Genomic DNA, 51993 nt, shown 5'->3' with positions numbered 1-51993 from the left:
AAGTGACCTGGATTATCTGCATAAATCATAAATTTTATTTATTTTATTTTATAAATTAAGTTTTTGCTAAAATGGAGACTAGCCCATTATAAGACAGTAATGCCAGTGTTTTATTTATCTACCAAAAAATACATAAAATTGAACAGCCTCCTGATATACAACAACATAACATGCATAAGGCATAAAAAGAAAAGAAATGTAAAGGTTGTGTTATGAGGACTTTACCTTCTAATCTCTGTATGAAACTGAAGCCAGCTTTTAAGGCTTCCCAGGACTCGCAGATATCATGTGAGCAGGATTATAATCAACAACAACATCAAAAACAAATACAACAACAACAACAACCCAGTGATCTTGGATATAATCTAAAGACTTGACTTGTGCTGGAGGGAGGTTACTCCCAAAATCCTAAAGGACTCTTCTAAACATCTGGATGAAAAATATTTTTGTCTGCCACAAAATCAAAGATTTCATTAATTAAAAAGAAAAAAAGCTTTTCAACCAACATCTTGAATTTCACTTCCATTTCGAGAAGACAGCAACCACAGCCTGAAATAACACTTGTCCTTATTCAACAAAAACAAAATAACGTTTACATTTGTCTCCACTCTCCAGTAATGGCATATTGGCCCAGAATGTCATTTCATATAATTTTTTGGTTTTTTTTTTGTGCCATCCAAAACAAGAACGTTTATGTATGTGTTGATATCCCTTCACCTTTTTTTTTATAAAAATGAAAAAAGCATTTCCTCCAATCTACACTCAATACTCATAACGACAAAGGTTCATGTGAGGGTGAATTCAAAACACTGGGATACAAGAAGCTGTAAAGCTGTGGCGCAGAGGGGAACTGCAGTCAGTCATACAAGTAGTAACAAGGGAAAAGAATGGTTGGACACACGCTGATCACCTTTTCTTTTTCATTAATTTATTGTATTTGCCCGAGACAACTTATTAATTAGTTGAGACTATACACCAGTAATTTCCCCATCTTGAGGCCTGAGTATTTGACAAACGCCCACCATACAAATATTGTCAAGACATTTTTTTTTCCATGTGATCAATCTCTGTTAAACACATAAAAGACATCTATGCTCTTAAATAAAATAAGGAAAATATTATCCCATGATGGAGAAAAAAAGCCTAACATGCCCACAGAAATTAACAAAAATGTGAAGAAAAAAAAAAACAGTGACAAAGGGGAAAGACAAGGTGATAGTCTTGGAAGTAAAATGTGGTACAAAACAAATAAAATTTAAAAACGTTGCACCTTGCACATGTATGAAGTCTACTTCGTGATATAAGATGGCTTTTCAAATGTTGGAAAGCAACCAGGTCTCCTCTGTATTTCCCTACAGACGTGCATTCATCATCTCAACTCACTCATTCAAATCATCTTTACATTTTCTCCGCTCATCTCGTAACTTAAGCTTTCAATTGAAATAGACCGAACCACTTGTTAGCGGCTGGGCTACATGCGTCAGCTAAATGTGAGAACATTAATATTCAATAGAAAAATATATTGCACTACCTCTTCCCTCAACTGAAATGCCGGGGTAAATGATTTCAGATGCATTAGGTTTGATTATCATTCTAAAGCAAACCATTTCAAGGACCAAGGATGGAATTCTTGCACGACATGGACAACTTGAGCATCAACAATTTGATGTTATAAAACAGAAAAAAAAGCTGATCAATAACCAGTGATAGTACGATGAGGCACAAACAATAAGTGGTATTCGTTATCCATGAATAATCCATGCAGCCAATAGGGTTTGATACATACACGACTAATGTAATGGGACCCATTCCAAATGACTAAAAAAACTAATGCTACGAACGTCGGGCAGACATTTACAGGGTAAAGTCTGTGTGTACACGTCATTCATTTGGTTTGTTATGCACTGGGCTGAGTAAACCATTGTGTATTTAGGGACAATTAACTCAAAAAAGGAAACGCAAACAGAAAACTAACAGTCAGGTTGAAAAGTAAACTAAGAAAAGAGCATTAGAAAGACTTTCGAAGGCTGCATTTTACTGCAGTCAGCCAGCCAATCTCTCACGGTACTTTCACTGCATCAGCAACACATTATCTGAACGGCCAGTTTCAGGCATAAAAAATATTTTCTTACATGAAGAATACAAGATATCACACGGTAAAACTGTCAGCCTGGAAAGCAACCAACCTCATCACAGCCAGCGTGTGGGACAGAATTTCACGGAAGCTGCATTTTTAAGTGAAACAAAAATAAAACGATGATTTTTACATAAAAGATTTTTCATTCATACTTTTCATCCCAATCTTAAAACTTTTTTTCCAACTGTCACAACTGAACGAGATAATCCCCAGAACCCTGCAAAGTGAGTTTTCCGACGTGTTATTCGTATTTACATACACAGAGAGACACAGTTTCTCTGAACAGGGAGCCTGCTGGGGTGGAGGGCTGATGGAGGCACGGTGCCGTGTCTCTGTGTGATTATCATTGGCTGTGAAGGGGAAGAAGTATCTTAGTCTGGGGTGAGAAGGGAGGGCACTCCCCTCCCTCCAAACACTTTGCACCAGTCCGGCCTCAAAATTCCTTTCAAGTTCATACTGGCTACCTGCGTCAGCACATCATCTTGAAGTTGCCTGTGACTGCGTCGCCATGACGACCCCTCCCGGCTGGCCCGATCCCATGCCAGCCAAGACCGACATAGCCACCGCCTCTGCAGCCCGGACGCTCAGCCCGTTAATGGTGGCCCCTGGGCTGGAGGCTGAGGCGGACGGCGACAGCCTATGTTGGATAACTGTTGCCGGGGAGCCGATGGGTTCAGCAGAAGTATCCCTGGAGGTTTCCTCTCCTCCTGCAGCTAGAGACAGAGAAAGAAACATTCACCCTTAAGAGAGGTGAGCGAGTAAAAAAGAACACATTAGATGGATGAGATGATAAATGGTGCCTGACAAAAGAAGGGACATGGTGCTGGAAGCTTGTTGTCATATATATATATATATATATATATATATATAAATAAGAAAACTTGAATTAAGAAAATAAACAATCTATTTTATGTAAAATCTAAACATAAATGCTATTCTTTTTCTGCATTGTGTATAAAATAATAATCCTTTATTTGTACCCACAATGGGGGAATTTGGGACAAAATTCTGGACAATAAAATATTTCATATCCGTAAACATAAGCGCTGGAACCGAAATGTCTGTGAAAGGTTCATATCGCCCGATATCATCGGCCAACCGATATATCGGTCGGGCTCTACTAAACGGTTACCTAAGAAAGCTGCCTTCTTCTGCATAACAGTGACAGGGCAGTCTTTGTGGGCCAGGAGGAGCTGCTTCAGCTGTGCCACCTCGTTCCTCAGTAGGGTTACTTCACCCTGATTGCAACACAAAAACATACAGCACACATATCAGTCCCAACATGCCCCTTCTTGTCCCATTATCAACAAAACTAATCTGTAAGCATGTTTAAATATTTGGTACACACCCAGGAGAGGTGAAGACTTACCGACAGGGAGACATTCATATTGGCAAGATCGTCCGCCTTCTTCTCCAAAGAGTTCACCCACACCTTTCGTTTCTGCCTGCAGCGGGAAGCAGCCGCCCGGTTTCTCTCCAGAAAACGCTGCCTTCTCTCATCAGGATCCATCTCTGAAGCTCGCCGCCGCCGACCCCCTGTTGGCTGAGCAGGGGATACCTGGGGAATGAGGAGGGGGGCGAAAGTGATCACATCTAGTTCACGTGGCATATACAGAGTTTGAAGAATGGAGCATGTTGATATACACAAAGATGTTATCACAAGGAGAAAGACTTTTCTCAAAAGGCACCTACATGCTGTAACTTGACAATTTCAAAAAGGTAAGCCTGCCAGTCAGTGAGTCACAAAGTGTGGCACAGGGTACTTAAGAATAAGTGCATTAGTGCCAATAGCAGACCCCAAAGATGTTATTTTGAACAGGTATCGTCTAAAAGCTTTCCTGTAAGTAGTGTGCAATTAAGGACCCGGTCATACGTACGATTTGTATGATTTGTAAGCTTATATGGCACATGTAGTACCTGTGGTTGAGCAGGGGATGGTGCATCAGAGTTTTGGGTGGGCTGCTGGCTCTGTTCCTGCCGCTGTGGGACTGCAGGGATGGATCCTGCGCCCTCACCGGCCCCATCTTGTGCTCCCGGGCCCTGATGAGTTAGAGCTGCCTTCAGTCGCTACAAAAACACACAGGCAACACACCATGTAGCTTTATTTATGTTAGGCTCCAAAGAAAAGGCCTGACCGCGACAATGTCATGTCATTTTGATCATATTAAATACAACTACTAAAACGTAGAAGCAATTTTGTAAAACAATGTGTATCACACATTGTTTTACAGAGCCTGCAGCCCACAAAATGATGACAATATGACTGATCATATCTCACCATCTTGGCTTCAGAGTGCAGACTGTACCCAGACGGGGAGGATGAAGCACTGCTTGCTCCAACAACTGGAGGTCCTGGGATCCCAGGGATGTTAGGCACCGCGGCCACTGGCCTCGCAAGCTTCATATTTCAACGAAAAAGTCATGCAGAGGAACAAAGGAGATATGGTAAGTATTTAAGAAAAACTTCAAAATATAGCTTGATATATATTGGAAAGTTTTGAAAATGACTTACAGATATAACTGAGGTCATCTGCACAGGACTGGGCAGGAGAGGAACAGTCTGACCATTAGGGAGGTGCCTCACCAGTGGATAAGAACTTGTTGGGGAGCTGTTGACAAAAACACATTGTAAAATGTTGCCCGTCCATTTTGTGCCCATTGACAAAATCCAGACTGACGCCAGGTAGATAGATATTTTCTGGTTAACATAAGAGGCTCTCCCAAAGTGCTACATGTACCTAGTCCAATTGAAACGGTAGTTGGAATATTCTCAGCTTCTGTAATGTGAAAAATATCTGAGTGAAATGTAATATGTCAGAAAATACATTCAAGAGGGTTTCGATTTTGATCACATTTTTGTGACTTGAAGAAAACAAAACTGTTTGAAGTTGCCCTTTTGTACTTCAGTTTTTAACTTGTTTTGCAAATACCACAAATGAACATACAGTATATATATATATAACATCAAATAACAACAGTAGCACACTGCAGTTTACCCCAGCTGTCTGTTGGAGGGTGGAGCTTGCGTGATGACAGATGTTGGAGATGGCAGAGTTGGGTGGAGTGGGTCATTACTCAGGTGAAGCGGAAGAGAACCTGGACGCACAATGGTTGGAGTGGGGGTCGAACTGGGCTTTGAGGGAATCTCCTGTTGACACATAAAGCAATAACATTTATTTATATGGACAATTAAATGGCACTTTACTTTGTCTTCAGGAACAGAGATATAATCATCAGTGTTCCAGAGCTACTTGTTTCTTGTGATATAAATTAGCTCCTTAAAACCAACATGATAGCCACATAAAATTAGTCTGTGGCGATGCATTGTACCTTTCCTCTCACCCTTGAGTCGCCGCTGATGTCCGACATGCTGGAGGAGGAATCTGGACTTTCGGGAGGGGAAGAATCTACTTCTAAAGGACCCTCATCCTCATCTTTTGCTCCAGATGGTGTTTGTAAGGGTGGAGCCTTAGAGGCAGGAAGCAAGCAAAAGAAAATTAGTGTAGACTTTCCGATCAATCTAAAAATAATAAAACTCTTGAAATGTATATTACAACTTGAGGAAACCAACAGTGCGCCTCTCATTCAACCTGCCCATTCATTCTTAACCTCACCAGGTGCTTTGTCCTCTGTTCATCATCCTGTGCTTTGGAAAACTCCTGTTCAAAGGAAGTGGCCAGTTCATTGAATAGTCCAACCTCCTCACAGTTCTTCAGGAAACGTGTGGGTGTGGGGGTCTGGTCTGCAAAAAAAAAGGGGAAAAAAAGCCGCACACATTATGTTAGTGGACAGAGTGTTATATCAATAGAGGTCTTCATTTAACAAACAATTATACAAAAATGGTAATGTCATTACCTGCAATGATAACAGAGTCTGTTCTGGCAGGACCAAATTTTAATGTCATTTCATGCTTGTGTTTGTGGACTGAGAGATGGTCTTCATTTGTGAATCTCTGCAAACAGTAAGACAGCAGATGAGAAAAATATGGTAGAGTGGTACTGACACCAAAGACATGAAGTGTATCACTGAGCTGCTGACAAATCGGATCTGAGATGAACAAAAGCACCTGTTTCTGTGCAGAAGGTCCACAGTGAGCTCAGGTACAGTAACTTATGTTCGACCATTATTATCCACAACTTAACCATCTGTGCACTTCACCGTAGTTATTTTTGAGTTAAATTGCAGAGAACCCACGTAATAAGAAATACGCAATATTTTGTTTTAGATTTCAGGGTACTATAAGTGGGAAAACAATGTGAGTGGAGACATGCATATGAATTGATATGTTGAGAAATCTGACCTGCCCACATCCGGGGGCAGAGCATACAAAAGGTCTGTCATCCCCCATCTCAGACAAATGTTCTGCAAAAGAGAGAGGGGAAAAAAAGACAGAGCAGATTGTGAACCGTCTCATCCATTAACGCATGGAGGCTATGAAACAGCTGATCACAAAATTACAAGGACTCAACATACCATGTCAGTAATGATTAGATGCTACTGAATGTTGCTACAGTGCAACTACTTCATTGATCTATACTGTCTTTATATCCCTGACAGCGTTTATCAATATGCAAGAGAAGATACTATCATGTCACTGTTTGTTGTTTATTATTTAGGTTACACTGCATCGTCGACCTGCCTGGCGTGTATGACATGCACCTGTTGACAACTACATGAGCGGACACCCCAAAAAAATATGAACACAAATACCGTGCTGCCAATTCGTCAGGGGGGTAAACAGGGCCGACAGTCTTCGGCCTGTGGGGAGCATTTGCTTTGGTGTCGGTCGAGGATAATCGGGGACGAGCGCTCGGCGGTGAGGCAGTAGAGCCGGAGAAGGCCACCACACAACCTGCCCTACAGTGTCATCGAGCCCGCGGCGTTAGCTGCAGATCACGGCCCGGGTCGCGAGGCTCTGTAGCTAGCTACGTGGGCTGGGTTACGGACAAAAGGATGGGTTAACTTGGAGTCAAGTATATGTGGCTAACATCTGACTCTGTGAGAAACGGGCCTCGAGCTAGCACAACCTTGTTGCTAGCGTCGCCACGGCATTTTGTTTTCCAAAACCTTGGCAGCCGTGTCACTGTCAAGAACGTGGAGGCTCACGGCGGGCGCCTGAATTACAGTTAGCGGGACGTCGAATACGCGCCGCAAAAATATTGCTTTAAAGTCGCAGCTAGGCTAGTGCTAACTGCTACTTGAAGCTACGTTAGCCTAGCTTCGGAGTTCACACTAACAGGTCCGTCAAGTTAGCGGCTAAACGTTAGCATGCTAATGCTAAATAAAGCTATGCCCATGAACTGGTCGCGTGGAAAACGTCAAATGCTTCTCGGACACCGACTTTATATGTTCCTCAAAATATAAAATTTGACATTAGATTGTCCGAGCGGTGCCTCGACTCACCCACCGTGAAAAGAGCCTCTTCACTCCCTCCTCCCTGCTCCGGACAGCGCCGCTGTGCTGCTACTGCCGCTGCCCGTTGTTGACACTCTGACACTTCCATTAGCCAAAAACCGCGAGAACTGCAACTTAGCAGAGTGTTACGCAAGGTGGGGTCTTGAAAAGATGCCAAATCATTTCATGTGTCCTCCCACTTTTATCACTGTTATCTAGTTTCTACACAGATGCTGTTCAGTTGTATCCGTTTCCAGGTCATGGCAGGACACCTGTCACAGGTGCACATACACCTGACACACATACACCTGACACACATACACCTGTCACATACACCTGTCACACATACACCTGTCACATACTCCTGACACACATACACCTGTCACACATACACCTGTCACACACACCTGACACACATACACCTGTCACATACACCTGACACACATACACCTGTCACAGGTGCACATACACCTGACACACATACACCTGACACAGGTGCACATACACCTGACAAAAGTAAACATACACCTGACACAGGTGCACATACACCTGTCACAGGTAAACATACACCTGACAATGTCCTGCCAGTGATGCCAAGGAGCACAAATGGCACCAAATGGAAAGAAAATGAACTGATCCCACATCTGAACATTTTCTATGAACATCCACTGAGTGCAAAAGTACACACAAACAGAAGACAGGACTGTTTAAAAATAAATCTTTATTTTCATACATCAGGCTCAGTAATAAAATATTCACTTGATAGACCAGTGTGTACTTGACTTACTAAATTTGCAATTCCATGTTTGCCTGTAACAGTTAGAAGCAGGATATTAGACTGATATTGCGTTGACAAGCTAACAAAATTAACTGTATCATACACAGCTAACGATGGACAACAAGCATGCACATAGACATTAAGCTCCACTCCAATCAGCTGCAGCTACAATAAACTGAGATTTATATTGGATCGGATCTGGTGTCTCCAAGTGCCGTGAACTGACCATGTTGGATTTGGACAGCCTCAATCAGTGTAAGTGACGTGCCCAAAAATCTCGCACTTTTTTGGTTGGAATCAAACACTGTTAAGGCACTGGAGGTTTGGTTTGAGATAACAGTTCGATGTAGTCTGAAGCAGAAACAATCGGTCTCTCACCAACACCCAACTTTACACATTGTCAGATACAGACGGACATACTATAGACTGTACACAGGAGACCACTTAACTACTTATTACAATAAACAAAATACTGTATACTACAGCAAATTCCCTACAAATGAAGGACTAAAACGCATATCTAAGGCAATTTGTAATTCCCCTAAACCTTAAATGTGTTATTCTTTACCTTCACTCAACTTTTGTTCATTTCTATTTGCAGCAGCACAGGCTCTTCAGATTAAATGAAAAACACATTGAAGCACAAGTTCAGCATTTCAACACATTTCCATTTCTTCTGTTATGATTAAAAACCTTGAGATCACAGGATAGTGCATTTGAGTTCACACCACTACAGGAACAGGTTTGCTCTGCTCATTGTTAAGCCGTGAGCCCTGACTGAACGGATCAGTATTCAACTCAGTTGTCAATGACAAAGTAATATTTTCTCAGATCAGTCTACACAACATTTAACACTTTTTACAGGAACGCTGAAAACCATGGAAAGAAAAACATTCAAATTGGATTAGAAAATGAAATTTAAAGACGGAAAACGAGCACAGAAATAACGCAGATCAAATCTAAACCTGTATGAACACACATTTAAGGAAGCTAATACATACAAGACATTTACTAAATCAAGCTCAGACATGGTTTTTGCATGAGCAAACTACATTCAGCTGAAGTGATGAGAAGGCAGTGTCATCTAATCAAGAGGACACTGGCCACAGCATGATCCATCACACAGCTACTTTAATCAAGGCATGACACATTTCTACTGAAAGAAAAACAACTTGTGAACCATCTGTGTTTTAACAGGTCACATGCAGATCTTAGTTACCAATGATTCTTGAACATCCATTATCCTGTTCAAAAAATACAGAACTTCGTAACAGTAATCAGTGGGAGATCTGGAATTTTAACTAGTCCAAGTTTCAAGGTTTTGAGCAAAGTAAGGCTGAAACCAAAGTTGTCAGGCTAACCTGTTAATTTTGATTTATGAGACACCATTAGATAAAACACAGACAGCCTTTCTGGTCCTGCTTACATCTAATAAAGTTAAGCAAGTGATATTAGAAGACATACTGAATCGTGAAAACGATTTAAATCATGACTCACTCATGCAAAGATAACATAAGAAAATCTACTTCTTATACTACATTTGTTACTTTAAATGTTAGCAGTAGTGCTTTAATATCTGCATCACCACTGCCCAAACATTCAAAATGTTTATAATCATTATATGACACAATGTTTTGACTCCATATAACTGAGTCTTACTTGTAGAGAATAAATTCCAAAATCCTTTTCATTTATTCAATTAGAGCTACTCCTCAGAGTTCACACCTTCGGTGGTTAATCAAACAGACCACCGTTTTCTATTATTTTGCAGAGGATTCATCTTCCATTCCATAAATAACCATAAATCCTTGATACGAGTTGTTTTTTTTTTTTTTTTTTTAAATTGGATGAAGCTGAAGATGAATCACATGCGAACATTAACCACCCATATAGAAATCAGATGTGCCTTACTGTGTTTTTGGATTTTGACAAAGCTTAATGTCAGAACACCATATCATTAAAAAGATCCAAGATCCCTCCTTCTACCTCGCACTCTCTCAAACGTGTGCCCACACACACATACGGTGATACTACTTTAAGCAAAGTATGTTTCATCACCCCATCTACAATTCCATAAGGCGGCAATTTGCATTTTCCAAAATGGAAAATCTATTTTGAGTCTTCAAATAATTTCAGGTCTGCAACAATGTTATGAGATTCTTGGACAAAGTCTTTCAAATGAAATATATTCATCTGTCTATTTACATATATTATATATTTACATATATTTGTTTGTATTTCTGTTTCAGTTCATGTTTTAAAAGGTTCCTTTTCCTTCAGTTATTTTGGTGACCTTGGGGGAATGTTCTGTTCCTTGCCACTGCGTCTGGCGCCCCGCTGTGGAGTAAACGGTTTGCCAGTATTCAGGCCTATCTGATGCTCACGGAGTTTCAGCCCTGCACCTCCCGCTCTGGCTTGGCCATTCACCCCCCTGAAGGAGCGTAACGGTTGACGAGGCGGCCGACTCTCTCCATTTTTCTCTGGTTTGTCTGTAGTGCGCCTATTGTTGGGGCAAGGTTCTTCACCTCTGTTGACCTTGAGCTCCTGCAGGGGTTGGCCAGCTGAAGATGCAGGAGGTGAGGGAGAGGGCATCTGTGCTGGTGGCTTGTCCTGGGCCAGTCTCTGGCACACCTCTGCATAACTGAGCTTCCTTAGCCCCTGGTTAGAGAATATAAGAAGAAGAAAAATTACCAAACCATGAAATAAAAATTCAAAAAGGATAATGAAAAACACCATGTGGCCACTTGAACACCATGTGATCCAAAATATATTCAAATACCCTGTAACAAATAATCCATAATTAACACACAAATCAATGGCATTTTTTATACATAAATATATATACATAAATATAATTGTTCTATATTATGTTTATAACTGTACATAGTAACTAAAGCTCTGTCATTCTTGTTTTGTTTGTGTTAGTCCACTGTGAGAGCACAGGAAACCGGAGAAAAAAAACCTTGTATATCTACCCATACTTGGCCAATAAAGCTGATTCTAAAGTGGATTCAGTTGTAGTGGTAGTTAAGTAGCAGGTAAGTTTCTAAAGGAATGTTGGACCTGTTTTGTGCCTCTTAGACATAACAGGAATCCATTTAAACTGAAGACAACTGTTATTATCTATTATCCACATAGGCGCAAGCTACAAACAATTTGTATCAATATTTCTGTGGCTCTATGTGATTAGTGACCACACACTTAGCACAGTCTAAGGTCTTACGACGACTGAATCAGCAGGGAGCTGTTGCAGTATTGCACAGGAGGACTGCAGAACTTACCAGCTCAGATGTAGGAGTTGAGGGAGATGGAGAAGGGGTTTCTGTCGGAACAGTGGGGCTGCAGGTGGAGGGGACAGGTTCTGGTTCTGCAGGAGTAACAGCCTGCACAGGCGAAGAGATAGTTTCTTCTGGAGGGGGATGTTCAGCTTCATCCTCTTCTTTTACTGAAGAAGAATCACTGAAATGACAAAAAAGTAAAAAGTGTGTCAGTTTTCGTGTATGCATCCTTCACAGATATTTTATCAGTTATTGGTTAACTGTACCATGAGGTGGGTGCTGCCTCGGTTTGCAGAGCCACAGGAGCAGGTTCAGCAGCTGGAGCCACAGGATCTGGTGTGTTCACAGGCTCTTCCGATGCGGGTGTGTTTCGGGTTTCATTAACTTCTTGGCTCACAGACTAAAATCAAATAAAAAGTAACTTTAATGCTGCTTCCAGAAGTACCTAACGTAGAACATATCACAGAGGGAAGATTTACCTTGTTGGTCACCTTTAGGCCACGTACAACATCAGAGAGGCGCATCTCTGGTGCTGCTTCTCCACGCATACTGACCACAGATCCCGGTAAAGGAGGAAAATTTGAAGCTGCCAGGTCAAACTTTGGTGGAGGTGATACCTTGGCCTCCATCAAAGGGACAGGACGCTGCAAATTTGTATTTCAATACAAGTCAAAGTTTAGATGAGAAAAGATCCTGCACACTACATGAAGCTTGCAACAAAATATTAAATGGACAACTTTTTGATAAGGAGATACTCTCAGGACTCTTTGATTGACAAAAAAGAAAAAGAAAAAATTGGAAATACGCTCACCATGGTGAGTTCATCTTCTCTTTTCCTCCTCATGCCTCGGTGGCTTCCTCTCCTAAAAAGAAATCAGATCATTTATGAAAAGATTGTTTTACCATAAGTTACATGTACATGCAGAAAAAATTGCCACAACAACGCAATGTCTTGCAATTATACTGATCTGACTGTGAAAGGCAAAAACATTTGTTTGATTCCTTTGCCATTTCCACTTACAGTGGACAGCATAACTTTGAAAAGGGATCTGGTTCATGTCAGGACATTATCAACTGACCTTCCCCGTCCACCCCCGTTCAGATCTCCAGTGGCAGGTAGATAATTGTCTCTAAAGCTGAAAGAGGGCAGAGAGACTGGCTCTGAAGTGGTGCCACTCTGTGTCCCTGGTGTCTGGAGGGGCTGTGGACTCGTGGGACCAGGCAGGCCATCCATCAGGGCCCCCAGAGCCAGAGAAGAAGAAGGAGAAGTCGAGTGTCCGTCAGCAGGCCTGTGGTGACCCTTCACATGGTTTCTGGACATACACAAAGGACATAAACTTTCTTTTACAACTTCATGAAAAAAGTACATTTTGATATTTTAGTGATGTGAAAGCATAATCAATACCTCAAACAACAAGAGAGCGCGAACTCATGATGGTGGTTGTTAAAGCATGTTAAGGCAAAACGTTTGTAAGTAATGGAGGTCTACACTGTTCAATCAAAAAGAGAATAGTTTCATTTATGTCATAGTTATGACAGTATTATACTTGCTATTATTAACTGAGCATAAAGAAAATGGAAACATCAGGGGTCAAACATTGATGTTAACTTGATACTTTGGCAGAGAAGCTCAACTTACGCTATAATCATAGTTAAAAGGGTAATGTGAGAAACATTAAACGAGTATTACCACAAACATAACGGCAGTTCCATTTTACAAGTTGAACTACTTCTAAGTGTTTGTTGCTGTGTCATCACGGTCCATTAGCTTCAAGTGTGATGAAAAATTAATGAAAGAATAAGTGAGAGTAAAAATAACTGCACAGAATGACTGTGAATGAGAGGGTTATGTCATCATGACTTGCACTTACCGGTTCCTGCTCATGGGTCGATGGGTGTTGATGGAGTTTGCTTTGTAGTTCCCGGGACTGTTGTAACCATTCATGAATCCACCATTAGGGAAGGGTGCCTTGATGTAACAATGGCAGTAGGAAACACAATCACATAATGTTCTCCCCCAAAAATAATTTTGATAAACATTACATCTTAAAATTGACAGAAGAGAGACTTTAACATAAGGCACTTTTATGATGACCATTTTAAATTTCTTCTTTGGTCAATAAATCTTATCTTGTACGCCACATTGTGATTGAGACTCTTACCAGTGGTGTTTCAAAGTAAGGCACGACTGAGGGGTTCCACGAGGGTGACACCACAGGATAAACAGGGTACTGCTGCTGGGGGCTGTACACCTGCTGCATGTAGACAGGGGAGCCATACTGGGCCTGTGGTTGGGCTGGCTGACTGTACACACTCGAGTCGACGCTGCGGAAGCCATTCTTACCAAAGAATGTGTTAATGGCCTTAATGCGGGCCTGTGGGGAAAGAAAGGGAAGGACAGGAGGGAGTTAGGGTGTTTCTTATGGTTAAAGAAGTGCAGTCTGCACTGCAACTGTGATGAGGTAAATTGTAGCTCTGTATATTGTCCTTTAGTCCCCTCAGATCTCATAATCTCACGGTCATGAGGTCATACAACACTGCTCTGACTAGGAAAAGAAGGGGAGGGAGGGAGGGAGAGTGAGTGGGGGGAGGTCAAGCGAGGGTAGAGTTAAGAGTAGAAGCAGCAGTAGTTGTAGTAGTTATAGAGAACAACAGATGAAAAGTTCCTCCCAGCCAGTCGCAGTGCATATGGCTCCTTCCAAGCGCGATACTGATCATCACCGGGGCTTTAGGCAGCACAATTACTGTCACAGCCTAATATGTTTTATCAGGGGAAAAAAAATTAGGGCACACAAGGTCATGTCAAAGTCCTGCTGATACCTGAAATGCAAAGGTAAATGTCTGATTGTGATAAGAAGAGCAATCAAACTGTCTGGAGATACGCAACAGTTCTGACAAACAAAGGAGCAGAGATCATTGGATTCCCTCCTCCCTTATCAAGTCCCTGTACACACAAAACCCAAGGTCACTCTTGAGGCCACAGCTTACCAAACAGCCCAGCCTAGAGAGTTGTGACATGACAACTGACAACACAACTAGTCTAACTAATTGTGTAACAAGGCTCCATGCTAGTGTCTAAATTAGAAACCAATAATAAGCAGTGATCCAGTCTGAGCCCAAAACTTAGTATACTGAAGTCAACAACAGAACTCACCATGATTGGTTTTCCCTGGAACATTTTCACTTCCTCTCTTAGGTATCTGAAAGCCTGGGAAGGACAAAAGAAGAAGAACCAAACATTTACAATACTGTAAAATCTTTTTAAAAACTCCCCTCACTCCCAGAGCACTCAAGTAGTTTTCAGTGCTTTTATAACTTTGGACATAACAAACAAACAACATTACAAAATTAAGCTTCTACAACAAAACAAACTATTTCTTATGGTAACTATGATATAAAACACTAAAGTCATGGAAGTCACCTTTGGTTTAAAAAATGGAACCAGTGCAAATGATTAATTATTAACTATGTTGTACATTTGTATGTAAATAAAACATTATTACATGTGTCATACTAATATACAAGGATTCAGCAAACTTGTAAGGCAAGTTGGTGAAATATAAGTCATGGAGTTATTGATGAGACATACCTGTAGTGCATCCATATCTGACTGAAATGTTATGTACCAATTGCTGTTATGTGCAAACTCAGCACATAACACTTTTGGACAGTTTTCACTCTTAAAAAGAGCCTCCACCTCCTGCAAAAGAAAGACACAAAGCACAAGTTATGCTGTTCTGCCTCCAACACTGAGCTCATACAGCATCTCCCCTCAGGCCATCCTGCACACTCTGTGATAAGCCGACAATAAGCGGGTACTGTGAGTCACTGTACATCTTTCCACTTTTCAGCAGCTATGCCTGATAACAGTGTAAGCATGCATATGGCAGCAGCTCGTTTGTAGGATGTACTGTACAGTGAGTAGGAGTTGTCTTTACCTCAACTGGTGTACTTTCTGGCACCTCTCTCAGAATAATGATACAGCGACTGTGGTTCGGCCGAACCTTCTCTCCACTTTCGTCAACTTGCACCATGGGAGAGGCTGTAACAAATACACAACCGAAACATTAGTGTTTTCACAAACTGGACATGAGAGCCCCTCATCCAGCTACAGTGGTGGCAAAAAATCTTGTTTTGTTTATATCTAAAGTTTATTAATTAACCCTAGGTGTGCGTGGGAATCCTACAAATTATCGGTCGTGGTTAGTTTACTCAGAGAACAATCGAAACAACAACATCACATATTACATTATGGCCTTTTTGCGACGATTTCATTTCATATAGTGTAAGTGAAGGTCGTCACATTTTCAGCTGGGACAGCTTCACAACTCCATGATTAAAAAGTACGAGACTGCATTCACTTAAGATACGCATTTTTCACATTACATGTTATGAAAAGTATTCAAACTGTTTTAAAATTTAATATGGATTCTGTCTGAAACCCTCAAGAGTCTGTGAATCTACGGGCAATTCTAAAATAATACCAGGAGAACAGCAGAAATAGTACCTCGCAGTACATCCACAATGAGGTCCATGTCAGTGGTGAGGGCTTTGATGTCCTCCATGCAAGCGATGGTCCAGATGGGAACAAACTGATCACTGTCCATCTGGGATATTAGGTAAAGGTCCTTAGAGAGGTTCTCCCTGAAAACACCAGAAACAAAAACATTGTTTTTTTTTTACAATTTATTGTATATAAAAAAGGATTTGGTAGATCACAACTCTACTACAACTAAACTGCTCACCTAGAAAAGCAGAACTCAAGCTGTTTCTTCAAAGAGTCTCTTAGGTTCTCCTCAGACATGGGTTGTTCCTTAGAAACATCACAATCTACGGCTGAGTCACTTTGTGGGTCAAAGACGAGAAAACCCATGTCAGGCTGGTTGAGGCCATTCTCATTATCCTCTGTAGCTACTGCTGCAAAGTCAGCAGCACCGTCGGGAAATTCATTGTCCAATCCTTGAGCCCCTGAAGAAGGAACGTCTGGGTAACCTAAGGTGGAGAAGGCAGACAGTAACAAAATGGTTGTGAAATAACTGTCATTTTTAACAAATTGGCAAACACACAATACTCAAAAACAACCTTTACCATGCTTTGTAATTCTGTATAACCCTGAGGACAGACTTTAAAGGATTTCCTCACGTCAATCTGTAAAATCTTGGAAATGTTTAAGGAAAACGTTTGACTTCTCCATGTGTCAAACATGGTCTATCCCCAAATACCATCGCTATACCAGGAGGAACAGGGACCTTGATTTATCTTAATGATGAATTATTGTAAAGAGAAGCTGGAGAAAAGAAAACGGAATATGCTCATACTGTTGGTCATCTCAGCAGGAGGAGGGTAGGTCTGCAGCCAAGGAGAATCCTCCATCCCTTCTGGGATTTGATTCTGGTGGGCAGGCACCTCCTGCCACACTTTAGCATTGGGATTCAGACCTGCTCCCTTTGTGGTAACCTGTATGATTATAAGAATATACTGCAAGTTATACAAAATTGTTTGGGCTTCACCCCTTACACTCAATAAACAAAATACATGTTATATTTAAAGCAGTAAAGCAATCTTTTGAACAGCATCTTAATCATTATAAAACTCATAAATGGCATTCCATTTGTTTTTGATTTGTAAAAGTGGAGCCAGGATAATAGACTGTTGGGGGCAGAAAATATATGTTACACATGGTATTCCATATTTTAAGGTATGGATAATCATGTGCTCAGAGTTGAGTATGTGACATTGCCTAGTGGTGAAGTGTATAAACTACTATTAAACACTCGGAGTATCTTAACAAAAGCATTTCTATAACCTATAACACATAATCACAGGCAAGTCTAGACGCGCAGAGATCCAGCCTTCAAACGAGAAAACACGATTACAATCAATCAGCAAACACAAACTCTGTTACAATTAAATACCAGTTTAACCTTATGTTTTAACACTTCACAGATAACAAACAATTGTTTGCTGCGTTAAACTAAGAAGGAACGCGGGAACAGATCAGCATGTAGTTGAGTGATTTATGCATGATATTGAAGCGGTATCAAGAAATGCTAAAATACTACTACTACTACTCTGTAAAATAACAGCATTAAACTACCACAACCCTGACAACTGACTTCCTTACTCGGATATACCATAGCCAATCAAATGAATGGAGCGTCTATCCAACGACCGACCAACACACACACACACACACACACACACGGGGTTGTTTCATTGGCTTCCTCATCAGCCATACCCCGCCTCACTAACGTGCACATGTAACCACTCATGGCGCTGGTCCGCCTGTGAGCGTGACTTGAACAATACATTATAACCTGTCATCCGCGGCCACATCTCCGTAAATCCACGTCGGTCGTCGGTGCTAAACGAACACACGTACTATAACAAGCCTTGTGCCCGTTCCGTCCGGCCCGTGTGCCTCGCTGCCGCGGGTAGTTACGTGAAGCACAACAGCGCAACTTCGAGAATCAGGAAGAAAGAGCACATGGCGCAGACGTGCCCGGGCAACTTGCGACGACGTTGAAAAACGCAATCGCTCCTCTTTTAATCGGAATAACTGGAATTGATTCTAGATAGAGAAACGGGGCGTGTGTGGTTTAATCGACTACAAAATGATCGCGGATTAATCTCCTTCCAAAAGTTATCTCCTCCGCGGCGCAATGACACGACCTTTCCCACGGAACCCGTCGGTAGCTGTTGAGCACAAATCACGCGCAGTGGCTTACGACACATGCGACGTAAGAACATTGCGATGCGTGCGGGTGGAGTTGTGACGGAATATGTCGCACAATGTCCCCGGTACAGCGCGTTCCCACACCCGTGTGTCGGCAGGACGCATCGGCCCCGTCCGGTGGTTGCGGGCTCGTGCGCCATATGGTGACTAGCGACAACAAACGCACTCGCGTTGAGCTAAGTGGCTAAAGTTAACTAGCAAGACTGGTCGGAACCGGCCTCACTTTGTACCGCAGCCCTCGGCGGACATGTTGACACCGTTCGCCGTCGAAGCATGTGACTAAAAGTCGTTGTTTGAAACACAACCACATGTAGGGTTAGTAAGAGCAGTTGAAATGTGACGCCGCCGAAGCGGTTTGGTCGCGCTGCGGGCAGCACGAGTCGCCCGGGCGGAAGGACGCAAACAGGTTGTCGCGTGTTAGCTAGCGCGCCAGCGTCCAGGCCCCAGGCTCACCATGCTGCTCCGAGCCTCGCCTTCTTCCGACGTCCTCTCCGGCTCCGAGGGGTTCAGTCGCCCGGTGGGGTGGATTTCCCGGCGAGGGTTTACAGGTGGCTGTCCGCACTTCTTGAAGAGCGGCCCGTCGTTGCTTTTTTTTTTTTTCCTCCGCTTAACTATCGTCTCCCCGGCAACTGGTAACGATACCCACAGCGAGCGAGCGAGCGAGCGTGCTCCAGTCCGGGCGGCGCGTCCTCGCGGACCCCAACTTCGAGAGCGTCTAACTTATATCACGACTGGGTGGTTTTGTCTGGTATCGAAAAGCATTTCCGGGGTTTAACGAAATAAGTCCCTCTGCTCAATCGTTCACCCCACGGGATCGCTCGGAGTTACCGCACATCCAGCATGTGACAGCTGCGTCCTCTGTCTGCCACAGTCCGTCCCCGCAGGCTGCAGCCGGCTGCACTCCGCCCCCCTCCCCCTCCCCCTCCCCCTCCTCCTCCTCCGCCCCCCGTCGACAGCAACGCTCGCAGCGCAGCCTAGCAACTGCTGACGCTGACCTCTGGGCGGCCGGAGCAGCGCGTGAACACTGCGCTATTACTTTTTATTTTATGATTGGATTATCATTTTATTTCTAGATTCCTCAGATTTTCATTATTTGAACTATGGATATATTGGCTTCTTTTATTTCATAAAAATAAAAATAACAGCCAATTTTTCCTTCTGAAATGTAGTATAAAGTAACAAAAATAAAATAGGTAGAAAAACCTCAAAATTGTCCTTAAATTGTACAGTACTTGAGTAATTAACCTAGTTACATTCCATTCTGATAAATCTCCTCATCTGAGTGGAGACGACAAAGCCACATGCAAAATGTGAAAAGGATATGGCAAAATTCTCCATTAAGTTTAACTTTGTATTCACTTGCGTTTTTAAGAAGCGAAAAGGGAGATTTTCTCTCTTATAAATTGACATCTGATTCTATTTCTATATGTCAACACAATGGTCCTGAATATGATTGGCTTCATCAATCATACTTATATTATTAGTGTATGGAAAAAGTTTTTTTACATTGTCAAAAGAGCTTAAGGAGTTGTTCAGGGCTGGTAATGTACAAACTTTTGAACTATTGATACACTGAATGTATGGTGGTGTAATTATGAATATTTCTTGTTTTCCTTAATAGAGATATCAATGTCTTGTCTAAATGATAAAGGATTATTTTATTTTATCCATATAACACTAATTTTGAAATGATCGAGTGTACAAAAATTAACTGTTAAAAGATGGTATTAGGTCTTGCCTGTAGAGATTAGTGATTATTTGGTTTCAATTATGGAACCTAAACATGGAAACTGCTGAATGACTAGTAGGTGTTAAACAGAATGAATGAACCCTTGATACAAACATTGCGATGTGGGATTATGACTTGAAATTTGAGCTGATTAAAAAAACAGTGGATATCCCTGATGAAACAGCAGAGACCTTTAACCTTGAATGCACACTGAACTTTTTAATCAAGCAAACCCAATCAAATTGAAATGGACATGTACAAGATGCTTTACCATGACAACAAACCTACTTATACTTTACTGGTGAGTCTGTTTGTGCACTTCAGATAGAAACAAAAACATTCAATATTTCATTGTTTTGTATTTAATGCAACTTCATTAGACGGATGAAGGGCATTTCATTGATACACAACGGTTGTTGCAAGTTTTGCACATGAACTCAAATATCCCCAACAATTATGAAGAACGGGTCATTAAGCCTTGGTGGGTCCAACCATCTGTGATGACTGCTGGCTCTGTTGTAGTTGCTGGATCTTCACGTTCATCACCTCGATCACAGCTGCAAGACAAAGCACAATGTATGATGTAAATAAGTGTGTCATCTTTGTCCCAAACTACAGGATGTTGTGGTTGACGTCATGATTAATTAAATTACAATATAACACACTCAGCTCGAATTTTTGATCGATAGTCGCATTAATGTCTCATAGCAGCCATCGCTAAGGACACTGTCAGAGGTAAACAAATGAAGACGTACAAAAATGCAATAATACAAAATACACAGTTGAACACAAAACACAGGTAACAGCCCTGGAGCAGTTAAAAGAGGTGCATGTGCATGAAAATTTACTTGGACCAACCTTGTTTCATTGCGTGCTTTTCCTGAAGGGCAGGCTGAATTTTCTCTATCTGCTTTGTGAGGAACTCTATTTTGCGCTTGAAGAATCCCTTTGAATCTTCCACCTTCTACAGAGACAGACAATTACAGGAATACAAATAAAATTCACATTACAATTGTCTGTTCTACATTATGTGAATAAATGGAAATAAACGCATCCATTGCAGGGCTTTTCAAATTGCAAATCGTGTTTTACCTTTTCAACATAATATCCTGTCCCCACATCCACTAAGACATTCTCCACGTCATTTAATGTTCCGGGTACATACATCTGAGAAGAAACCATGTCAAGGACAAGCATGCACTGTAGATCTCAAAACACTTCACTTTAGCATCAGCAACTTCTAAAAGCAAAATATTAACTGCTAGCTGCTCCACTGTGATGAAGGATACAGAACTGGTGAGAGGCACCAGCAATTCTTTTCCTGCACGAGAAAGGAGAGAGAATGACAAGAAATAATCAAAAATTAGTTTCAGCTAAAGATTCAAGGCTGCAGATAAGCACAATATTTACATCTATGACTAAATTGTACCACTTGTAACCTGATATAATTATAATGTGGAGGCATAACTTGATAAAGTTCACCATTCTGACGTGTAGAAACAACATGTGCTTTACTCACCTTTATTGTTTTTGTTCAGCACATTCAAACTATCTTTTGCCTCAACATACTTGGTCTGGACAACCTTGAGCTGACCTATTGAAGACGTCAAGAACTCAATCTCCTGCAAAACATTGACATTTACAAAATCAGGTCAATAGACCCAGTGACTATATAAGTCCAAACAAAACCTGTCGGAAGAATTCAACAAGCAGGGTTGGATTACCAAGTGGACAAAGCAGGCAATTCAGCCCCCGGATCATTTGATTTGATTCATTGCAAATTTGTCAGACATATGCACCACTGAAACACCATATAGCGAAAAGCAGCATATCAACATATTCAAATGACTTGTTGAGTTCACAACCACAGAGAACAGGCAACGATTCGCTGGTACCCGAGGCTGTGAATCTTTTCGGCCTTTTTGCTCAAATAAATTGTTGCCGGATCAATCAACGACATCATTCATAAACTAGAGGACATAATGAGTCCCACTGGTTTGTGCCCCAGAAGTCGGCCCTTCTTATGCCAACGAGAGTATCGCTGTTAAGGTAAAGGCGTCGACTGATCGTGAGACTACCCGCCGGGGGGACACATATTAATGTTGCACACCACCAACCGTTAGCTGGTGGACATGCTAGGTCGCCTCCCCGCCGACCCGTCTTCATCCACAATATCGCCCCCGTCAAGTTAATATCCGGGAACAACTCTCGGAAGTAAAATGTACAGAACATGTGGTTGTTACCTGGTCTAGTTGGGTCTTTAGTCCCTCCAACTGGGGCAGGGAGAGGTCTGCGAGGTTCACCGCCATGTTGGGAGAGAGATGCAGGACGAGCCTTTTTGTGACTGTTTCCGGGTGAAGGGCCGTCGTCAGTAGGAAACGTCGCCCCCTTGCGACGATTCCACTGTTCTACACAACACATGTCTGATCTTTTTAAATGAATGTCAGTCATGTACATTTGAAATACAGCACAGTGCAAAAACGCTTAGGTCACTTAAAGTTGCAGGCAGGATCTTCTGAATAGTTTTTTTGTAATCATCCTTTGCCGTTCAAACAGCACTAATTTTAGACTAGTTCTTCTGTGGATTGATGCTCTCTCGGTTTCTGCCACCTCTTCATGCGATCCCAAACCGACACCACGATGTTAAGATCAGAGCTCTGGGGGGTCCGATCAGCTGCTGCATGACTATTTGTAGTCCTTGTATCTGGAGATAGTTTGACTCTGGTTGCATGTTTGAGCTTGTTGTCATGATGCAGAATGAAGGTGAAACCGATCAAAGGCCCCACTGAAGGTATTGGGTGATGATAAGAATCTAAACAACTGAAGTGCCAAAACCTTTTGCACAGCACTGACATGGGAGTCCAGGGTTCATAATACGCAGTTATTTTTAAGTTAATTTCATTTGTGTATGCATGCTGCAGAGTTGTTTATGTAAATGCATCGTTACCACCAACAGCAAAACTTAAAAGAAAACTTTGCTTGTGAAACATTTGCAGCATAGGCTACTCCTAAATATGTAACTCCATGTTCAATTTTGTATTTGCTTCTTCATCTCATACCCCTTTACTATCCATTTGGCACGGTACAAAAGCAGAGAAAATCCTATAATTTTTCAAATTACAACCTGGAAGTGAGTCATCGGGATACAATTCAAAACGTTAGCAGACATTTACAAGTTTTAGCAACTCATTCTCTCTGACCTGCTCATCTAACTTGCATCCTTTAATCATAGACTTTTTAATCTTATATTTAATCTCCCTTATTTTTCAAGTTTCAAAACAGTACAAAGCCACAAACAGAATCCACTCCACATCAAGTGCTTCCAGAGTTGGTGTTAAAATCAATCAAGAATTATTATTATTTTCCCCTTAACCCTAGATAATAATACAGTAAATAGCCTTGTTGAGACTTTCCCCATCTCTTTGCATAAATGTGAATAATTACAGACACTGACTGTATGTAAGAACACATTTATTAAAAAATTAAATCAACACATTAAAATTACATTCAAACACGTCATAAAAATTAGCAAGCAATTCACATCACTGTTAGATTGCTTTAAAAATGGAAGCATTGTTTAAATTAGAAAAATGCATCTAACTAAAACTGAAAAATTCAAGGTGAAATTCAAGTTAAAGTTGTGTTCTCCAGCTTGCGTGCTGAAACCTAAATGTTTAAATACTGCACAGACTGTTTGCAATACTGCTTTGAGAAGACGTTTCGCTTGGCAGCCCACCTACTGCAGGTGGACAGGTAAGCCATAGACCACAGGTGCAGCTCCGATGAGGTGTTTCAGGTGTGTGGCCTGACGCGATGGGCCCATATGATCCAAGAGCGGAGCTCCAGACCCGTCAGATAACCAGGACTCCAACAAGGCTTTAGTGAAACGATCAATATCCCGATCCGTCACGTCCCACAAGTTTCCCAAAACAAAGGGGCTAAAGACAGAAAATAGTAAATAGTCAGAGTCAATACTCACACTATGATGTTCAATTAAATTCTGTGTTCCACATAATATACCATTAATATTTCCTGTACAGTTATGGTTTCCATTGCAATAAAGATCAGTCACAATTGGGTAAGAATATGGATCTGTATGGTATTTAACAAATCTGATCATCATTAGATGCGACTCTGTTCTGAGCACTTGATACATGTTGAGCAATGTTGGCTCTAAGTTGATAATTAGTGCGTAAATGTGATTCATCAAAGTCAGTTAAGATACAGATATAAATTAAAAACACAAACAGAAAGAGAGAAACATGGACAGTTTTAACTAATCCTTATTCAACTGCACGTTAAGACATATCTCACCAGCCTGCGATGAGGTAGCTGAGGATGATGCCTTGTCCCTCCTGGTCCCCACGCACTGCCAGAGCAGCACTACTGCAGCCAAAGAGCAGAGAGGCTGCTCTCATCTGCCGCTTCAGGACCCCCTGGCTGTCGAGGAACCGGGCGCCTGCACCGTGACCCACGTAACTAAAAGACCCCACGGAAAGTCACACAGACAAACATGTTATCAAGTCCATTCACCTCAGACTAAACAAATCTTTTCAGAAGAAAACCTGAATTGAATTTTAAAAAACTATTTTATAAAACGTTCTCTGTGGTTTTCCTTTAATCTCCATCAATATGTGAACACTGTGGTTGTCTCTCTTCAGATAACTATTCCACAATGACTTTCTTTGATGTACAACATATTTTGGGTGTGTGTTTTACCAAAAATGAAAAACATTCACTCGGTCAGTTCACACCATTCACATGATTTATTCCATAGTACTCAATTTTCTACGCAAGTTCTAAATTAACTTTTTTCAACTTAAGCATTTTGTGGACTGTAGCCATTAAGGGAGAGGAAATTCAGATCAACACAAACTCACATGTAAAGATCCTTGTCTGCCACAGCTTCTTCCAGCTGACCCGAGTCAGGAGCAACACCACACACACCTTCCCAATCCAGTTTACTGTAAGGAGAATAGCGATGTAGTGAGTGAGAGATAAACAGAGCAGTGACAAAGACAAATCTGATCTTCTTGTTTAACTGAGCATTGGTCTTACCTGCTAAACCATTCCTTGAATCGGTCCTGGGAGTTTCCTAAATTAGCATCAGGGTCCAGCACATAATACACCTTCCTTGTGTCCACACCTTTCCTCAGGATGGAGTGAGAGTCATTCTGAAAGGGAACAAATTTAAGTAGGAGACATACGTCCACCACTAAGCACAGAACGTAAATTACATCTGTTACATTTGATATTACATTTATGGGGTTTAATCATACCTCTTTCTGAATGCTCAGTCCAATCAGTGAGTGTAGAGAAGGCATCCGACTGACAGAGAGAGACTTTAAGGCGGAGATGCTCTCCCATGGCAACTTCTGAAGGTACTGCAAAGGAAACAGGACAGATGGTGATACTTCTACACTTCATCATTATTCCACCCCACAAGGGACATATTGTAACAGTGCATTTCAGGTCTTTTGACTGTCAAACTGCCTTTCTATGTACAAGTCAGACGACAGGAGAGTTCAGTATTTGATAGAGGATGATACAACGAACCTTGTCCAGGATGAGAACCACATGACCTCGGGGCTCGTCTCTCTCTGAAAGCTGGGAAAGAGCTTCATGGAGAAGCTGGTCACACTCCGTGTCCCACTGTGGAGAAACTCCAAGAGAAAATCTGTGCAAGTCGTCTTGGGAGAGCACAGGAAACGCAGACAGCACGGCCTGAAACAAAAGTCAGAAGTTCAATGGTTGTTGTTTTGCTGTTCCTGCTCCAGCTGATTTTGAGATCAAGACAGAATGGAAGGCCAGATGCTGATGCTCCAGTATCCATCAAGTGAAAAGAGAGAGAGAGAAAAAAAAACTAAACTAAAAAACAAGAAAAACACACCCTCACCTTCAACATCTCCTCACTCCCCGTCACTCCTCTGGCAGACAAGGTCTTGCAAAGGTGTTGGGCCTGATTGGAGAGTTCTGGATCCGAAGAAAGTGGTCGAAGGAAGCTCTTCCAGCATCCAAGCAATCCCTCCATCTCTTTCAATAGTTGCTGGAAAAAATATGTGTGAAGGAATAAGTAAACACTGTCAACTTCTAAGTGTCATTTCTTATTAAAAACATAACCAAATTAAAAAACAATACTTCAGGTTGCCTGCCAATGGTAGATTTGTAACTCTGTCCTCTGGTTTTATTGCTCTACATGACTGAGTGTGCAACCGCGTAAGCACGTTACTTGGTGAAAGTAACTGAAGAGTACAAGAGCCGCATCTGAAACTTTCACTTCACTTCACAAACGGAGCTGTTGCCTGTGAGAAGCGTTATCTCTTATTACATGGTAAATCCACCATTATAGTACCAATCCCACCCAGCTTATAAAGAGAATGACAAGACGGTCCGATTGGTTTATTAAGTTATGTCCACATTACACCCATGTTTAATTAGAAGCACAGCCCTTTTGATTCATCAAACATTTTTCTGCTGCCATTAAACTAGTTAACTTGTATTCACCAAATGCACTTGACCTAATCAATTTACACCGAGCAATTTTGATCATTGAACCAGAGCCGCGAGTTTCCCCAGCAGTGTCCTTCTCATCACTTACCTCAACTCGGGAGTCGAGCGCCCTGCGGCCTTCCCACCACTTGACTTTCTCACACACACTGCTCACAACCTTCTGTTCCACCTGGATACTGTCCATCTCCTGCACAAGCCAACTAATGGGGCGCTGCACAACACAAATAAAGTTCATGTCATTTTCTGGGATGGTGAAGATAAAACTTTTAACGCAATTAAAATGACAAGAGTCAAACTAAAACTTGGCTTAAATTCCTTACACACAATGTACGACAGAACTGGTTGGTGCTGCTGAATCCCATAGATTTATTTCACATAAATTCTACACAAGCTGCAACAGACATTCTTTATTACCTAGGCTACTTAATATTGCTGTTTAGTGATTGGAAAACTGTCAGCATGGCAAGATTTTCAATTCACTATTGTCCCCTTAACGCATAAGTTATAACTGCTTACACTGTAATAATCTTTTTTTTTTAGATTTTGAGCTGTGTTTGCTTAGATAATACTCATTTGGAAGAGAGAGAAAACAAAACCACCCATCTTAAAATTATATAAATTATCATAATCACCTGCTGCTTAGCTGTGGGGATGTGAACGGTGACAGGGTCAGATCCTTTCTCGAGTCGTGAAAGTATGATGCTGTCGCCCATTTCCCCAGGTTTCACTCCCAGCACAGACATCATACACACAGTGACCCCTATACAACAGAGATGGAAAGATATGATGCAAGTCACATTGTGACTGTGCTGAGCTTATAAAGTATGAAAGCAACAAGGAATCTGAGGTCCCAGGTTATGGACAAGACAAAATAAAGAATTAAATTAGCCCCTCTACAAAGTGTTTATCAGTTTTGATCAAAAGTGATGGAATCATGACCCGAGTGGAGACCATTTCTCCTCTTTTCTGGTGCGATGCTATGACTTGCGTCAATACTCTTTGTACCGCTTACTTGCGTTTGCGGCGTTGAACGTTACTCATCAGAAACATAAAACAAGGCAGACAGGAAAACTCATCTACTGGAAATGTGAGAGGACTTAATCGCCCACCAAAGTTGGTTTAGCCTCATAATAAAAAATACAATATATGCACTAATTTTGGTGTACAAATGTCTAACTTTTGTACAAATGTCAAACGACTATTGTGCAAACCATGTTTCGACAATCCGACAGGAAAATATACCCACTTTGCTACCGACATCAAAACTGTATTTACTACATTACCTTGGGGAAGGTGTTGAAGTTGTTGGATAAACTCTTGGCAGTGGTTCTTGGGGAAAGATGAGGAGTCAGCAGTTGGGAAGGAAAAGATGTTCTCCAACTGAGCCAACCTCTGTTCAGTAGAAGTCTTGGACTCAGTCGAGCTGAGCTCATTTAGACTCAGAGCATCCATCTTGTCTGCCAATTCACTGGAGGACTTTCTCAGCTTTCTATTAGAATGATACAGTAACATAAGTGTTCAGTAACATTTACACACATTTTGTGATCATGTACAGTAACAAAAGTTACCAGGTGATGACAAAAATGTCAAAGCCTGGGTAAGTGCAAAATCATAAATTGGCAATGAAGATATCACAGAAGTGCTCACTTGAGACAACTGGCAAAATGCCTGATTGCGCGATGACGGCTTGTGACGCCCAAGGACTGGGCGTGTAGCATCGCTGTAGTTACAGGATCCTTTTGTCCCAATGATAATGCCAGAAGAGCACAGAGGGTCGGGTAGATAGTGGGAGAGGGGAAGTGCTGAAGGGCCAGCCAGGCTGAGCGGAGCAACGTCTGAACATCCTCCAGTGAGAGATTCTCTAGGGAAAAAACAAACAAAAAGACAACAATTAAGGAAACTGGATAAGGAGCTGGTGATTAACTGAACTTGTCTTGATAATGAAATCACATATTTGATTATAAAAAGATACGGTGTCCTTGCAGAGAAACTCACCTGGCCTGATGTCTGAGTGACAGAGTTGGGTTTGTGGCCCTTCTGCCAGATGACCTCGGCTCCTCAGCTCAGAAAAATCTCTCTCCAAGTTGCAACATATATCCCTCCGTAAGATTTCTAAATCTGTCGACAGAGAGGTGAGGTCAGAGATAGGATTAGAGCTCTTAGATTCATCCAGATTTTGTTGGACACTGATTATTATTGCCATTATTTGCCTTGCCATTTACTGTAATCCTTCACATTTTACATACATTTTCTAATTTAGTTTGTTATATTGACCAAAAGCTTCCTGAAATCCACAAATTTCCGCTCAAGGTATTGTTGATATTCTATAACAGTTCTGAGTTTCATTTGAGAAATTTTGTGTCATGGCTTGATCATTATTGAAAATGTTATTTTAAGCCAATGCAATGTTATCAAGATAATTATTATTATTATATATATATTTTTTTTTTACAAAAACACAATGGTATCTTTACTTGAAGCAGGATTGTCTTCAGCCTCTGTGTCTGATGTCCTGAGCTGCTCGATGCTTATGTCCAGAACTTCGTTAGATTCCTCCTCAATGGTCCTCATCTTGTCCGGCTCCTCCACCGCTTCTGCCTCTGACCTGGAGAGTTCCCTTCTGGTTCTTCCTCTTCTTGTTGAGGGAGGCTGACAGACCAATCCTTCGTCATCCTCAGAAGACGGAGCCCCCTGCACAGTAGTGCTTTTTTTACTCTTAGTCTGCCTCTTGGGTCGTGTGTTCTCTGCAGGTAGAGCGGGGACTGTTTTGGCATTTTGAGCAGCTCTTCTCGTAGCTGTTCGCTTTTTAGGGGCATCTGCTTTTTCTTTGGGCTCCATTTGGGTATTAGCCTCTGAGTCACTCTCGTCACTAAAGTCCACCTGTATTAAAATATCCCCACAATTTTTTTTATTAAAACGCCAAAAGCAGTATATATTTGTAACAACAAACATCCACTCTGATTCAATCCCTACCTTGAAACGGGATTTCCTTGTGCATCTTGGGGCGGCGGGCACTGGTCGGGTTTTCTCTTGAATCGGAGAAGTATCTTCGAACACATGAAACTGTTGCTTAGGCACAGTTCTTGGTGCTTTTCGCACTGAAGCAGGATCTTTCACTTTTTGAACAGGAGTACAAGCCAACGTAGGCACCACTGTGTTGAAGTCATAAGAGCCAAGCTCTTTAACAGAGTGCTTTGTCTTTACCATTACTGGCGTCATGGGAACCAGTCCCTTTCCTCTGGCTGAGGAGCTTGTCGCTGGAATCTTGGGCTTGACAACCTTGACCTTTTTTGCCTCCTTTGCTTTGTCAGGAATATTAAGCTTTTTAGCAGGGTCTTTAGACTTTTTAAGCAGGGATGAGGCAGGAACGTTTTTCTGTTCTGATTTCAGCTCTTTTGGTGCATTCCAAGACCATGCATTTGAGAAAAGCTCCTCTGGGTTGCACTGCTTTTTGGAAGCCAAGGTAAACAATGTTACTATGGCTTTAGTTGCCATTAGGCCTGCTCTCACTGGTCTCAGCACAGGAGAGGGCATGGAATCAACAAATGCTAAGCCAGCTTCCAGTACTTTCCATATACCACAGATGTTGTTAAGTCTTGGTTCCAGCCCAGACAGGGCCATATGAAGGTACACACGGCCCACCACGTCTTGCATCAGGGAGGGTTTAGAGGAGTCTTTTGTGGGACCACAAGGAGGAAAGAGTTGAGCCAATTTAGCCCCAAGTTTGGCAGTGACACTCTTGCAGCGGGATAATGTTGCCCATTGAAGTTTCACACTGACTTTGGCATCATTTGGATCCAGCTTAAGAACCAGATCAGCCTGTGTAGCAGCCCAGCGAGCAGTGGCACGGCCCAGGCAGGGCTCAGAGCAGCAGGGGCACTGGCAGTCAGATTCATGCGCCAGAGAGGAGAGCCACCGGCACGGCTGTGCTTTGAGAGGTGGGGAGCTGGCCGGATCCCTGACTACAGGTTCTTTAGGAAACCACCTAGTGCTCAGGAGGCCTTTAAAATCATCCTCCAAAGTAGGTAGGGGAGACTGCGATTTCTGCACTGGGCGACCTTTCCTTGGTTTGATTTTCAACTCTGCCTTCTGCACCTGATCAGAAAAATCTGAGGAAAAGAAAAAACATCCAGGAAAAGTAAATTATGCAGCTCAAGACAATAATTATAAAAAATTGAATATATCAAAATGTAGCTAAGCAATATGAATGACGTCTGACGCAATAGTAAGGCAAGAAACTTGGAATTGAGAAACAATAAATATCACAATACAATGTCAATGAAAATCCCTGAAAAATAAATTTCCCACGCCCTGTTTTAACTGGTGGCTGTGTATTTAACCGACCTGTGCAGAGCTCCAGAAGGTTTCTGACTTTATCCAAATCAAAACCACTTTCTTCTCTCTCCCCCTGCATAAGCTCCAACTCTGCTTTCATCACCAGCAGCTCAGCACATCTAAAATAACGACAAAAAACAGTTAATGAAAGAGTGAATTCCATCATAAAGCTTTCTAATACTCTAAATATTGTGCTGCATAGCCACAAGTATTACAAGAACAAAATTTTCCATCGTACCAGTTTTTAAAAGGTTAACCTGTACAATCTAATAATAATGCAAAATATCTTTATTATCTTTAAATATATAGCAGTCTAGCAATATCACCAACAGTCTGAACTGTAACTCAGCATGTAACCATTTGAAGCAATAAGTGCATGTTGTATACATAATAATAATAAATTTCATTTACACGCACGCACACGCACAATTTATGTATATTGTGTGTTTACTAACACGTCCAATAAATAGCTTGAATACTGTATTAATTTCAACAGTGCACAAAGCAAAAGGCGAACATACTGGCTGAGTGCTTGCAGCTTGATGGCCAGTTTAAGGGCTTCTAGGCATTGGAGCCTGGCGTCGTTGATGGCCCCACAGCTGCTCCTCACAGCCACCATCTTCATCGAGGAGTTTAACAGCTCTGAGAGCAGCTGCCACTTCAGCATCAGGTTATCTCCTATTGTGAACCCAGGTATGGACAGAGTGAGGGAAGCAGGACTTGAAAAAACCAACAGGATTTTTTTTTTTTTAAACCCGCAGAAGTGAAGTATTATCAGCTTTTTCATGACAAGTCATGTCCATGTGTGGGACAAATGTACCTTGGTCGATAAAGCGCACATCTGAGGTGCTGCTATTAGTCCCATACAGGCCTTTCCCCACCAACGTGACCAGCAGGCTACAGAGAAGCTTCAGACTTTCATACAGGGCAGTGTCCGGGCTATTTATACCTGAGACACAAACGCAGGTCCACACTGGATTATAGCTGCCAAACTCAACAGCATAATTTCACATTGCTAAACAAAAATACAAGAAAGTTGGTTAAATAAAGTGGAGAAAAGTATTCTGCTAACCATTCTCTGTGATAAGTTTGCGCTCAGCTTGTGGCAGTGATGCTGTGTCCAAACTCAGGTAGGAGCTGCAGGTCTGCAGGGCCCGAGCACGAAGCAGGTACCAACTTTTTGACTGTCTCTGCTCATTCACTTCTTTAAGCACCTCACACAGATAAGGCACCCCACGACCCACCTGAAATATGACCAGAGAGGAGAAATTGATTGGAGAAAAACAAAAGCAGTGGCTAAGCAGGAATATTAAATATAATGTTAGAAGACTTTTTACCTACCTGTCCTGTGCTGTAGTAGTACTGAGCTTTCAACAGCAGGACCATCATTGAAAGGGAAGAGGGTCCTTCACTGGTGGTATTTGAGAGAAGATTTTTTTCTGCTTGCTCTAACTGGGCCTAAAACAATAAGTTAAAATAGTGAATTATTTCTAAAATAATTGAAAAAAAAAAAGAAAGGCAAAATGAACTTCTATCAGTCCCGTTATTATTATCAGGAATAATCTGTACAAAACTGCATTACCAAAGCCAGTTCAGGGGCACCCATATCCAGAAGAACGCTGGCTGACTGACAGAGGGAGCTGGCACAGGCATGCGTTTCAGACAGGTGACGTGAAAGTCCGATTGTGAGTTGATAAGCTTCCAAAGCCTTTAGAGGCTACATAAGAGAATATGGAAATTTGATTAACACACAGATACTACAAATACCAACAATGTGAACAACAATCTGACACCAGGATACATCATGAAAAAAGTATTTCTACAATACAACTACATATTGAAGTATTTGCTTTTCTTTAACCAATTTTATATGATTCATAATTGATGTGTCTGTGTTATGTTGTGCCATCATCTGGGGTAAAAAGAAAGGATGACAGATGACTTGTCAATCCATTCAAATTTTCTTCGTAACCTGAGAGAAACCTAAAATGAATTTTATTTATTTTGTCCACATCTTGTACTATTACCTTTCCCATAAGTCTGAAGAGAGCTGCAGTCAGAGCAAGGGAGCTACAGGTCTGTTTAGGGTTCCTGACAGAGGGCAGAACTCCACTCTGCAGAAGAGCAGACCACTCATCCAGTGCTCTTTCCAGAGGTTTGCACAATTCTTAAAAAGGGAAAAAACAATGCGTATTAATTGTAAACACAGACAGCAAGTGATACATAATCATCATGTTTAGATTATTCTATATTATGGGGCAAAGTGTTCCTACTGTTCTCTGCAGCCAGGTTGAAATGGAGGCCTTCATAGAGCAGAATGCTGTCCTGTGTTTTCTGCTCGTCTTCATAGTCAAAATCATTGGTTCCTACAGGATTGGTCACATGTTCACGCAGCTCTCGCAGTTTTCTCTCCTTCTCAATGGCCTGGGAAAAAAAAACAACCCACAACATTGTTCATTAAATCACAGCATGCTTCATCAGTCCATCTTAAATTTGAACACCAGTTATACAGTACAAATCAAGTTAACATAATTAAATCCTAATTCAGACATCAATTCTAATCATTAAGTCACTTAAAAAAAATTAGAGAAAATGCTACTGTTCACATACTTGCTGGAAAAAACACAAGCAAGACAGAAATCCTAAACACAGACAATTTAACAATCTATTATCAAAAAAGGGATTCCTGAATATATGTGCATGATATCCTGACAGATTTAACAGTGCTAACCTCATGAAGATTCTTCTCAAGAGTGCAGACATAGAGCCAAAGGAAAGCATGGGCCTTGTCATCCTTCAGTCTATCAGCATTCTCTGTGGTCTCTGGTTCTTCTTCTAGTAGCCGCAAAGCTTCATGGGTAAAATCAACTGCCGAGCTGTGTAGTTGAAGAGAAACAGAATAAACACAGATTAGTTGGTAGACAGCTAACCATCGTATCGGCCCAGCAGGGCTCCAGACTAACTTTCTCACTTGTTTCCCCCATGGTAAGACAATTTATCCCAGTACAAAACAATGTTGTACCCAAAACATCACTAAGTTGCCAGGTGTGACTCATTTCCCTGGCCATCCGTTTACCATGTACAACCCGTTCACACATGAGACTTATGTAGTGTGCCTATTACAAAATTAGACTGTTGTTGCACGTTCTTTCAAAACTTAAGAGTCAAGTCTGCAGCTTAAGTCCCATATATATCGTGACTAAACCAGCGTACCAGAAGACACACTTTTGTAAATGGCACAAATATTCACCGACACCAATCTGCAGGTAACAAGTTTTATCCTGATGATGAACCTGGAAAACCAAATGTATTTGTCTCCATCAAGACCCACAATTCATTGTTAATGTGGATGTAAATGAAAGCTCCTACCAGTCAGTCTGTTCACTGAAATCCTGGAAACAAACAACTTGGGCCATTTCACAGAGGTAGACAGCACGTAGGTGGGTGTGGCAGCTCTCCTCATGGCAGATGTCCAACAGATCGCAGAGTGTGTTGTAACGCTCCTGCCCAGTGTCCCCTGTCACCTCCTTATAGGCCTGCAGCTCTTCTTTCAAAAGGCAGAGCATCACGTCCTCATCAGGGAGGTCAGGACCAAAACCATCACGTAATGTCCTGTTTCAGGATGGGCAAACAGTAAGTTTCTTTTCCATGCAATAATAAAACATTTCAAAAACCTCAGTCATACACACTACAGATCTGGGCAGGAATTCTAGTTTACCACTATAAGTCACTACTTGTCTATACCTAAGTCGGATGTCCTCCTCAGAGTTACGTGCTGCATCCATCTTTGTTTTCACCCACAGAGAGACTGGTTCAGCCATATGAGTAGGAATTTTGTCGCCCAGAGCTTTCAGCCACAGAATCACCCAGTCCAGCGCTCGCTCCAGTTGTCCAGCCCGTCGGGAAGTCTGCACAGCCAGCATGAAAGGCCGGCTCAACTAAGTGATGATAATAAACGTTGTTTTTGAATTAAAAGTGGTGATGGTCATGGTAATAGTACAGATGACTACAAATATATATATGTAAAATGTGATGCATAATAAAACAAACTGATGAAATGATTAAAAAGAGTTTACCCTGTCAAGGGAGAGTGAGACGGGGCAATTCTTGCACAGATCTCTGCAGAGGATCTCAACAAGCGTGAAGGCCTGGTCATATAGACGCCGGTTGTACAATCCACAAACTAAGTTGCTTACAGCAATCACTACAAGACAATGATGACAACATGAAAAAAAAAATCATTATAATACAGTAGCAAATGAAGTACACACACGTACACACACGTACACACACACACACACACACACACACACACACACACACACACACACACACACACACACACACACACACACACACACACACACACACACACACACACACACACACACACACACACACACACACACACACACACACACACACACACACACACACACAATTTTCAACAGTTTAATGTGACCTGACAAGATTAATAGAGTAAGGTTTAATCACCTGCTTTGATAAGAAGGCTATCACTAGACAACTTGCGCAGCTCAACCATCATCTGTCCAGCTGTGGCTTGGCAGTACAGCAGCACTCTGTCAAGTATGTCACTGTTCTCCAGCTAAAAATGAAAAAAAATCACAATCAGAACCAAAGTCTTTATCCAAGTAGATTTAAAACAGTTGAAATATGTTGTACTGCAAGTGTGCACTCATCTTGATTTTGAGGTTTAGCATAATCGTTATTATCATAAAATTGGATGTTACAGATGTGATCCTCACCTGTGATGCGAGCATGCTCTCATAAGCAAATACAAAGCCTTGGTAAATACTGAAACACAGGGCCTGTTGCAGTCTGCTGCCCTCAGCCTGGCATGTCAGATTCTGTGAAAACAGGCCACAGATTACCAATCTTCACAAGTTTGCAAAAAATAAATTCTCATCCTCATACCTTTTTGAGGGCCTTTAAGAAAAAACAGACTCTATGATTATCCTACACACGCATTTGACCTTGGCCCAGAACCACACTCACCTTTTTTAAAATTTTTAATATCCGCTCTTGGTGCTCCTCGAGGAATGAAAACCAGGCCAGCAGCACGGGACCACTTAATCCTTTGTTGTGGCCATTCTCGACAGCCCACACCACGAGCGCGCACCCTTCCAGAACTGCATGAGCTTCTTGTTCTCCCAAGTCTGCTGAGAGTGACCTCAAAGCCCTGGCACAGTTTGTCAAAGCCTGGCCACTCTCCTCGCCGGCCTTCATTGTGGAATGAACCTCCACTGCCCACTTGCCAAGCAACAGAGCTGTACACTGACAGTCAGCACAGTCTCTGACCTTTTTCTCAATTTCATCCAGGAAGGTGGAGGCCACATCGTAGTGTCCAGCCTTACAGAGCACCCTGACGACAATTAGCAGCATTTCAGAAAGCGTGCACACACTTGATTTCTTAATATACTGCTTCGACCCGTCCCCCTCGCAACCTCGACCACTGATCAGGCATCTGTTGAAAAGCAAGCGCAATTCCTGGAGAAGAAAAGAAGCATCCTCCTTGGTCACCCCTACAGAGACACTCTGAAATTCAGTGATGGCATCCTCTGTGTATATGGGAGCTTTGGAGAAGGAGGGAGCTGCACTGTCTGTGTCCATCAACAGGAGGAAGCTCAGAGCTTGCATCTGGCAGTGGAATTTTTCCTGGGGATTGAGGGTTTTCCTGTCTTTGGCAGCGGAGAGTCCGCTCCAGAGTACGGAGAAGCAGCTCCGCAAAAGAACAGAGTAGTCCTCACCCTGCGGACCATACAAATGTTGTTAATGCTGGAGGTAGTGAAGCAGCCATGCAGTGTGTACATGGGATATACTGACAATCTCGCACAGTTCATATACATGAATACCTGTTAAAAGTAGCACATACTGTACCTGTTGTGCTGGAGTAAGCCTGCTGTAAAGCAACCCAGCCACATAGCTGCATAGACTGTGAGCCTGTAGGGAGCTGAGCTTCTTGACGATATGGAAAATGATCTTCTCCATATACAGTGGACAGCTCTGAGGAACGAGTGCTGCAGAGATATCATAGCCATGGAGGGAAAGCTCCACCAGCTTTACCAGATGACTGATGTGATCAGGGGCAGGGCATCCAACTCCAAGTTGATGGTTACAGGCTCTGATGATCCTGTCACACAGCGTGCGACCCTGAAGGCCTGGTCGACCCTTCACATACGTCTGCAGAATATAAACCCAACTGGTTTAGATGATCTCATCAGCAGTTCATTGTAAGGTTTTGCATAAGTTAACGGGTCTCTCCTAGACTTGTAACATATTAACGAATCATTTTACAAGGAACACGAATGGTTCATCTCGATGAAGACTTGTAAGCTAACCTCTAGTTCGTGGAGTAAACGCTCCGCCTCCTGCACAGACGCGGTCCGCTTGATGTACTCGTCCACTTTCAAACACTTCATGTCGGAACTCGGACTCTGCAAGAAGACGTGGGTCAGAGACGAGTCGCGTTTGGTTTCGGGCTTTGCTAAAAGCGAATTAGCTTAGCTGTTAGCTAACTTTAGCGACAGAGTCCACCGCAACACCACACCGCTCAACTGACGTTAACAGCCAACGTAACCAAGAGCGTTCACTGCGCTAACTTACCTGGAGCGGGAGACCTCGGTAGATTAAAACACTTTATTCACAGCAGACATCAAAGACACCTGGTGTTAATATTGACATAGTTCACAGCAGCAGTGCGGCTGCTTGAAAGTTAAAAACATCTAATCCTCAGCAATCTCGAAAACAGCACCGCTCGCGCACGGTTTTTGAAAGATGTTCGTTAGCCAATCCGAGAGCACATCCGCTTTTACCCGGAAATACAAGAACGTGTGGGTAATGTAGTTTTTTACTTCCACACCCGACTATGTGATCAGAACCACTGACTCCCGGTATAAAACCAAGTTGTTTCAACGTTCACTGGCTTTACAACCATGAAATAAAAATGAAACGCATCTGCATTTTTTAAGAAAACATGGCTACACATGATATCTCCCAGAGACGAAAAGTCTTTGCTCCCCAAATCTGTGGGGATGGTAACACCTTGTGGAAATACGAGTCATAATCATGCATTCAAAATCTTGTGGAGCTAATAAAACAAAATGTCAGCATAAAAATACAGTGAAAGTAGCGACAATACATTAGCCAGGGTCTACAAGTTGTAATGTTACCTTAACCTTTAATAATTAATTATAATTTCATGTTTTTTATATACAATTATTGTAATAATTTGTTGATATACTTTGTATTAATCTGGATCTGTAAACTTAAAACAGCAAATAAATGTAGTGGAGAATAAGAATAAAAATATTTTTAATAGAGACTGTGTGTTTGTGTGTGTGTGTGCGTGTGCGCGCGTGTGTGTGTTTAATAATCAGTATTTATTCTTAAATATTGGACCTGTGGATGATGCTGGGAGCAGTTATAGAATAAGAAGCATAAAAATGAAAGGCGAAGACTAAGGCTAAGAAAAGATGGAAAGACCTGATGTAATGTGGAATGGTCCCCTTGCACACATCTGCCTAGTTTGTAAAAATGAACTCCTCTTTGCAGGTCTTTATGCTTTTAGGTTAGTGGCCTAATTTTCTTGAATATAGACTGTATGATGGGAATTTCACAGCCGCCGCTTCCAATCTAAACCATAGGCAGTCAATGCACAAGTGCACAAATGCACAAGACAGACCAAAACCACAATTTTAAGTGCTGTTCCAACAGGTGCAATGGGAATGGATTTCGTAATAAAGCAACAACAAAAATCTGTGTCTTTTGAATGTTTATTTTGAGACTTGCTTGTTTTTATTCATATTGAACTTTTCAAAGACAGAGTCTACAAAGTGCTTCAAAAGGAGAAAAGACAGGTGATGTCAGGTCAAGACTTATCATATATGAATGCTACTAAGGAGCTGAGCCTCTCTTTTTGATGATATGCTCAATCTCAGTCTTTTCAGAGATGTCCAGGTTGATCTTGTACTTGGCAAGGATTTTCAGGATGGGCCTCAGCTTTAACCACCACTGTATCTTTGGAATACGATGTCTGTCGAAGTGGGAAGGGGGAAAAAAGAGCAAAATTCTCAAGAACAAGGTAAAATAATATATGCAAAATATTTTGAATAAACCAATTTTTAGCCACTGTATTGACATGCTATTATGTTAACATACATGTGCACATATAGCACAACTAGACCACCATGAGCATAAAATTGAAGTTTTCTACCTGCCAAAGCATTGTATGTATATAGTAGATAAAAAAAGATTAAAAAAAAGGTCCAGAAGTGACAAGAAAATCAACTCAAGGAACATGAATGAAGTCTTACTCAAAGTCAGTTTGGTCTTTGAGTTCTGCCAGGGGCTGGAAGACCAAAGATCTCTTCCTCATGCCCAGCACACAAGCTGAATCTGCAGAGTTGGCAAAGATGCGACCTGGAGGTTGAGATAATGAACATAAAACCACACATCAGCTCAGGAATCACAGTGGGTCAGCGCACCAGATGTTTACATTTTGTGTTTTTGGGTGCGTCATGCCCTCACCATGTCTGTAGCATTCCTTCAGTTTGTCAGTCAACCAAAGGACCGACTTCATCCCCATCTTTGTGGCAAAGTTCCGGTCAAATGGACTGGGAGTTCCACCCTGTAAACAAAAATGTTATAAATCTGATATTTTTGAATAGAATAGAATTAGAACATCAAGCTGATCAAAGATCTTTGCCTAGCACACACACACACACACACACACACACACACACACACACACACACACACACACACACAGAAACACACCTGTTGCATATGTCCAAGTACATTCTTCCTGCAGTCGAACACACCCTTGCCCTCCTCCGAGTACAGGTTGAAGATAAAATCCGTTGTATAGTTTGCATTGCATTTCTCATTTCTGAAACATAAGTAGAATATCGAATGGGATATGATGCTTCTGCAGAGTATAAAGTTGATTCTGTTCAGGTGAGAAGTGAAGCAAATTCCTCACAAACCTCAGAATCAGTCCTCTCTTCACTGTGGTCTTCATCTTCTCCACAAGATGTTCCACATTCACCTAGGAACAGACCAGCTGTCAGACCACTGAGTTTAAATGTCCATCCATCCATCCACCTGTCCCATTAATATGCATTCATAAGCTCAGACCTCTAGGTGATGAATGTTGACAGGCTCCTCATAGATGTAGGCAGCATCAGCTCCAGTTGCCAAGCCGGCCATAGTTGCCAGGTAGCCGCAGTATCCTCCCATGGTCTCAACAATAAACACTCTCCTCTTGGTGCCGGCAGCAGATTGTTTGATCCTGTCACATGTCTGAAAAGGAGAAAGAGAACAAGGGCAAAAGACAGAGCGAGAAGAAATATATATTGCCGTGAGTTGGACTTCAATAATCCTGGCAGAGATTGTTAAGTGCTTATTTTTTGTGTACAGTAAGACTTTTACCATGGTTATGGTGTTGAGGGCAGTGTCAGTGCCAACACTGAAGTCAGATCCAGGAACATTGTTGGAGACAGTAGCAGGAACAACAACAAGGGGAATGCACAGTTCCTCATACTTGTCTCTGGCCTGCACCATCTCCAGACCTCCAACAAACGCCTGATGTAGACATGAAGGAAGAAATTAGATCACTATTTTTTTACTTTTTTATGTTTGTTTGCGTTTTAGTGAACAACAGCGATAAAACAGCAAAGCCTCCATGTTTTAGCTGCTCACCTCAAAGCCTCCAATAATGACTATTGCATGAATGTTGAACTTGGTGATGCTCAGACTGATCTCCTCCATGAACTCGTGTGGCAGGGATCTTTATTGGAGGAAAAAACATAGAATCACCCCTTCCATGTTAATTTAAAATCAACACTACCGTGTTCAACAAGTACGGGTCAATGTGGATTTAAAATGCACTGCTGAAATGTCTCACCTCTTAGTTCCCAGTATGGAGCCTCCCTTTCCAGTCCATCCTGCCACTCCAGACCAGCCAATGGGCTCAATCTGAGCAGAGACAGAAGATGCGCTCTATCGGGCTCTTAAATTTGTGTAGACATGCATTGACAGGGCAAAGCCCATTAACTGTCAAGAGACTAAATGCTTTCTTGTTTGTTCTTGTGTGTGTAAATAGAATTTACCATTCCATGAGCCAAGCCATCGAAGCCGTCATGCACTGCCAACATCTGGTGGCCCTGGAGAAGCCCAATCCTGACAGCTGAACGAACTGCAGCATTCATCCCGGCACATGGAGCTCCCACATTCACGATGGCAATGTTGATGTTACTCTGGCACGATGCAGAGACACTTTTCAGAACAAATGTATTTTCCACAGAGACCTGTAGAGACAGTTAATGTACATGGTACAACTGACCTTTGTTTCTGGGGGGTGCACGTGAGCCAGCATTTTGTAAGTGTTCCAATTGTTCTCAAAGCTCCTGTTGTCAGAAGTTAGCAGAAACATACGGACACCTGAGACTCAATACAACACTTGACAAGTTTGAATGCATAACACAAAGGTGCATGCCTCACTTTCCCCTGAGCTTCACAGCATCGTCAAACCTCCCTTCACCCATGGCAATGGTGACATCTTTAGTCTGAGGTGGATCAAAAAATCAGAAGACAAAAAGGAAACTGAGAATTACATTTTTTTTTAAATTATCGGAATATTGAACATATTCACTTCTTTTGTATATACTGAAGAATTGTGTGTGTGTGTGTGTGTGTGTGTGTGTGTGTGTGGGGGGGGGGGGGGGTTATGTGTACAGTATGTACAATATTTGACTCACCACTTGCACACACTCCATGAGAGGCAGTCTGACAGCCATGTTCCCAGACAAGCTGACCACACATGCAGGAGTGTCTGGTGTGGCCTCCAGCAGAGCCATCACAGCCTCCACACCCATCCTACTCGCCTGGATGATAACAAGGCACGAGAGAGCAGACAGGCATTCAGAGAAGCTCATAAGTGTATGTTCTGTATATCGAACAGAGATGAGGACCACTGGTGAGTATTTTAAAAGTTAATATATGAGGAAAATGAGGTTTTACCAGGATCCTGTCAAAGGCGGAGGGGGTTCCACCTCTCTGTACATGACCCAAGATAGTGGTGCGAGTGTCGAAGCCAAGCCTCTTTGACACCAGCTGGACAGACAGATAATTCTTGAGAAGTCTTCCTAACATGACTAGAGAACTATCCCATGTGCTGCTATGTTGGAGTACTGTCTTTACTGACCTGTTTGATGAGGTCACAGGAGATAGGCTTACCACTGCGGTCCATCGCTCCCTCTGCGACAATGATAATGTTCAAACGGGAGCCTCGACCTCTTTGCTGAGGGGGACAGAGAAAAGATTAAAAATCACCAAACAGACCTTTTAAAGGACAGATTAAAATAATTCTCTGTGGAGCACGCAAGACAAAACATTCACCTCTGTCAGTCGTCTGCACAGATGATCCTCCCATCCATTATCTGGGGGCATCTCAGGGATGAACACCCAGTCAGCACCACAGGCCAGAGCTGTCACTAAAGCCAGGTAACTGTAGGTAAACGGTCATTAGGCAGGCTTTGTTTGTAAAATTTGACTTGGAGTAAAGAGCTTTTTTACTACTTAATCTTTAATATATGATACTTTTTTCTTCTGCTGAGTGACGTGTTGGTTTTATTTTTTTAAATAAAACCAACACGTCTTTACTGTGAGTTTTTACATTTGAATATGTGTGTTTATGTATAAACATACCTATACCATGCTAAATAGCACTTTATCATCACAACACACTAAACTAATATGATAAACATAACCATTTACTATTTCATCTTTAGAAACTATACATTTGTGTATGTTGTGTACAACAAGCAGTTTACACATTTTGCCACTGCATCCATTATTTTACAACTACCCAGTTACAGTCCCATAGTAGGCCACACAACATGCACGCAGACTGTACTTACCCACAGTGCCTGCCCATTACCTCCAGTATGAAAGTCCTCTGGTGACTGCACAATGACACATGTCAAGTCAACGGTCTTAAACTAACCAATGAGCAGGTGTGTCATTCGTTTACATTTTTAAATGTCTGCATTACATGTATACCTCTGTGCGGTGGTTGTGATGGCATCCACTATCTCTATAATGCGATGCAGGGCAGAGTCCGTGCCGATGGTCATGTCGGTGCCACAGAAGTCATTGTCAATGGAGCCCACCATGCCGACGATGTTGAGGTGAGAGGAACACTTGGCCTCATTGGGTGTGATCTTACCTGAGAGAAAATTAGAAATGGCCGCACTCTCAGACACTCTACTTCACTGACATGGTTCAGTGAGATTAATGCATTTCACCATAGCATTAATGGATGTACACAAGAATACTTTTGCAGGTTGTGTTGTTTCTAATTTTTATGGCCATGACTGACTCTCACCGGCTTTCACCAGGTCTCCCAGTAGCTCAGTCCACTCTGTTCTGAACTGGTTGGCCCCCGTCAGACTGCCGTCACCTCCAATCACACAGAGGTTGGTGATACCAAGCTTGACTAAGTTACACGCAGCCTTGGTGCGTCCCTCCTTGGTGCGGAAATCCTGGCAGCGGGCACTGCCGATCACAGTCCCACCCTGATGTCAGGCCAGGAGGAAGAGTGTCAGTCCCAAACAATTTTCACCAGGAGGCAGGAAAGAAGGTAAGATCATTTGAAACCTTAGTGCTCATGTCCAAGATACAAGTCTTGCACTTTAATAAGCCCTGGCATTTAAATGACCATTTGACCTACAGAACTGCACAGTAGAGGCTAGAGTTGATAGAGTTACCCACATCCTCTATCCCACTCACAAAAAAAAGTTTTGCATCCTCATGCTTGTTCTCACCAGCTGCAGCATCATTGACACACTCTCCCACGTAGCAAGACGAATATTGTCACCTCCATCCACCAGACCCTGGTAACCCTGTCAACAAACAAACAAGCAAACAGACAAACACACACACACACACACACACACACACACACACACACACACACACACACACACACACACACTGATTTGTTCATCAAATATTTTTGAAAATAGCACAGCAATAAATAGACATCTTCACAACCTATTGTATTTGTCTTGATATTCTATATAATGAAAGATTAATAGATTAATAAAAAATCTTAAGCAGTGTTTACCTCATGGACAAAATACACCTTGGCTCCAGTGTAAAGTCCAACTCGAACTGTGGCCCTTACAGCTGCATTCATACCTGTAGACACAGTGCATTCACATTATCACACATTTAGTTATGTGTGACCACTGTGTCATCACACAAAGATTGAAAACAATGACTAAGTAGGATTGTGGGAAGATGGTGGTTATAAATGCATATAAAGATGATATATATGGATTTTGGGGTAAATTATCTTGAGTTTAACCTCTAAATACACACAGTTAAACAAATTAGCATGAGTGAGATGATTTGATGGTCCTTCCAGTTTTTGTATCTACATGCACAACTCTGGATCATTGACAAATATTGACAAATATTTTCTTCTTCAGTCATAGCATTAACCCGCAGTTGCAGCTGCCGAATGCCTTGTGGGTGCAACAATAACAATAAAACAAGAGTTATGTCATTGAGTGTACTTGTTAGATTGTCAGGGAGTTTGATTTTCAGGAAAGGCAACTTGGCCTTTGTGGGCCTTCTCCCCACTCTTGAGGGTTACTTAAAGGACATGATGAGGATAGATTAACTCCAGGGTTGCCAAGAGCATCTCCACTTACAGTGTAAAGGAGGAGAGGGGGGAAAGGTAGAGTAGGCCGAACCCTCTCACTCACAACCTCGCCACTTTACAAACACATGACAGAAAGGTCATTGCTCTAAAATTAGCCCCCATAACAGATACAGTGAGAGAGAGACCGAAAGGGACGAAAGGAGATGGAATGGTGAACTATATCAAGGAAGATATCAAGATGACTAAAAGGGTAAAGAGGGTTATGTATGAAGATCATAGGTGAAAAAGAAAAAATTAGTTTGAGCCTGTTCAAAAGTTTTCTATTCAGCCTTCACGCTTGTTAAGGTCTTATAAAGTTAAGACAGGTGAATACAGGCTGATGGAACGCTCACTGTCTCACACAATCACGCTACAGAGTGGTGTGGGGTCACTGACACTCCTCCTAAAGGTCACAGTGGATATACTGTATGGTCCTCATCAAGTTAAAGGTCAGAGGAGCATCTGTCTCACTCTGTGGTCCAGCAGCTTGGAATGAAGGAGTTTGTGCTGCCCTTTTCCATAAGCCATGCTAATAGATAAGCTATGAGGTGGATACCTAGGTAGATCGCTAAAAAACTGTTTTGGTATGGAAATCATTCAAGTCATTTTAGCAGCAGTTAAATATTATACGCTATCAAATTTGATATAAAAGGGAGATGCTGTCATGAATGTGTCGAGCTGAAGTACTTTTAGTTTTTCAAAAAGCAGTGACTTTCTAGGACAGAGGGATGTTAGTGCCGGCTGTATAACACTTAAAACTAGTTTTGAGTTGTTTACCAGTGAAGCAAATTATCAGCCCTCAGGATGGAGCTCTGTGTGGGCTACACCACAACCACAACGACAAACAATGAAGAGACATCAACATTTAGACTCTTGATTTCTACAAATTTCTAGGTCGCTCATTTTACAATTTAAATAATTCATCTGTCCATAAATACTGCTGTGGAGTTACTAATTACTGATTTACCACTCACCAGATCCTCTCAAAAACCTGCCGTGGCAAATAAACAGCAGACATGCCCGACCTTGGCACTCAACACACACATACCACCCTGAAATCCCTCCACTTACCCTGGGCATCGCCTCCCGAGGTCAGCACGGCAATCGCCCGACCCTCTCCCATCTTGGTGGGATTAATGGGATCTGCTTGTGCCATGGTGCTGGAATTGAAGCTGGCTGAGGGAAAGAGGCCTTGAGTGTAAAAATCCCTGCCACCCTGCTTTACTCTGTGGAGTGCAAGGAGCCTCTGACCAGTCTGCCTGTTATGGAGGAGTTGCAGTTGCAAGGGTGCACTGCTTAACTACCCTCTTGGCACTGAGGCACACATAGTTGCGCAAACGCGTTTAGATACCACACACACACACACACACACACACACACACACACACACACACACACACACACACACAAACACACACACACACACACACACACACACACACACACACACACACACACACACACACACACACACACACACACACTGTGTCTATTAAAAGTATTCATCTCACTTCCACCATCTGTAGTTTTGAATATTTTCTTTATTTTTATTTTGTGTGTGTGTGTGTGTGTGTGTGTGTGTGTGTATTCCACACAGATCTCACAAATATATTCAAGTTATTAAGTATTAAAATTAAATACACTTAGTAACTGCCTGCATCAGCTTTTCACATCTGCACAATTTTGTAAGAAAACTTCAGAAATACTTTCATTCATTCACAGTGATTCAATGTTGTAGTTGTCATATCTGTATACTGCAGATCTGACAGCAGTTGCTGTCAAGGTAACTGAGTTTTAGGTCTTCGTTTATCAAGGCTACACTGTCAACCTGATATTCTGATAGTCCTTTACAGTAATTGCAGTCTTGCTTACCAGCATCCCCTGCTGGATCAGGGCTGGAGGACACCTTGCTTTCAGACGCTGACAGGTCATCACCACCTGCAGAGATATAAAGATATGCCATTACATAAACAGATAAAACCATTGGTACTATATAAGCTGTATATGACTGTACTGTACAACTGAATCATTAGCTGCTATTGTAGAAAACAAGCTCCATAACTCACTGTAGCTGTAAAAAGCTGTTTTTGTAGTTATTGTACCTTCGTAATTGTCTCCTCCTACACATTATATTGTTTTTTTCAGCTATTCATGTCTGGAATTATGAATCAGATGAGTAATCAAATACAACACATTACTACACCTAAATGATGCTATAGTCTTTTGTGTTAAACTCTTTGTTCAATCAATGCCAGCAAAGCTGATTTAATTTAAATACCAACAAGGCAGACATTCCTGTATTTTCTCTGTGTGTTAGATTAGAACTATAAAGCTCAATATCAATACTGTTGCCAAAAATCGAAAGCTCTGGAAATTGATTAAAAGTTGGAAAAATAAACAGTATAAAGGCAGCCAATTGGAGGCGTCTTAAAAAAGATTCAGGATTGTCTGAATGTAGAAACCAGAGCTGCTATCTAAAACAACAGAAGCTCCCTCCCCCTTCACCGCCATTACTGTGAAACTGCACAGTCATCCCTACAAGTGAACATGTCAGAATATGGCATGCTTGTTGTAGTTATTCCCTTACAAATGTACAGTTGACCTGGCGATTTACAAAATTTTGCACATCAAAAGTTTAAAAAAGCAATGCTCAGGCAAATGAAATATTTGAACCAGGCCTATATTAACATTTAAATAAAAAAACACAAACACACAATATCCAGATATCCACACTGTTTGAGTGTACCTTGAGCTTTCTTTCTGAGCCACAACAGCAGACAGGCCAGCAGCGTGACAGTGAGAAACCACTGGGCTGAGAAGACGGCCGGGTACCACATCCTCACGCTCTTCTAGGGAAACTATTCTGAATGTGATCTTTATTAATAGCTTTGATATCACTACTTCATTGCTAATCCATGGGGGGTAATCAGACACAACCTGCCAGCGTCTGTAATAATTAGAGGATGTATTGCTGGGTAGCCGTCCAAGAATCACAATTTTGTGTATTGTTAGGTAATCAAAGCACAAGTGAATGTTAATTAAATTGGACTATATCTAGAAACACACCAAATAATAATAATAATAAAAAAACAAACATTGTTAGTTCCATAAAATTATGGCTCATTATCCTAGACAATGGTGCTCCTTCTTATTATTATTTTAATGAATAAACATTATTTGCAAAAGTAAAAGTTGATTTATCCATGTTGTCTTTTATCACAGGGATTTCTAACAGGACTTAAAGTCAAATAACTACTGTACCTGTCTAACTGAACACAGATCAATCAGTTTATATTAACATGAAAAATGTGATGCAAAGGTGGTTAAATGTGTGTAAACACGCTGATAAACAGTTTGTGCACATCGTTGTGCTGTGAGATAAAGTAATGACTCCTGATTAATGTTGATGTCACTCTGGAGACCGTGAGCAATGCAGCAATGTGCTCGTAGCACTGGGCTGACTTTAATGTTAGAGAAGATTAAGGGTATAATAGTGGATTTTAATTGCAGTCTGAAAATATGCTAACACACACACAGTTTGTCCTTTTGTGAGGACCCTCGCTGACGTAATGCATGCATCATAACCTCTACTTTGAAACCATCAAAGCAACATGTCCCAAAGCAAAACCACACCCAAATCTAAACCTAAGCCTAACTTTTAAACGACTCCTCAAACCGCTCTTTGAAAAAGGAACAACCAGCTAAAACGCCCTCTCTTTTCGAAACTGTTCTCACTGTCAAGTTCCAAAACTTAAATTGTTCCCTGGGAGATATATAGGGTACAGGAGCACAGACATACATCTCAGGTGTTGTTCGTGCTCTGGCTCTTTGTACAGATTCCCTCTGACACTGTGAACCCCTGGTGGGGTTGAGCGACGACTTTCTCTCTCCTGAGGCAAACCCCTGATCAATAGCACCATTTCCAGGTAATCCCCCCTCCTGTCTTCCCGGACAGTGTTAACATTCGCACAGCCTGTAACAAACCATATGGATCGATGCAACATCGGTTCAAAACAAAACAATTCCACCTCAACTAATGCTGTGAAATGTGGACTGCATATTGTACAATCTGACCATTTACCTTCTCCAATTATCTGGAGCACAGTATGGACTAAGTATTTATATCACACCGTGGAAAGGAGAATGGGGTTGCTCCATAATGACAAGTAGCACAGTCACACAGTTCTCACCTAATGCAAAATAGCCTCCCTGTGAGTATGGGCAATTTCAATTTGCATGAAACAGCTCGGACATTTAGAATAAGCGGCTGCATATTTAACAACAGATCACAAAACCTCTTTCCGATGCTTATTACATTTATTCATTTATTTTCTTTCTTTCCCTTTTACTTTTCAACACTCTACGGTCTGTATTTCTCTTTCAACCCATGGAGCAATTTATTATAACCGTTATTTATGTAAATTTAAGTCAATAAGCTCATCAGGTGTGGCTAAATTCCCCTCTTTTGTATACTGCAGATATTCTCACGCCTCTAGAGAGACACAGACTGTAGTCGCAACAGATAATTGCGACTGAGCATCTTGTTCACAAGAACAGTAAGACAGACTGATCATATTGCGGAGTCGGATTATTGAATTGTTTCTCAAATAAATTTTAATGTTCCAGCATCTCAAATGTAAGTATTTAATAGATTTTTCGTCTCCTACAGAAAACTATAGTGAATACTTTTAGAGTTTGTTGGACAAAATAATTATTTTAAATATGTCAGCAAGAAATAGACACTATTTTCTGCCATTGTGTACACGTGATGATTAATGAATTAATCGAGAAAATAACTGCCACATTAATCAACAATGAAAATAATCTTTAGCTGCAGCTCAATATAATCCTTCTTCGTCACGTATCCCTCTCCTCATGTTGAAACACACAACAAAGCAAAAAAGGCATACATTTCCATAATTTCCAGTCAATAATCAATATTACCAAATACTGCAAGACAAAATAAAACTATTTGAGATAGTATGTGAAATGGTCTGTAGAAACACAGAATTACATACTGTATGTGAAATAAGGTTTTGGCTGAAGACAAGGATAACAATGATGAAATGCATGGTTTTATTATCTAACCTGGCATTATTTAAATGAGATTAAACCACCAGTGCCAATACCTAACTCTGTACTCTTCTGCTCTCTGTGTTTGCTGCTCTCTGACTGAACAGCCGTCAGCTCCCAGTCAGCCAACAGGTGGCAGCAGCATCTGATCTTTGCTGTCCCTGGGTTTATCAGTGCTGGAGAAGCACATGCAGAGCCTCCCCAATAAATCATGCACTGAAAGTGTCAGTGCAAATTTTGTTAGATTTTATTGCAGTTTAATCAGCTCAATGAATGTTTTAATAGGCTGATATTTCAGAGAGCGAATGGCAATGCAGTGATAAATTGTGTGGGGTGAGCAGGCCCCCCCCCCCCCCCCTTCCGTCTCTCATTTTCGCTGCACAGTTTCACTAATGTAGACCTGCACAGCAATTTGTCCACTTATTGGTGCAGGGGTGTGGGTCTTGTGTTATGTACTTAGATTATCCATATTCATTATTTTATAACAAACAGACTCATCTGTAAATGGCCAACAAGGCAAAAAGTGTGTATTAAGTTGATTGCTAAACTGCAGGACTGGCTTTTCTGCATTTTGTTATGTTCTTTTTTTTCCTCCTCCTTTAAGACCTTTTATAAATTCATCAGATTGGACCAGCGGGTTCCACCTTATACTCTCAGGCCCCCTACACCATTTAATATGTCTTTATCCCTCCTCTCTCTGAGGATTGCCCTATTTCTCCATTTGTCATCCCCTATGCCTCTTCCCCATTATGTACATATCTTAATCGGCCCATTTTCCTCCTCTCCTCGATTTCATCCATACCTTGTTTTCTTTTCCCCTAGGTCCTCCTTTGACCTTCACTTCCTTGGCTTCATCACTCTCTCCCATTTCTGCATTTCTTTCCTGTTTTCATGACCATGAGGTGGTTATGGAATTCAAAATCAGCACGGCCATGACATTTTGGTTATATGTCCCCCAAACCCCACCCCTCTTTTGTGTCTCATGAATGCTGTTGTCTTCTGCCATCGTGGACATATGTATGATATGTGGTATGAATCTTCTATTAAGGACATGGGTGAGAGAATGGAGGAGGCTGGGGGCTGTAATTAAAGACCGAAGGGTCTCGGTGAATAAGTAAAGAGGGAGGGGAGGTAAAACGGTGGCTATCTGCTGCTGGAACAATAAATCAACCTGCCCCTTTAACCGCCCCCAACACAATATCACAATACAACATCCAGCCCCCCCTCTTTGCAAAAGCAATTCCGTCATGTCTTGTTAGCTCATTCGTCTTCATCACCACCAGGGGGAGGTTCAGACCCCCTCCTCAACCCCCCTCCACCCTCACCTCTAGTGTTGTCCCCCCCTCCACCTCCTTTACCCCAGTGCCAGGCACCATTGATCAAAGCAGAACCAGCCTGTGCATCAGCAAGGGCACACACACACACAAGCACACGCACACGCACGCACACGCACACGCACACACACACACACACACACACACACACACTGTACAGTGCAAACTCACAGCTGTGCAACAGCTGAAGTGGCTACAAGAGTTAAACTAATCTAGCTTGGCCATGCAGATCTGGTTCGCACAGTAATGTTATTAATGAACACATGGGTTAACACACAGCACTCTAATGGCATTCAGGGCCAATTAAGGGATGACTAATTAATGAGACATTTCCTATAAGACTTATTGATATGTAAATGTAGAATCATATATATCACAGTCTTAATTTTACTGCCATCAGATAATAAGGTTTTCGTTGTTAAGCCTGCTGATTTCACCAGAAATACACTATTACAACAGTAGAGGTTGAGAGGGGGGAGGTTATCATTTATCCCATCTCCATTTTCCTAGATTTTTCCAAGAACTTGGAACTTTCAAATTGGTTGCTTCTTTTTAACTTTAACAGGTTTGATATGAGGACTGTGTGTGGACAACAGTTCAAGGTTGAAAGCTGTAGGCCAGTCATGCATGTATCAAGCATCCAAAAACATGCTGTTTCTAATATCATCCCAAGACCAGAGATATAATTCATTAAAACATTTTTTCTACATTATTTCAACAGTCCTCTCCTCTGTGGTAAATGGACAGGAAAGTGTAATTTGCTCTAAAGGTTGGAGTTGAAGAGTTAAAAAAACAGTTCAGCCATTCATCCATACTATCACAGAGTATGGCTCTGAGTTCCAACCTGGCTGCCATAAATAGAGGGGGTTTGATCTGTATGCTTTGTCATTACTGGTTTGGTGGCAATGGAGAATATTAATGCAGATAAACAATGGATGTGTTTGCTCCCAGACAACAAAG

General features: G+C 41.8%; 5 protein-coding genes across 13 annotated transcripts; all 5 read right to left on the bottom strand.

The window, feature by feature from the left end:
* Window positions 1-906: 906 nt before the first annotated feature.
* atf7b (activating transcription factor 7b) lies at window positions 907-7727 on the bottom strand. 7 transcript variants are annotated; one of them, XM_035630913.2, is made up of 13 exons: window positions 7545-7645; window positions 6848-7071; window positions 6438-6499; window positions 5993-6089; window positions 5752-5879; window positions 5468-5605; window positions 5134-5285; window positions 4650-4746; window positions 4416-4535; window positions 4055-4204; window positions 3507-3695; window positions 3270-3375; window positions 907-2850 (listed from the first exon to the last, which is right to left on the bottom strand). In XM_035630913.2, the coding sequence occupies exons 2-13, from the start codon at window positions 6906-6908 to the stop codon at window positions 2615-2617; spliced, it is 1536 nt and encodes a 511-aa protein (XP_035486806.1). In that variant the 5' UTR covers window positions 6909-7071; window positions 7545-7645; the 3' UTR covers window positions 907-2614. The 7 variants fall into 7 exon arrangements, with proteins under 7 accessions (XP_035486806.1, XP_035486807.1, XP_035486805.1 ...); XM_035630914.2 differs by having other exon boundaries at window positions 7541-7638; XM_035630912.2 differs by lacking the exon at window positions 6848-7071 and having other exon boundaries at window positions 4055-4177; window positions 7541-7727.
* Window positions 7728-8235: 508 nt separating this feature from the next.
* Window positions 8236-19214, bottom strand: larp4ab (La ribonucleoprotein 4Ab). 2 transcript variants are annotated; one of them, XM_035630908.2, is made up of 15 exons: window positions 18777-19214; window positions 16906-17044; window positions 16333-16579; window positions 16095-16231; window positions 15526-15629; window positions 15177-15287; window positions 14742-14795; window positions 13750-13962; window positions 13459-13556; window positions 12667-12900; window positions 12399-12450; window positions 12067-12231; window positions 11854-11987; window positions 11591-11768; window positions 8236-10967 (listed from the first exon to the last, which is right to left on the bottom strand). In XM_035630908.2, the coding sequence occupies exons 1-15, from the start codon at window positions 18777-18779 to the stop codon at window positions 10590-10592; spliced, it is 2247 nt and encodes a 748-aa protein (XP_035486801.2). In that variant the 5' UTR covers window positions 18780-19214; the 3' UTR covers window positions 8236-10589. The 2 variants fall into 2 exon arrangements, with proteins under 2 accessions (XP_035486801.2, XP_035486802.2); XM_035630909.2 differs by lacking the exon at window positions 18777-19214 and adding an exon at window positions 17905-17926.
* A 1037-nt stretch (window positions 19215-20251) lies between these two features.
* Window positions 20252-22442, bottom strand: pfdn5 (prefoldin 5). Its single transcript, XM_035630922.1, has 6 exons — window positions 22296-22442; window positions 21572-21674; window positions 21342-21373; window positions 21145-21219; window positions 20911-21016; window positions 20252-20609 (listed from the first exon to the last, which is right to left on the bottom strand). Exons 1-6 carry the CDS (start codon window positions 22359-22361, stop codon window positions 20524-20526), a joined length of 468 nt encoding a protein of 155 aa, XP_035486815.1. The 5' UTR covers window positions 22362-22442; the 3' UTR covers window positions 20252-20523.
* Window positions 22443-23506: 1064 nt separating this feature from the next.
* On the bottom strand, window positions 23507-37697 carry espl1 (extra spindle pole bodies like 1, separase). The gene is made up of 32 exons (XM_035632132.2): window positions 37522-37697; window positions 37257-37352; window positions 36796-37098; window positions 35914-36666; window positions 35664-35765; window positions 35392-35503; window positions 34974-35101; window positions 34642-34835; window positions 34267-34509; window positions 33629-33773; window positions 33171-33321; window positions 32925-33064; window positions 32480-32614; window positions 32239-32355; window positions 31970-32141; window positions 31718-31846; window positions 31419-31575; window positions 30907-31016; window positions 29536-30671; window positions 29037-29442; window positions 28558-28680; window positions 28210-28423; window positions 27846-28051; window positions 27195-27322; window positions 26651-26773; window positions 25949-26098; window positions 25609-25776; window positions 25332-25436; window positions 25111-25226; window positions 24933-25016; window positions 24367-24531; window positions 23507-23990 (listed from the first exon to the last, which is right to left on the bottom strand). Exons 2-32 carry the CDS (start codon window positions 37335-37337, stop codon window positions 23789-23791), a joined length of 6498 nt encoding a protein of 2165 aa, XP_035488025.2. The 5' UTR covers window positions 37338-37352; window positions 37522-37697; the 3' UTR covers window positions 23507-23788.
* A 979-nt stretch (window positions 37698-38676) lies between these two features.
* Window positions 38677-45926, bottom strand: pfkmb (phosphofructokinase, muscle b). 2 transcript variants are annotated; one of them, XM_035632706.2, is made up of 22 exons: window positions 45698-45924; window positions 44045-44118; window positions 43743-43820; window positions 43304-43493; window positions 42979-43144; window positions 42837-42881; window positions 42316-42424; window positions 42122-42217; window positions 41938-42030; window positions 41676-41801; window positions 41419-41483; window positions 41261-41324; window positions 41028-41174; window positions 40823-40893; window positions 40618-40705; window positions 40348-40500; window positions 40054-40218; window positions 39903-39964; window positions 39694-39805; window positions 39445-39544; window positions 39231-39336; window positions 38677-38950 (listed from the first exon to the last, which is right to left on the bottom strand). In XM_035632706.2, exons 1-22 carry the CDS (start codon window positions 45780-45782, stop codon window positions 38812-38814), a joined length of 2334 nt encoding a protein of 777 aa, XP_035488599.1. In that variant the 5' UTR covers window positions 45783-45924; the 3' UTR covers window positions 38677-38811. The 2 variants fall into 2 exon arrangements, with proteins under 2 accessions (XP_035488599.1, XP_035488598.1); XM_035632705.2 differs by having other exon boundaries at window positions 40054-40500; window positions 45698-45926.
* Window positions 45927-51993: the final 6067 nt, after the last annotated feature.

Source organism: Scophthalmus maximus, chromosome 6 (assembly GCF_022379125.1).
Source record: "Scophthalmus maximus strain ysfricsl-2021 chromosome 6, ASM2237912v1, whole genome shotgun sequence".
Taxonomy (NCBI): Eukaryota; Metazoa; Chordata; class Actinopteri; order Pleuronectiformes; family Scophthalmidae; genus Scophthalmus; species Scophthalmus maximus.
Note: the sequence above shows the minus strand (reverse complement) of the source record. Positions and strands in the feature narration are given on the sequence as shown.

What these genes read in the sequence shown, in the direction of transcription:
- atf7b (XM_035630910.2), bottom strand. Translation starts at nt 7,640, where the DNA reads ATGGAAGTGTCAGAGTGTCAACAACGGGCAGCGGCAGTAGCAGCACAG. An exon ending in CTGCCCCCGGATGTGGGCAG is followed by an intron (nt 6,090 to 6,437) that starts GTCAGATTTCTC and finishes TACTGTTTGCAG; the next exon opens with AGATTCACAAATGAAGACCA. An exon ending in TGCACTCTGAAGCCAAGATG is followed by an intron (nt 4,205 to 4,415) that starts GTGAGATATGAT and finishes GTGTTTTTGTAG; the next exon opens with CGACTGAAGGCAGCTCTAAC.
- larp4ab (XM_035630908.2), bottom strand. An exon ending in CATTGTGGATGTACTGCGAG is followed by an intron (nt 15,630 to 16,094) that starts GTACTATTTCTG and finishes TATTTGTTACAG; the next exon opens with CCTCTCCCATGGTGCAAGTT. An exon ending in AACGGGGGTGGACGGGGAAG is followed by an intron (nt 12,451 to 12,666) that starts GTCAGTTGATAA and finishes ATTTCTTTTTAG; the next exon opens with GAGAGGAAGCCACCGAGGCA.
- pfdn5 (XM_035630922.1), bottom strand. Translation starts at nt 22,361, where the DNA reads ATGGCGGTGAACCTCGCAGACCTCTCCCTGCCCCAGTTGGAGGGACTA. An exon ending in TAAAGACCCAACTAGACCAG is followed by an intron (nt 21,675 to 22,295) that starts GTAACAACCACA and finishes AATGTTTTGCAG; the next exon opens with GAGATTGAGTTCTTGACGTC. An exon ending in GCTGAACAAAAACAATAAAG is followed by an intron (nt 21,374 to 21,571) that starts GTGAGTAAAGCA and finishes TTTCTCGTGCAG; the next exon opens with GAAAAGAATTGCTGGTGCCT.
- espl1 (XM_035632132.2), bottom strand. Translation starts at nt 37,337, where the DNA reads ATGAAGTGTTTGAAAGTGGACGAGTACATCAAGCGGACCGCGTCTGTG. An exon ending in AAGCTGCAAGCACTCAGCCA is followed by an intron (nt 31,017 to 31,418) that starts GTATGTTCGCCT and finishes TCGTTATTTTAG; the next exon opens with ATGTGCTGAGCTGCTGGTGA. An exon ending in CATTTTGCCAGTTGTCTCAA is followed by an intron (nt 28,052 to 28,209) that starts GTGAGCACTTCT and finishes TCATTCTAATAG; the next exon opens with AAAGCTGAGAAAGTCCTCCA.
- pfkmb (XM_035632705.2), bottom strand. Translation starts at nt 45,782, where the DNA reads ATGGCACAAGCAGATCCCATTAATCCCACCAAGATGGGAGAGGGTCGG. An exon ending in ATCACAACCACCGCACAGAG is followed by an intron (nt 42,882 to 42,978) that starts GTATACATGTAA and finishes GTCATTGTGCAG; the next exon opens with TCACCAGAGGACTTTCATAC. An exon ending in AAAGACCAAACTGACTTTGA is followed by an intron (nt 38,951 to 39,230) that starts GTAAGACTTCAT and finishes CCACTTCGACAG; the next exon opens with ACATCGTATTCCAAAGATAC.